The 72,089-nt window shown below is 43.8% G+C and overlaps 2 protein-coding genes across 3 annotated transcripts; one reads left to right on the top strand and one right to left on the bottom strand.

Annotated features, from left to right (window-relative positions):
* The first annotated feature begins 31,092 nt into the window (after positions 1-31,092).
* LOC128841840 (phospholipase A and acyltransferase 3-like) lies at positions 31,093-52,296 on the top strand. 2 transcript variants are annotated; one of them, XM_054037322.1, is made up of 5 exons: positions 31,093-31,191; positions 33,535-33,670; positions 35,134-35,396; positions 36,030-36,112; positions 50,950-52,296. In XM_054037322.1, the coding sequence occupies exons 1-4, from the start codon at positions 31,183-31,185 to the stop codon at positions 36,099-36,101; spliced, it is 480 nt and encodes a 159-aa protein (XP_053893297.1). In that variant the 5' UTR covers positions 31,093-31,182; the 3' UTR covers positions 36,102-36,112; positions 50,950-52,296. The 2 variants fall into 2 exon arrangements, with proteins under 2 accessions (XP_053893297.1, XP_053893288.1); XM_054037313.1 differs by lacking the exon at positions 50,950-52,296 and adding an exon at positions 38,917-39,001.
* A 10,001-nt stretch (positions 52,297-62,297) lies between these two features.
* Positions 62,298-71,740, bottom strand: MED21 (mediator complex subunit 21). Its single transcript, XM_054037300.1, has 4 exons — positions 71,632-71,740; positions 70,470-70,584; positions 67,746-67,846; positions 62,298-65,013 (listed from the first exon to the last, which is right to left on the bottom strand). Exons 1-4 carry the CDS (start codon positions 71,671-71,673, stop codon positions 64,837-64,839), a joined length of 435 nt encoding a protein of 144 aa, XP_053893275.1. The 5' UTR covers positions 71,674-71,740; the 3' UTR covers positions 62,298-64,836.
* Between the last annotated feature and the right edge of the window lie 349 nt (positions 71,741-72,089).

The raw sequence follows: 72,089 nt of genomic DNA, 5'->3' as shown, positions 1-72,089 counted from the left end.
TGAGATTATTAACATGGAGAGAGTGTTTCAGATTCAACAGTGATGGAAAAAATATAAAAAGACAGATAATTATATTTGAATACTGTTTTTTTCCCTTTGTATTAAGAGATCACAATATGTGTTGCTAGTTACATAGCCACTCTGATAGGTGGCTAATTTGCTTGTGTTCTTAGTTAGTACATACCAGGAGACAGATTGCAATGTGGGAGAGGGGTTGTAATAGATTGAAGGAGGCACATTTTAGGACAGATTAGTAATTGTCTATTGCAATAGCTCCTGGAAGCCTCAGTCATGGGCCAGGAACCCGCTGCACTAGGTACTGTACAAACAGACTAAAAAAGACAAGCGTGAGCCAGATTTTGTGCTCAAAAACTTACGAACAACTCCCACTGATTTTAATGGAAACTGTAGGCGCCTATCTGGGGGAAGATCTTGTCCCTGTTAACGTTGTGCAAGCCGCTTGTGGTTTTACACTGTGCCTGACCAGGAAGAAAGACTTTCTGTACCTTAGTAGAATGGCAGCAATTCAGACAGGATCACTCAGTTGAGCGGCATAGTGTATTAATTAATCAATGTTGGTATAGTAACTTGATATTCTCAGATGAAAGCCACTGCAGACATTCAAAGTGCTAGGGTACCTGGCAGGAAGAGGTGTAATTTTTAGAGGAACATTTTCTTCTTTTCTTTTTAACCATTATACTGCTGGCTCTCTGCAGTTCTGTGGAGTACAGGGCTGCTCTTTGATGTGCTGACGTACCACTGAAATGCCAGCTTTTCAAAAGGATGACCCCATGGGTCAGTGCTGAAGGGCCAATCTACCCAGCTTACCAGGAACCTTAGTCAGCAGAAAAACAATTGAAGGACTTGTATAAGTGACATCTTTAGTAGGGTCAGATCAGACCATCAATCAGAAGCATTTTCTCTCTTTTCTTAACCCACAAGAGTCTTCTAGAGGAGTTACCGCAGTACCAGAGACTTATGCACCTTAACATTTTACAAAAGCTCTTCTTTGGTCATCAGACTCAAGCAGGCACTGCTAATTCTTCAGGGAACGCTCAACCGAGCAAAACAATGATGTCAGACTTCTTCTATGCCACATTTTCCCTTCTTGAGGACTGACTGCAGTCTTCCATTGCATTGAAAGCAAGGCAGAAGAGAATAGCTTACAATAATAGTCTTTTATAGCACTTTTATAGTGCTTTCTATCTAGGTCATCTTTCCTTCTCCAAGAGTTTTACAGCTATAGTTGAATTCAGCCTCACAGCCACCTCGAAAAGGTGGGTAAATAACATGTTCTATTTTAGAGATGAGAAAACTGATACAGAGCAATTGATTTGTCCAAGATCACACAGAAAGTCCATAGCAGAAATAGGACCAAGACCCAGTTTTTAATTACTCTTAGGCCATATCTACACTGCTCCACAGTTTGGACTACGGGGGTGTGAATAGCAGTGTGCACACCTGACCAAAGTACTGCTCTGTAACTCCCCCGTGTGGATGCTGCTGGTGCAAACTAAAAGGTTCCTATTGCATTAATGTAGTCCGCTTCAGCCAGGATTGTATTCATACAAAGTAGCAACATATTAGTTTGCACCTGCAGCACCCAGGGGAGTTACAGTGCAGCACTTTGGTACACCAGGCTATTCACACCCCCACAGTCTGAACTGCAGGGCAGTGTGGACACGCCCTGAGTCATGTAATGTAGCCCCAAGTCTATTCCCCCTGACTCCCAATGCCTGTGTCAGACCAGTAGAGTGCTAGTGGGCAACAGAGGGAGTCACAAAGGACACACCTCTAGATGGGATTGTCAAAATAATTGGAGTTCCCTTGCCTGAGTTGGGGTCCATTCCAGAGGGAAAACAATCTAGTCCAAATCAAGCCCTGCCCTTTCATCAGGGAGACAAGGAAAGTTTCTTTAACTAACTGGGAAAAAACCCAACAGTTTTCCATTTCCCCAAGGGTACACTTACCTCCCTAGCCTCAGGACCCCCACTACTCTTTAGAAGTATGTAGTCCACTGATCAGACTAGCTATTGCTGAGGTCTACTGCCTCCCATTTATATCCTGTACTCTCTGGATTATTAACTGCAGCTGCCTCCCTCCAGGTCTGACACTTCTAGACAGTGTTGCAAGTTGAAGCCTGTTTTCTAGCTATTTTGTGTACTTATATGGCATCACCATAGTATCCCTCACAATCTTTAATGTATTTATTCTCACAATACCTCTGTGAGGTGGGGCAGGGCTATTATTCCTATTTTACAGATGGGAAGACGCAAGGCTTGCAGCTGTGAGAATTAGAGAATTGAACCCAGCCTCCCAAGTCCTAAACTAGTGACCTAATCATTGGAACATGTTTCCTCTCCTGCTCTGTCTCCAGGATAGACTATTAGCCCCTTCCTGTCCTGGCCCAATATGGAATTTGTACAACCCATCCGATTCCTGTTCAGATGTTCTCTGCCAAATTTTATAACTTGATTTTGCCAGATGAAAGAGATCACTGCACCAGTATTGCACAGCGTTCTGGACCTCAGGAAGTTTCTGGCAAACCACATGAATAAACTGACCATAGTCTAAAAAGGCTCACTTCTCCCACTTCCATTTCAGGAGAGTCAATGAGAGACCTCGGATCCCCACCATGCACAATGATTCTACCTGAACTGTCATGTGTTAATTTTCAAACCTGCAGCAAGCATGACTGACAAAAAACAGTATTCTGTTCAGAACTGGTTTTACTGGTTTTCCTATTTTAAATACAACTGTGACCTTTGACTGAGAGACTCTTGCAACATACAATTATATGGAAGTGAAAACAGTCTTGCAGCCATTCAGATTGTTTCCCGTTGTTTTTGTGTTCACCAGACTTGTACAGTTGGTAAAGTATCTCTGTGACATGTTCTGATGCCTAACAGCCATCTTCTACTCCTCCCTTGAGTTTCTCATCTGTTAGGCCTGGTCCCCACTAACCCCCCACTTCGGACTAAGGTACGCAAATTCAGCTACGTTAATAACGTAGCTGAATTCGAAGTACCTTAGTCCGAACTTACCGCGGGTCCAGACGCAGCAGGGAGGCTCCCCCGTCGATGCCGCGTACTCCTCTCGCCGAGCTGGAGTACCGGCGTCGATGGCGAGCACTTCCGGGATCGATCCCAGAACATCGATTGCCTGCCGCCGGACCCTCCGGTAAGTGAAGATGTACCCTTAGAGGCAGCATTCTAGCGGGGAGGGATAGCTCAGTGGTTTGAGCATTGGCCTGCTAAACCCTGGGTTGTGAATTCAGTCCTCAAGGGGGCCATTTAGGGATATGGGGCAAAAATCTGTTGGATGATTTAATTGGGGATTGGTCCTGCTTTGAGCAGGGGATTGGACTAAATGATCTCCTGAGGTCCCTTCCAACCCTAATATTCTATGAAATTTTCTGGTGGCCTTAGAGTGCAGCCACCAACTCTTGCTGGTGGCCGCTCTGACAATTTTCCCTAAAATACTTAATTAACTTTAAGAAAATACATATGCACATACACATGTCCAAATCATTGTAATGTATTTATGGTGGATTTTTTTTTTTTTTTTTTTTGTAGATTCAATAATAAAAATAATGTACAGTTGTCTCTATTCTTTACTGGACCTAAACAGAATAGAAACACAAATAAGGTGCTGTGCACATTCTTGGCTTTTTGCTTTTGCTTTTTTTACAATTTGCTAGATACTAAGTCTGCTGTGAAAAGTGATATTAACAAACATACAGATATCACTTTTCACAGCAGATTTACTCAGTCCCGGCAAGCCTGGGGGCAAATTAAGCCCTGGATGGGGAGGTGGGTACGGAGGCAATGGGGACCAGTGGCGATGGTGGACTGGGGGAGGCAGCAGAGGCCAGGGTGATGAGGACGGTGAGCTCAGGTCCAGAGCCTGCCATCTTGTAGCCAGGGAACAGAGCCTGAAGCCCCATGGCTGGAGCCTGCTACCCACCACCCAAGGGCTGAAGCCCGACCCCACAGCTCCCAGAAAGGTGAGGAACTCACTGGCTGCCTGCTCCTCCAGTTTGTGTGTCTCAAGAGGGGGGAGGGCCTGACCACTGCTGATAGCCCTGGAAGAGGATCTGTTGATTTGCACCCCTCACTCTCCCATCACTGCCCAGGAGGCTGTTACCACAAGAAAAGCCCCTTGAGGACGCAGCAGCCACGGTGGACGCATCTGAGAAACACTTAATCATCTGCTTTGACAATGACAGTGTATGCAAACATGTGATGGGAATAGGAGTGTAGCCAGAACTTATTTCAGATGTGCACAAAATTATTTTGGCTTATTCTCTTTTATAATGACTGTAAGTCATTACCATCACCTGCCTCTTCAGTGGCCTATGGGAAAAATGAACTGCTGGTTCAATGCATCTTCTAGTGGACACCATGAAAATCCCCACCATAAATGGCATCTATGATGACAGTCTCATAGAGGCCAACGTCTGAAGGTGCATAAAGACTGAGCCAACACTAGAGATGGTCCCACCAAGTCATGACTGAGGTGCAGTAGGAGCTCAGTGTGGGAAAGCTATACCTTTTCTGTGCATAAAGGACTCCAGTCACCTGGTTTGCCAATCAGGTACCTTTCACCAGTACTAGAAATCTTCTTTCGATCTCCAAAGTATAGAATTGCAGTACTGGGGGGGGGGGGGGGAGGGGGAGTCACTTTCCTCTGAAGCATCAAGTCTTAGCCATTTTCCAAGGCAGGATGCTAGAGAGTTCCAGGAGCCCATTCCTGACTAGTTCCTCAGGGAAACCTCCCATTTCATGCTGTGTAGCTCTGCCTGAGGGAGGAATGGAGGATTCAGTCCTCTGTGCTCTCTGGGCACAAATCTCAGTCACTGCTCAGCCACCGCAGTGAGCAGCACACTATAAGAGCCAGAACAAAATAGAATTCTCCCTCAGCCCATGAGTCACCAGAACTCTGATTTTCCTCTTTTTTATTGAAAATGTGGAAATTTGTTCACTTTAAAACAGTTTTATCAAGAATTTTTATACTTTAAATATCAGTACTTTAGCTTCCAGGAGTTGGGAGCACATCCTTTGTGCACATGCTGGGCCAAAGAATCATAGAAGTGTAGGACTGGAAGGGACCTCGAGAGGCATCTAATCCAATCCCTTGCACTTGTGGCAGGACTAAGTATTATCAAGACCATCCCTGACAGGTTTTTGTCTAACTTTCTCTTAAAAATCTCCAGTGATGGAGATTTCACAACCTCCCTAGGCAATTTATTTCAGTGCTTAACAACCCTGACAGTTAGGAAGATTTTCATAATGTCCAACCTGAACCGCCCTTGCTGCAATTCAAGCCCGTTGCTTCTTGTCCTAGCCTCACAGGTTAAGAAGAACAATTTTTCTCCCTCCTCCTTGTAACAGTCTTTTATCTGCTTGAAAACTGTTATCATGTCCCCTCTCAGTCTTCTCTTCTCCAGACTAAACAAACCCAATTTTTTCAATCTTCCCTCATAGGTCATGTTTTCTAGAGCTTTAATCATTTTTGTTGCTCTTTTCTGGACTTTCTCCAGTTTGTCCACACCTTTCCTGAAATGTGGCATCCAGAACTGGACACAATACTCCAGTTGAGGCCTAATCAGCGCGGAGTAGAGCGGAAGAATTACTTCTCATGTCTTGCTTATAGCACTCCTGCTAATACATCACAGAATGATGTTTGCTTTTTTTTGCAGCAGTGTTACTTTGTTCACTCATATTTAGCTTGTGATCCACTATGACCCCCAGATCCCTTTCCGCAGTACTCCTTCCTAGGCAGTCATTTCCCATTTGTATGTGTGCAACTGATTGTTCCTTCCTAAGTAGAATACTTTGCATTTGTCCTTATTGACTTTCATCCTATTTACTTCAGACCATTTCTCCAGTTTGTCCAGATCCTTTTGAATTTTAATCCTATCCTCCAAAGCACTTGCAACCCCTCCCCGTCCACAAACTTTATAAGTGTTGTCAAAGTTAGACTCAGGACTCCTAGTTTGTCAGACCACTCTGTTTTATTAGCACAGCGCTCTGCTAATACATTCAGATAATGTGAGCCCCCATGCAAGATTCAAACAATCTTATTTATACAGATAAAAGGGTGCGAACTAAACAAAGGGACAGAGAGAGCAAAATTGTAAAATTTGCATGGGGCACAATATGCATATCCTGCTTCCTTATTAACTTTTATCGATCTAAGGTTAATGCTTCACCAATTGCCCTTAAGTGGGGCAATTCATTAAGCAGTTAATGTCTGCTTTCCTGCCACATGGATTGCAGCATTTCTCATTTCGACTTAAAGGTACATACAGCATTCTTTAATTCATTCTATTTCTTTAATATAATTCATTTCACTTTCACAGTGTACTCTCTACGCCATTATCTAAATCACTGATGAAGATATTGAACAGAACCAGATCCAGAACTGATCCTGGTGGAATCCCACTCAATATGCCCTTCCAGCATGACTGTGAACCACTGATAACTACTCTCCGGGAATGGTTTTCCAATCAGTTATGCACCCACCTTATAGTAGCTCCATCTAGGTTGTATTTCCCTAAGAAGGCTCGGGTACTCATTATTCACAACATATACCCTGTAGATACTGTTGGAAAAGGCATGTATGGTAAATCAACAGATCAGATGGGGTAGAGGAGGCATGGGAGACTCAGATTGGTTGGACAAGGACACTGGAGCTGGTGGGAGATGTGGAGGCAATTTGGGTGGGGAGGCTGGGACAGAAGGCTGGGCCTGGCTGAATGGGGAAGCTGGGAAGAAGAGGAGCCTGAGGGGAGTAGGAATGTTAAGGGAAACTGGGCAGCGGGGGGCGGGGACTGGAATCCAGTTGTCTGGAAGAAGGAGAAGACAGGGACTAAATGCACAAGAAGAGGACCAGAAACTAGTGGGGGACACTGGGAAACAAGGATCTGGAATGCACTAACAGAACTGGGATGGGCTGGACAAATGGATATAAATTGGCCATGAACAAATTCAGGCTGGAAATTCAAAGTTTTCTAAACATCAATCATCTGCAGACTTCTTAAAACAAGTGACGTAATTGCACTACTTGAAAAGTCTTTTGCAGTTTTATGTATGGCACAGAATTCATTGTGCCTGGCTGCTTTAAGGTATTTTCAGGAAACCTAACATAGCTTTGTAAAATGTGCAGTATTTTCTAAATGTAGGACTTAAGGGTAGACACTGAGCACTTGGTGTTTGCATATTTCCTCCAAATGTTGGTAGAAAAAAATTTATCCCTCAGAAAAGGAACTAGACAATCTAATTTTATACCTTAGTGAGGAAGTGAAAAATGAAAAGCTTATGGATAAAAGTTTGACACAAGCACAGATACATCAATAATATCATAGAAAGAGCCTTTCCAGATTCATAAGCAGGACTTTGGAACAACTAAGTAGATATTTAACATGCTGGGGCAAGAAACTCTGGTAGTATCAGTAAGTGTGATAGATTTCAGAGTAGCAACCGTGTTAGTCTGTATCCGCAAAAGGAACAGGAGTACTTGTGGAACCTTAGAGACTAACAAATTTATTAGAGCATAAGCTTTCGTGGACAACAGCCCACTTCCCACCTGTTTATGCTCTCTGTATGTGTGTATATATATATATCTCCTCAATATTTATTCCACTCTGTATGCATCCGAAGAAGTGGGCTGTAGTCCACGAAAGCTTATGCTCTAATAAATTTGTTAGTCTCTAAGGTGCCACAAGTACTCCTGTTCTTTTTTAGTAAGTGTGATGTCTCTCAAAATCTGGGAAGCCTGGATGGACCTGATATTTCACCAAATGTAAGTAGCAGACACATGGCAAAATCTTTGCACACCTTACTGACAACATATCCTGGACTAAAATAGCTTTCCCACAACCCCCCAAAAGTGTGCATAACATTGTATAACCAATATCAACATGTGCCTGTATCCAATTTGTGAGCAACTCCTTGCACAATCTATTACTATTAAGAGAAATCTATATATATATATGCAGATTATTCTATCAACCATTTCTGGATCAGGGAGCTTACATGCATTACATGAGGACCATGACTTCTGAGCCTTCTCCATGGCCTCTTAGGATCCTCTTCTTGCAGAGGTCCTATAAAAATTGCACATTCATATTATTTAAGGGGGGGCCAGAATCAAGTGTGGCTGATTCGTGCCCTGTGCTTCCGGTACTGGCAGTGGGTTTGTTGGCATGTACTTTTGTACAACAGAAGCCAGAACTGATACTAGTGATAAGTTTATAGAGTGTAACAAAAACAACGAGGAGTCTGGTGGCACCTTAAAGACAAACAGATTTATTTGGGCATAAGCTTTTGTGGGTAAAAACCTCACTCCCACGAAAGCTTATGCCCAAATAAATCTGTTAGTCTTTAAGGTGCCACCAGACTCCTTGTTGTTTTTGTAGATACAGACTAACACGGCTACCCCCTGATACTTGATAGAGTGTAACATTGTTTGATGCTTCCCCTACATTATCACAGTGCTCAGCAAGTCTGTTTAAAACAAATAAAGTGTTATCTTTTGTAAACAGTGCAGTTGTAGTTCTGATTGGGTTTTGGCCTGAGCTTTGAAATGGGCAAGTCACTTTACTGAAGATAACACTGCACTAATGTAATCAAAGAACAGTTCTCAGAACAATAAAGAGTATAGACTACATCCTCAAAACTTCTCACAGCACATGTGTTATGTGACTTACTGGGAATACACAGGTCACCGGACATGTTACCATCACTGAGCACAGGGTGACAACTTGTAATGTCTTTTGTGGACAAAACTTTACATGCATACAAATTGCCCCGAATGAGCTGTCAGTGAACTGAATGTGCACATCAGAACTTCCAACAGAAAACAGAGTATTCAGTTAGCAATTTTTGTATTATTCATCTCGGAGGGAAATTTAGGTTAAAGGGTGAAGGCAATGGAACTTTTATTTTAATGCAGAGAAACAACTAGATTGCATTCAGAAAAATGCTATTGATCGAGTGTCTCAGAAGGTTACAGGTAAGGTGATACAGGTGTCATTTTACCTGCATACATCAAGTCGTAGGTGCCTGCCAACATTTGGGAGACAAGTAGGGCCACATCTTTTAACAATACTGAAATACATTAGACTGGGAAAATTTCTTTGAGAGAGAGAGAGAGAGAGTGGGTAAGTGGTCAAAATTTTGCTGAAAAATAGGGACTGACCCTTCTAAAATGTATAACTAAAACTCACCCAGGAAAAAGAGTAATCAATATATTAATTAGACATTAGTTTTGGAATCTCAGCAGTGAGCTAAATCAGAATGAAATTATTATGAAACAAAAGTGTACAGGGCAGATTATGGAACAATGGAAAAGATGGGTCTCTGCTATGAAGGGCTATTGTGCTCATCATTATGGTATCTGGGTTTGTTACAAATATGTGGAACCAACAACTGGCACAAACCAACCCACTTCTTCTTCTACTGTGTTCATCCAATGATTGATACAAGCACACATACACATGCCCATCTGCAGGCCCATGTTAAGAAAACAGAAAGCCAGAGTGTACAAATCTCACCCTTTCCCCCTAAAAATTCAGGCACTGATGAACTGTAAGAAGGAACAAATTCCATAGCTAAGGACCCTCCTTTGCAGGGGCACCATTTCAGATTTTGGTAGGAGAGGCAACTTTAACCATGATTCCAGGGGCTACTTAGGTACCTGAAAACTCTAGTTTTTTTGCAGACAGTAACTTAGAAACTAGCTCGCAGGAGCCCTGTATCGAATTCCTATATAAAGAAAGAAAATGAAATAAAGATTAGACCCCTTCAGCTCTAATACTAACATATTCTGACATCTTGTGTCATGTCACTTATGGGATACTGGTTAGGTAAACTCTAGTCTTACTCCTGAATACAACAATTCAAACAATTGTAGAAAAATCTAGATTACTTTCTATCATGGAGGCTACTTACTTTTTGCAGTTCATCAAGCTTAGAATAGATCATTTAACTTTTGGAAACATCCTATTAGGGCATGTCCCCATGAGTTTACACTGCACCCACCTAAGGCTCTAGGGGTGTTACTATACTACAGATAATAGACTAGAAACTGACTTTAAACAGGAGTGAAACTGATACTTTGAAGTTACTTTCACAGTATTGTCAACCCCAAATGTTCAAAAATCATGAGTCAGGCTCACCAAAAATCATGAGATTATGTAAAAACAATAGATTTGGTGTTCTTTTTATTTGCCTTCTGATTTTTGAGCCTTTTGTAGTGGGGTCACATTGCAAAGCTTTCACCAGAGCCACAAGGGCTAGAAACACACTTTCTCTTTAAGAAAGAAGGCTGAAATCATCACATATCCACTTGACTCCAGGAGCTGGGGCTTTAAGGAAAACAATAATTATCATGAGACTAATGACAAAATCATGAAAGTTGGCAACAAGTTTCACTTCTGTTTAAAGGCTTGTTACTTTCTGGAAGACTCGTAAGAACAATAATACAGTGACTGAATGGCATTTCTCACAGGAGAATATTTAAAACCAAACACTAAGAAAAGTCCACATTTAAAAGTTGAGAAAAAATTGAGTCTTCTGAGGTATATCAGGGCCACTGCAAGCAGGAAAGGAAAATAAACAGGCACAGGAGCTCTGGGCAGCTCTTCCACTTGAAAAAAAAGTTGGAGGGTCAAATCTTCCAGTCCTTAATCAGGTAAAACTTCTATTGCTATTAGTGCCTTGTTTTGGGGCTGGTACACCCCATCCTCTTTGGTGGACGGGTGTTTTGGCCCCACAGCTGAGTTTGGATGTCCACCCCTGGCCTCGGGACAGTGTGGCCTAATGGTCAGAGTCAATAGGGTTGTCCTTTCATTTAGGACTGGGTGGCCTAATGGTAAGGGTCAATAGGATAGAGAAAATAGAATACCCTTCAGTCAGAGCTGTGCCGCCTAGCAGCCAGAGTCCATAAAACTGGCCTTTCAGTCAGGGCTGTGTGGCCTACAGGCCAGTCAATAGGGTTGGTGATCTGGAATGCCACCCCAGGGTAGGTGGCAGCCAGGGTAGGGGGACCTGAGCCCTCCCTCCCAACCGGGTCCCAACCCAGGCCCCTGTCAATGGCAGGGTTGCCCTCCACCAGCTCGGCGGGGATCCTGACGAAACATGCCGAGCTAGTCTCCGGTTCTACAACCGACTCCCTGCAAAGTTTCCCTGGGTCACTTCCTACCTAATTCTCTGCGGCTTGCTGTCTCGGGGTCCCCACAGTCTCTCCTCCCTCTGTGGTGTCACAAGCTTGGGGGTCGTGGGCCATCCCCGTCTGGTTGGCCTCTGCGTCCTGGAGTGAGAGCAATCCTTCCGCAGGAGCCAGCAGCACACCTCCTTCCTTTCCAGCGGTCAGCCCAGACTGAGCTGCTCTGCTTCCTCTTATAGCCTGGTTCCAGCTGGAACATGCCCAGCAGAGCCAAGGGGGCATGGCCTCCTTGGCCCAAAGAAAAGGATTAACCCCTGTTGTACCAGTGCGGGGCTGGTACACCCCATCATATGCCCCATTCATATTAACTCATGATATTAACATGTGCTCAATAATTATACATTTCATACTTAAATATCTGAGCCATCTTATCCTGGGCTACACATTTTATACACATTGGCTCAGGGCAGGGCCGGCTCCAGGCATCAGACGAGAAAGCACATGCCTGGGGCGGCACATTGTAAGGGGCGGCATTCCGGCCAATCTTGGGGTGGCCAGCCCAGCCCTGCAGGGGCACGAACTAGCGATCCCCGCTGCTCACCGTGCCGCCGGACTCCCCGGGATGCGCCACTCCCCGCCGCCTGCACCGGCCTCCGCCTCCCGCCCCACTCTAAGCCCAGCCCGGCTGAGCCGCCTTTAAAGGAGTGGCTGAGCCAGCACCTCCTGCAGCCCCCAGGGGCTCCGCCTGCCCAGCCAGGAGAGGCATCCCAAGGCCGGAGGGGGAACCCCTCTCACCCGGCTGCGAGCGGGCTGCAGTGCCTGGCTGCCCTCAGGCAGAGGGAGCGGGCGGGTGCCGCCCTTCACCCCCCTGCGAGCCACCTTGACCGCCCTCCACGCACTCCCTGCGGCTGCCATTTTTGTTTTTAATTATTTTTTTTTTTGCTTCGGCAGTCTAGCCGCCTTTTTGTTGTTGTTGTTGTTTTTGCCTGGGGCGGCAAAAAAGCTAGAGCCAGCCCTGGCTCAGGGACTACATTTTCTGGCATATTCAGAACAGTGCTGAGCACAGAGATGGTGCCAGTGAATAAGAACATAAGAACGGACATACTGGGTCAGACCAAAGGTCCATCTAACCCAATATCCTGTCCTCCAAAGGTAGCCAATGCCAGGTGCTTCAGAGGGAATGAACAGCACAAGTAATCATCAAGTGATCCATCCCCGTCATTCATTCCCAGCTTCTGGCAAACAGAGGCTTGGGACAATAATACAATATCATGAATAATAAAAATCATGACAATAATCATCAACTTTATGGACTCTATGGATGCAATTTCTGTTTTTTGTTCTGGGTATTGGACTGGATACAGCTGAAACCCTAAGCTTCTTATGGATTTTGGCAATGTAAGCATTACTTATAAAAAATCTATTTTTTCTAATAGGTAATAACTTTGGGCAATTTCTAAGGTGCTTTAATAATTATTATTGTTATTATTATTAATAATAATAATTCTTCCTAGTCCCAGAATATCCAAACCACTAGTAGAACAAACTCTGTTAGTACTTGAAGCTGGGGGATGATTAATTTAGAAATTCTCCTTTAACAAATGCCAAGAACTCTTGGGATTTTATTTTCTGACTTTAAAAGAGAAAATAGAAATGAACTGTAAAGCTTCTAAGGCCTGGTCTACACTAGGAGGTTATGTCGAATTTAGCAGCGTTAATTCGAATTAACCCTGCACCCGTCCACACAACGAAGCTATTTATTTCGACATAGAGGTCTCTTTAAATCGATTTCTGTACTTCTCCCCGATGAGGGGAGTAGCGCTAAATTCGACATGGCCATGTCGAATTAGGGTTAGTGTGGACGGAATTCGAAGCTAATAGCTCCGGGAGCTATCCCACAGTGCATCACTCTGTTGACGCTCTGGACATCAGTCCAAGCTTGGATGCTCTGACCAGCCACACAGGAAAATCCCCGGGAAAATTTGAATTTGAATTCCTTTTCCTGTCTGGCCAGTTTGAATCTCATTTCCTGTTTGGACATCGTGGCGAGTTCAGCAGCACTGGCAACGATGCAGAGCTCTCCAGCAGAGGTGACCATGCAATTGCAGAATAGAAAGAGGGCTGATCGGGAAGTCTTGGATCTGATCGCTGTGTGGGGCGATGAGTCTGTGCTTTCGGAGCTGCGATCGAAAAGACGGAATGCGAAGATCTACGAGAAGATCTCAAAAGCCATGACGGAGAGAGGATACAGCCGGGATGCAACGCAATGCTACGTGAAAATCAAGGAGCCGAGACAAGCGTACCAGAAGACCAAAGAGTCAAACGGACGCTCCGGATCCCAGCCCCAGACATGCTGTTTCTACAAGGCACTGCATTCCATTCTAGGTGCGACCGCCACCACTACCCCAACACTGTCCGTGGACTCTGACGATGGGGTATTGTCGACGGCCACTTCCTTGGAGCTGTTCGCGGATGGGGAAGATGAGGAAGGAGATGAGGAGGACGAGGCAGTCTACAGTGCTTTCAACGCTGATTTCCCCGACATCCAGGATCTCTTCATCACCCTCACGGAGATCCCCTACCAACCCTCCCAAGGCGGTAACCCGGACCGTGAATCAGGGGAAGGATCAGTAGGTAAGTATTTTAAACATTTATTTTGAATAGAATAGGCATGGTATGTTAGTGATGGATTTTTAATGATTAGTTTGCCCTAGGCTCTTAACTTTTTAGTCCTTGCCAGTGCAGCTACTGGAAAAGTCTGTTAACATGTCTGGGGATAGAGTAGAAATCCTCCTGGGACATCTCCACGAAGCTGTCCAGGAGGTAATGTGAAAGCCTTTGCATCAGGTTCCTGGGGAGAGCGGCCTTATTGCCTCCTCCATGGTAGGAAACTTTTCCGCACCAGGCTAGCAGCAGGTACTCTGGTATCATTGCCTGGCAAAGCATGGCGGCATACGGCCCTCGTGTTTGCTGGCATTCACGCAGCATGAGGTCTTTCTCTGTCTCCGTAATCCTCATCAGAGTGATATCACTCATGGTGACCTGCTTTGAATTAGGGGAATTTTAGTATGGGGACTGATTGCCTGTTCCTTTAAATAACTGTAACCGGCGGTTTACAGCCACGCGGTGGGGGCGGGGAGGCGAACCGTTCCTGCTGAGCGGTTCGCCAGCAGCATGCAGGGATCTTTCCTGGGGACAGCCGCGACGGGGGTGGGACAGGGGCAGAGTTTGTGCCGGCCGGATCGCCGGCAGCGTGCAGGGATCTTTCCCGAGCCCAGCCACGTGGTGGGGACGGGGAGGCGAACCGTTCATGCTGAGCGGTTCGCCGGCAGCATGCAGGAATCTTTCCCAGGGACAGCCGCGACGGGGTTGGGACAGGGGCAGAGTTCATGCTGGCCGGATCGCCGGCAGCAGGAACTGACCAACGCTAGAAGCATTGCTTGGAACGTGAAAGGAGGGCACTGCTGTAAATTAAGCTTTAAGCAGCCAAAAGTCTATGGCTTACCATGGCTGCCTGCAAGCAGAATTCCGTTGTCCGGCCCCGCTTGTGTGATCTGTACAGCAAGACCTCAGGCACTCAATGTGAAGACAGAAAATTCGACCTTGTACTGAGTGCACATGTGATAGGTACTGTGCATGGTCTTGTTCACAGAGAAAGACTATATTCATTGTTTGCAAAAATGTATCTTTTTGAGGAATTCACTCCCTTTTTCCCATCCCACAGCTGCGAGTGTCTCCCGAGCTACCCTGGTAACCCCTTCCCAGAGGCTGGTGCAAATCAGGCGGCGAAAAAAAAGGACACGGGACGAGATGTTCTCAGAACTTATGGTCTGTTCCCGAGCCGAGGTGGCACAGCAGACCCAGTGGAGGGAGAACATATCGCAATACCAGCGATCACACAGCGAACGGGAGGACAGGTGGTGGCAGGAAGACCAGCAGGCGACTCAAACGCTGCTTGGACTAATGAGGGAGCAAACGGACACGTTCCGGTGCCTTGTAGATATTCTGCAGGACTGGAGGCAGAAGGACAGAGCCCCGCTGCATTCTATCGCTAACCGCCCTCCCCCACCACAAAGTACCATCCCCCCCTCACCCAAAGTCCCAAGAAGGAGGGGCAGCAGGGGCTGTGAAAACAGTCACTCCACCCCTGCAGACTGCTCAAGTAACAGAAGGCTCTCATTCCCAAAGATTTGATATGTCCTTTCCTTCCCTCCAAATGCACCTCACCCAAGCCCCCGTCCCAGTTTCATCCCCTAACTGTGTACTACTTAATAAAAAATACATTTCTGTTAATTACTGTTTCCGTCATGTTCTTTTAGAGGACAGTGTGTTTGAAGGGGGGAAAGGGGGTTGGTAATTGGAGAGGACAGTCACCTTTACCAGGGTACAGACATGGGGGCAGGTTCAGCAGAAGGTCACACACACATTGCAGTCACTATGCACACTGGTCAGTCTGGGAGGTGGTTTTCATGTTCTGTAGGGGAGGGCTATGTGAGTTTGTGGTGGGGGAGGGCGGTTACAGATCTTATGCAGCGGTCCTTAGCCTGGATGACAGAGCCACGCAGCAGGGGATCTGTAACCGCCCTCCCCCGCCAGTTTCAACCCTTTACTGCGAAATCCGTAATAAAGAAAACGGTGTTAATGAACAAAGTTTCATTTATTTTATTTTTAAAGGTGTGTTGGAAGGGGGGGAAGGGGGTTGGTAACTGGAGAGGATAGTCAACATTAACTGGGTAAAGAAATGGGGGCAGGTTCAGCTTCTGTTTAAAAAAACGTAATAGTCACAGGTTACCCTGGTCACTCTGGAACCTAGCTTTCAAAGCTTCCCGGATGCACAGCGCGTCCTGCTGGGCTCTTCTAATCGCCCGGGTGTCTGGTTGGGCGTAATCAGCAGCTAGGCGATTTGCCTCAACCTCCCACCCCGCCATAAAGGTCTCCCCCTTGCTCTCACAGAGATTGTGGAGCACACAGCAAGCTGCAATAACAATGGGGATATTGGTTTCGCTGAGATCAGAGCGAGTCAGTAGCTTCTCCATCTCCCCTTCAGATGTCCAAAAGCACACTCCACCACCATTCTGCACTTGCTCAGCCGGTAGTTGAAGAGTTCTTTTTCAGTGTCCAGGGCGCCTGTATAGGGCTTCATGAGCCAGGGCATTAGTGGGTAGGCTGGGTCCCCGGGGATCACTATAGGCATCTCCACATCCCCAACAGTTATTTTGTGGTCCGGGAAGTAAATACCTTCCTGCAGCCATCTAAACAGACCAGAGTTTCTGAAAACGCGAGCGTCATGAACCTTGCCCGGCCATCCGACATTGATGTTGGTAAAATGTCCCCTATGGTCCACCAGTGCTTGCAGCACCATTGAAAAGTAGCTCTTTCAGTTAATGTACTGGCTGGCCTGGTGGTCCGGTCCCAGGATAGGGATGTGAGTTCCATCTATAGCCCCGCTGCAGTTTGGGAATCCCATCACAGCGAAGCCATCTATGATCACCTGAACGTTTCCCAGGGTCACTACCTTTGAGAGCAGTAGCTCAACGATTGCGTTGGCTACTTGCATCACAGCAACCCCCACGGTAGATTTGCCCCTCCAAATTGATTCGCAACTGATCGGTAGCTGTCTGGCGTTGCAAGCTTCCAGAGGGCTATGGCCACTCGCTTCTGGACAGTCAGGGCTGCTCGCATCCGGGTGTCCTTGCGCTTCAGGGCAGGGGACAGCAACTCACAAAGTTCCAGGAAAGTTCCCTTATGCATCCGAAAGTTTCGCAGCCACTGTGATTCATCCCAGACCTGCAGTACTATGCGGTCCCACCAGTCTGTGCTTGTTTCCCGGGCCCAGAATCGCTGTTCCACAGCATCAACATGACCCATTGCCACCATGATGTCCACGGCGCGGGGTCCCGTGCTTTGTGAAAGGTCTGTGCCCCTCTCAGACTTAATGTCCTCACCGCGCTGCCGTAGCCTCCTCGCCCGATTTCTCAGCATCTGCCTCTGAAAAAGGTGGATGATAAGGTGCGAGGTGTTGACAACGGCCATAACTGCAGCGATGATCGCAGTGGGCTCCATGCTCGCGGTGCTGTGGCATCCGCGCTGTCAATCACCAGAAAAGTGCGCGAACTGATTGCCCGCCGGCACTTTCACGGAGGGAGGGCGGGAGTGAGGGTTGAATGATGACAGTTACCCAAAACCACCCTCGACACATTTTTTGCCCCAGCAGGCATTGGGGACTCGACCCAGAATTCCAATGGGCAGCGGGGACTGCGGGAACTGTGGGATAGCTGCCCACAGAGCACCGCTTCCAATGTCGACGCTTGCCCCGTTAGTGTGGACTCACAAAGGCGAATTACTGTTCTTAGTGTGGATATAGATGTTCGACTTTGTAATATCGGTTCCACAAATTCGCTTTAAGTAAAATCGAACTACTCTCGTAGTGTAGACATACCCTAAGAAGAAGAGAAAGTGTTTAAAGACATGAAGAGGGTTTTATCCCCATCGCTGAGCTTAGACAAGATTCCTAAACAGGAGAAGCATGAGGTCAAATAATAGCTCAACCCCACTTTATCTCATAGACGAGGGGTGGGCAAACTCTTTGGCCTGAGGGCCACATCTGGGAATAGAAATTGTATGGCGGGCCATCAATGCTCACACAATTGGGGTTGGGGTGAGGGAGGGGGTGAGGGCTCTGGCTAGAGGTGTGGATTCTGGGGTGGGGCCAGAAATTAGGAGTTCAGGGTACAGGAGGGGGCTCCGGGCTGGGGCAGGGGAGTGGGGTGTGGGGAGGGGAATGAGGGCTCCAGCTGGGGGTGCGAGCTCTGGGATGGGGCTGGAGATGAGAGGTTTGGGATGTAGGAGGGTGCTCCGGGCTGGGACCGAGGTTCGGCAGGCGGGAGGGGGATCAGGGTTGGGGCAGGGGGTTGGGATGCAGGAACGGGTGCAGGCTCCGGCTGGGCATGTGGGCTCTGGGGTGGGGCTGGGGATGAGGAGTTTGAGGTGCAGGAGGGTGCTCTGGGCTGGGATTGAGGGGTTCAGAGGGCAGGAGGGGGATCAGGGCTGGGGGAGGGGTTTGGGGCATGCGGAGAGGCTCAGGGGTGCAGGCTCTAGGTAGCATTTACCTCAAGCAGCTCCCAGAAGCAGTGGCATGTCCCTTCTCCAGTTCCTATGAGAAGGCACAGCCAGGCAGCTCTGCACGCTGCCCCAGCCGCATGCACTGACCCTGCAGCTCCCATTGGTTGTGGTTCCTGGCCAGTGGAAGCTGCGGGGGCGGCACTTGGGGCGGAAGCAGCATGCAGAGTGGAGCCCCCTGGCTGCCCTTACGTGTAGGAGCCAGAGGGGAGCTTCTGGGAGCCGTGTGGAGAGGCCCCGAACCCTGCTCCCCAGCTGGAGCGCCGGAGCAGGGCAAGCCCCAGACCCCGCTCCCCAGTGGGAGCTCGTGGGCCAGATTAAAACAGCTGGCGGGCCGTAGTTTGCTCACCGCTGTCATAGACAGTGACAAAGTATGGACTAGGAACAAAGTCATTACAGACTCATGCAGACATTTTCACAATTACTTTCAATTGGTTAAGAAGCATGTGAGATGAAGACTATGCACAGAATAATATTGTACGCTCTAGTGATTTTCCCACACCCCAGGAATAACAAATCTGCAATAAAAGTGTCACAGGTGTTGACAAAATACAGGCTATCCTGTTCTTTTGTTGTTGTTTTTGTCCTTAAATATAACACAATACCATGACCACATCTTGTACTTAAAGGTGACCTGCAAAAGAAAAAAACAGATTGGATTCGTGCACAATATTTTTTAACATCTTTCTGATGTTTATAGAAGGCAGGCCTGGTGGGGTAAATATTAAACTCTATTATTTTCTGTCTGCTTTTACTTCAAAAATAACAGGAATGTTAAATCTGACTTTTTGGTTGCTGGTGCAGATGTGGGCATGGCTTTTCCTAGTTCCTAAATGATGAAGTCAGGGAACTGAATCTTTAACACAGACATATTTTCTCCCACATGTTTATCAAAAGTTTAAGTTAAAGTTAAAGATAACGATAAAGCAAAGAGTATTAAACAGCCTGAATAAAACTTTACTTCACCTCTTAAGTAACCAGGTTAATTAATCTGTGGCAGACCCAGAATTAGAACTCAGGAATACTTGAATCCTGATACTGTTTAATGTCTCCTCCTAGGCCCTGTTGATTATCTTACCTGGTATTTGCTCTGGGTTTTTATTTATTTTCATTTCAAGCCTTTTCAAACTAAATAGCATCGAAAAAGGGGGGCGGATGGGTCTGGACACCATCATCAACAATAAGGATAATCATATTTATTTCTTAAAGGAACACAACCTTAATTATGATTTTGTCAGAGTTATATGTTTCTCTAACTGTTGTAACTTTCATGCGGTTTCACTCTCTCTGTGCCAATGGAGACCTTGATCAGTTTACTCATGGCCCTATTTGGGGCAAGAGTTTATATCCTTCTTTGTAACTAAGATCTGTTACCAAAGGTATTATGTAATCCTGGCACTGCCTGTACTGAGGTCAGAGTTCAAGTTCTCTCTTGGGGGCCCAAGTTCTGAGAATTCAAATTCTCCTGTATAATGATTGAATATTTCCTGAGCAATTGCACAAACATGGAAAAAGAAAGAAAAAAGAGGCATGTATAAAAATAAACATACTGAGACGAATACTGCAGAAAGCATCTCCGGACTGGCAATAAACTAGTTACACTCTAGATTACATGCAGTGTGGCTGAAAAATCCTTGTTGTCCTACACAGCTGACAGCTGTCCATTTCTGCCTTTCTGCTCAGTGTATGATCAACCGATACCAAGGGTGTATGTTTTTGTAATCAGTGAGACTTCTCTTTATAGTCTGTCTTAGCTTTGGGAAATTTAAGTCTCAAGTCTCAATTAGCATTTGCTATTACATCACCTACTGAACCAGACCAAGATGAGAATTCTGGTTGTGAGGAGTCCACTTATTAATAAGAGAAAAGATGTGTCTCTTTGAACACTAGTCTTGTTTGCTTCAGTTGAATTCCTATCACAAGCATGCACTGATATTAGACAAGATTCTCTTGAACCGCCTCCCCTTACCATTAAATTATTATCGATTAACCAGTCTTATAGATTTCCAGTTCACATGTTTGAGATCAGCTTTTGTTAACATGTAATTTAGTGGGATACACACCCGGCAGAAGTTCCAAGACTAGCAGTAAGCAGCAATTATTACTGCCCTTCACACTAACAGTGTAATTTATTCAGATACAAGTATTATAGAAAAAGCATCAGAACAGCTCATAAGTTAATACAGAAGTGTGAATAATACATAAAATACAATTAACTTCCCCTTAAGTCCTAGGCTCTTCAGAGCTAGAGTTTTGGTTCCTCTCAATACAGACACCGGGATCAGACACAAAATGTAGATCTGTCTATATTTATGTTTGGAGAGGTTCAAATCTGGCTCCAAACATCACCAAACTTTGGGATTATTTGGTTATGGAGTTTTGGTTTGGGCCCATCTCTAAATCCGATAACCAACATGTTATAAACAGATTTTCATTTGACGTAGCTTAAAGATTCACCAAATTATCTTGAAGTTTAATCAGGCACAAAATGTTTAACGTTAGGGATGGACAAATTAACTCAAGTAAAATCAGAACTGACAAAACCCTTCTCTTGAACCAAACTCAAACTACTTATTGACAATGTCTCTCGCTCTTTTTTAACTTTTGCACAACTCTGCTCTTCCTACAGTCATTTTGGCTAGGTCCAGAATCAGAAACACAAAAATACTGCAAGTCAGGACAATTTTTGGTGTTTCCAATTTGACTGAAACCAAGAGATACTAGAAATCTTACAAGCAAGATCGTTCTTCCACGATTTCCATCCTGATCTCACACATGCATCCAAAAATTTGTGAACATTTGGAGCATTTGTATTTTTCCTCAAAGTTTATACTTCAGAGATCTGATTCTCCCCATACAGGATATGAGTAACTCTCCTGGACTTCAGGGGGATTTACTCATATCCTGTGAGGGAACAAATGGGAGGTAAAAAGTAAAAGGATTCAAGAAGGGGAGATGAGAGAGAGAGAGTGAATGAATTAATACACCATGGATCAGAATCCATAGTTAATGAAACACTAGTAGTAAGTGGGATTCAATTATTCCATCAACTGTTTTGCATAACTCACTTTGAAGTTAGTGACAATTGTGTGCACGTGATTGATGCAATGATCAGACCCCTCGTCATTTTAATTTATTTGTATGTTATCTTTCAATGTGATACTTTCTATATATATAAGCAGCTGTATATTTATTTATATACATATAAAAGACCATTCGGATATTTAGGGGTAAAACAGAAAAGCAGTGATTGACACGACCCTATACAACACTTCACAAAAAGAGCGTGAGACTCGTTTCTCAAAGTTTAAATCATGGATTGCCCATTGCTTGCTGGATTACATCTACTAGGACATTTCCCACATCGTTCAGCAAAAAGAACCTTTAACGTATGCGGCTGTATAGCACCCTGTACTGTAAGAGGGGTTTCACCAGCCTTGCTTGCACATTCCAGAGATGGGTACAGGAATTCCTTATTTTTTGACCATGTAAATGAGCAAACCACATGGAGTAAAACATAAATAAACACATTGACACTGACAACAAAGTGGCAGCTTCTGTCAACCTGGTCAGGAACTGGAGTAACCTGTTTCACCAGAGCAGGTAAGAGAAGCTGCCAAAACAAACACCTGCTAAAGCTCCTGACGTTGCTGCCACTTCCAGTGCTCTCAAATGTTGCTGTTTCTGCCCTCTTCTGTGGTGGCCGTCACCACATTCTCTCCAATAGTGTGGCAAAAGGCACATGCCCAAGATGAGGAAAAGCAGTTTCAGTTAGAGGCAAGTCTGGATTCAAAGTTCAGGAATGTTTGCATCTGGCCTTTTGCTTCAGCCACAGATCTTTGTCCCCAGCAAAGCAGGTCCCTACATAACACACAGCAGCTGATGCAGAGCTGGAAATAAAGCCTCAGATTCAAAAAAGCTCCTAAGAATGTGCATAAATGTAAGCAAATGAAACTACTCAGATGCTCAAAATAATGCCCGTGCTTTAGTGCTTTGCCGAAGCAGGGCCTTGAAAAGGAATAGGTACCATGTTCTGCGCATAGGACACAATCAGAAAGGTACAGGGTAACCTCAGCATTGATTGAGAATGTGTTTCAAGATGTGTGCTCAATAGAGGACAAGGAAAAATTGTGTTTTATGTTGAGGAAAAGCTGGGGATACTAGACGAAGTATTCAGCAAGCTGCTTGTCTACTGCTGATTCCATCCAATGCTTGGCACAGCGCTTTTGCAGCTGCTTTGAGAAGGCCCTGGAGGGATAGGGCCTTCACTGTCCCAAAGGCTGAGGGATGGGTCAAAGCCTTGCAGCTCTGTTTGGTGAGGTCAATTTGTTGAGTCACTGTCATTTCATAGCACATTTCACTTGGCACCCGTCGTCGTTGGGATTAAGCGAAAAAATCCCAGACTGGTATAGCCCAGGCCCCTATCAGCAAAAGGAACACATTGAAAAGCAGGGGGCGGGAAAGTGAGAAATTTGAACAATTTTGCTCTTTGCTCTCTTTCCCCTTTTTCTCAGCCTCCTGACAAAAAAGTCCCCTGACCAAAGCCAGGGGCGGCTCTATGTATTTTGCTGCCCCAAGCACGGCAGTCAGGCGGCTTTCGGCGGCATGCCTGCGGGAGGTCTGCTGGCCCTGCGGATTTGGCGGCATGCCTGCGGGAGGTCCGCCGGTCCCGTGCCTACGGCGTATCCGCCGCCGAATTGCCACCGAAACCGTGGGACCGGCAGACCTCCTGCAGGCACGCCGCCGAAGGCAGCCTGACTGCCGCCCTCACGGCGACGGGCAGGCCACCCCCCCCACCGTTTGCCGCCCCAAGCATGCGCTTGCTGCACTGGTGCCTGGAGCCACCCCTGACCAAAGCATGTCCTAACCTAAGGCATGATTACAAACTCCTGACTAACATGTTTCTGGTTTCCCCAGACGACTCCTGCTTTTGGGTACCCTCTATTCAGCCCCCAAACATCTGCATGAATCTCCTGAATTTATGGAGAGAGAGCTGCTTAGCCAACATCAAGGAAACTTTGTGCAATGGAAAATGGCCTTAGGGTATGTCTACACTGCAATCAGAGGTTTGACAGCCTGCATGGGTGACGAAAAGGTTACACATACCCAGAGTCCCAGGTTGGCTTGTACAGCCTGCATTGCTGTAGCTAATTTGCTGTTTTTATTCAAGCTGGCTAGATCAAAGGTAATTTAGGTATGTCTACACATGCTGCAGTCACATCTCTGATTGCTGTGTAGACATTCCCTTGGGAAACTATGGAGCAAAAAGATGTGGAGAGAACAGCCATAGGCAAACACAGCTAGGGTGCAGTCACTTGTGTTGAACACAGGGATTTTTCAGATGGAGTCGGTGCAAAACAGAATGAAGCTGGATGAAAATTGTACATGTGTTTAAAATAAATAAAAATACCTCTGTGTTATCCAGTAAGATGTAAAACCAAGGTGTTATGCTGTGTGTGTCTATGTTAAAGATCACACAAGGCTTTTGAACCCCCTGCCCAAGGATCAGGGTGTGAATCCAGGTGTCATGGCCAAATGGCAGCCTGAGTACACCCTTTCCCGCCCTGCACTTAAAATTTCAGCTCTGGTTTCAATGATATTTACCTTCCCCACCCCATCTTCTTATGATCCTGTTGTGTTATTCCATGTCCTCCTACTCTGGACAACACCGATTTCTATTTTAGATATTTATTTTTAACACATGTACAATTTTCCTCCAATTTTATTGTGTTTTGGACAGGCTACAATTACTGAATGAGCAACAGGAGACATGGGGCTGGGCCTGAGAAACATGGGTTCAGTTTCCTGCTCTGCCACAGACTTCCTGTATGACCTTGGGCAATTCACTTAGCATTGCTGTCTTAGTCCCCTGTCTGTAGAATGGGGATAATAGCAGGGGTGTTCTGAGGATAAATACATTAAAGCTTCAGTGATTATGGTCACGGGGACTGGATAGATGCTGTTTATGGAGATATACCTATCTCATAGAACTGGAAGGGATCCCAGAAGGTCATGGAGTCCAGCCCCCTGCCTTCACTAGCAGGACCAAGTACTGGTTTTTGCCCCAGATCCCTAAGTGGCCGCCTCAAGGATTGAACTCACAATCCTGGCTTTAGCAGGCCAATGCTCAAACCACTGAGCTATCCCTCCCCCCTTTATGAATCACATGCCCAGTTCTAACCTTTAATGCAAAACTTTGGTGCTTATAATCTATGATGGTGGTTTATCTGCATCATTTATACACCACCCAGAACACTGGAATAACAGGGGGTCTTGTGGATGAGGATTGAAGGAGTTTGAACAATATCTGACTGTCTGTCTGTGGCAGTAGCAGCAGTATTATTCATTTCTCATTATCAGGACGGAGCACAAAACAGAGTTTAAAGGTAGATGCAATTATAGGTAGCTGGTGTGATTGCAAAATGTGTTAGTCACAGTAGTAGTGTGTTGTCTGGAACGTTGTTATTCTGCATTTTCATTTTGAAAGCCATCCATCCATTCAGTTCCTGTTCTCTCTGTTTTCCCTTCAGATTCCCCTACACACCCATTTTACCCTCACCTACTAGAATGTAATTCTTTTTCTAGAATGAGACTAGTAGGGAGCCATTTAAAAAGACTGGAGTCTGTATTTCTAGGGAGGCTATCAATATTATAAACCTGGGAAGGTCTGATTCTCAGAAGTGCATGACACCTATAACATCCATTGACTTAAATGGAGGTGTGAGCGCTCAGCACTTCTCAGGATTAGCATTGTGGTGCTTCATTTTCTGACTCAGATGATTCATGGTCTGTTTTGCTTTAATTGTCCGTATCTTATTTATAGGAATATGCGCTCAGCATTGGACATGCACAGCGAATAAGAACCTTGGCTCAAAACCTCAGAGGAATTTAGACACCTAACTTCCATTAACATCAATGAGAATTCGGCACCTAAATACCGTTTGAGGAGCTAGGCCTTTATGGTAAAAAGGGGGATGATACAGACACTTTGCTGTTTAATAACAAAGCAATGTAAACAAATGCTTTGCTTTGTTTTTTATTAGCTTTCTTTGAAATGGTTTCTATTATCTACCTTATCTAGGTAGGTGTTTCTGATGGCTTTACACACTGGTTAAACTCTGTTAAACAGGCGTTCATGTCAAGCCAGCATACCTTCCAGAAATGGCAAGTGGTGGGAAGAACTGTACAGATCCAGATACCAGTGCATCATGGAATGAATCTTGCATCTTCCTTTACAGGTAGGTAAGTCCCACCCTCACCCCCAGTAGCAGAACTAGCACAGTTCTGCTGTGCAAGAGCAGACTTAGGGCCAGGATTTGGGAGTCCACACACGGTTCGTGGACCTTATGTAGCATGGAGCTCAGTTCTTCAGTGCCTCACTGATACCAGCTACTACCAAGATCCTCCTGTTCTTTCCCCCATATACATGGCATGCTAGGATCATGCTGCCTATTGCAGCCTTAGGGCGGAGATGATGGCAGTGGATTGGCTCAAAAGCACTTTTGTGGTCTAATAAGGTGAATTCCTTCCTGCCAGTGTCCCTTAAGAGCTATCAAGGACTCAATAATCAATCTGTGCACTCGAAGGATGGATTTGGGCCTAATGGTATAAATACACAAATAGCTAAAGCACACTACAGTATACAAAATGACACAACTAAACAATGAGTCAAGTTACTCTTGAGAATACCCCTATCTGTTTAACCTCAGAGCTGGATAAATGTGTTGCTTTTTCAGGGACAGAGACCAGGGGTGACATTCAGAGGGGGTGGGCATAGGGCAGTATGATGGCGTGTCCATCTCACACAAGCCCTGAATGGGCCAGAAGGAGTCAATTAACCTTAGAGATGCTGTACCTTCAGGGGAACCAGGTACTGATAGGGCCTAATGGCAGATGAGCTGGAAGAGCATTATAAAGCCAGGACATGAGCAGCAGCAGAGGCTGCAGGGAGGAGATCTGTGGTTACTCCCTAAAGGAAAAAAGGAGTTGGCTATGGACAAGGAGGAGATCCAGGGGGAGAATAAGCCCTGGGGTCCTGCCCTGGGCTAGGAAGTCTTACAAGAGGCCTACAGGGGAGAAGTAGCAATGGAGAGTGGAGGAAGCTCTGGGGGTAAACCCAGAGATAGGCAAGGTGATAGAGTGGTGGGGTAGGAAAGAGCCCAATAACACAGCAACAGGGTCTGAGACTGAACAGACCTAGTTTGCTAGTCATAGGGTCCCTGGGCTGGAACCCAGAGTAGCAGGCAGGCCCCAGGACTGGAGTTGGAACAGAAGACTGTCTCAGCTTGTCCAATGGGACTTTGTTACCCACTGGGGGAAAGGAGGGGGTGTGAGGAGACTATATGCTGACTGGCTGGAGGGCTGAGTCATGAAGGGGGTGGGTTACAGCATGAGTAATGTATGGAAAGGGGTGCTAGATGGAGTGAAAACTAATTCACAGACCCAGCCACAAGGAGGCTAACCTACGGTGAGTGGACCCTTCCCCCACTTCACTGGCAGAAGTAAGTTTACACTTTGGAAAGTGGGTGTGACTTTAAGGAAGTCTAAGTTGCTGTCTCGTGTACATTGAGGGAAACAAGGAGAAGATGTAGGGGGCAGGGGACCAACTTACACAGCCCTTAGCAAACTTAGACTTCCTTAAAGCTCACGGGGCTTGATTCTTTTACTTATGCTGGTGTAAATCAAGTGTACACTGAAATCAGTGTGAAATCAAGTGTATACTGAAGTTAAATGTGTGAGGAAAATCAAGACCATAGACTTGATTACCCACTTTGAAATTTAGCTCTTGAAGTTATATTTAACACTGAAATAATAACTGTAGATAATATGCAAAAACAACAGTGAGGAAATAAAATGGGATGAGAATAAACCTCAGACAAAATAAAAGAAGGATGTTAACAGATTGAGGTTATGTTGTGTAACTCTCTTCGTGACATAAATGTCTGGTCAGCTCAAACATTAACACAAACTGACCTTTTCAACCCACTAAGCAGAGGCAGGCATGACAGCAATTCCGGTGGCATGACATTTTCACTGAATGACATAATTCTCTAATAATTTCTTTAAAAACCTATGATGAAATATACACTAAGACAACTGTTCTGGCCCTTCCAGACACCTGTGAGTCAGAGACTAATTTTTCCCATTAGATACAAATGAAACATCACAGCCAATTTTCTGAAAGCTGTGACAATTAGTGAGGGATTGTTTTTTATATATATATATATATATGGACTTAGATTGTACTATTTCCATACTTGGGTCTACTTAAATCACTTGGGGTTCTTTTTTCCTCCCTTTACTTTCACCAGGTCTGTAGTTAGTCAGAGACCTGGGATATTTGTAGTGTTAATGTGTTTTGGAAGGCTAATTTTCCCCTATCTTAGGAATGTTACAATTGCTATACAAGGGGACCAGATGACTCTTGGGTTTGGTAACAGAATAGGGAGTCTCCCTTCTAGGTAACCAGTTGACCCACATTAGTACTAATCAAAGGTCATTCTCATCTAATGGATACTTGGTGGTCTCTGTCAAATGAATTGGTAATCTCAGAACAGTGGTCATGTGCCCATATCACAAGCCCCACAATAAATGGCACTGATTGGTACCCTGTCAGCATTCTCAGCAGCAAAGCCAATGGATGAATAGACACATAAAGCTATGAACTGTCATTGCACCACCTAAAGATGACCACCTCGAGCTGGAGGGGCTAAGACAGTAGCAGCAAAGGAGGGAAGCTTGCATGGTCAGTGCTTAAGCTGTATCTATTTTGTGGATAAAGAAAGGACTTGAGTTTTCAGAGCTGTCTATCTAGGCAATGCAGAGTAAAGCTCCCTAACTATACACATCACCTTCTCACACACACATATACCCACACCCACTCAAGAAACCGACATCTTTCCTACCACCAGGTAATCAACAGGAATCAACGACAGTCACCCAGATGATGTGTAGCTAAACGTGTTGTAACTTTGACTTTTAAGACAACCCTTTATTGTGTGAATCTACCTAGTTGGAGGCAGGGTGGAAAAGAATTAGGTACCGTATACAATTTTGAATGGATCTGAGAGCCATCAGAAGGACTGTCAGGTATGATCAACCAGAACAATTGGGCAAATCCTTTTGTGAGGGGTATCTATGCTGATAAATCAAACATATAAGAGGACTCCACTAGATATACCTGGCAGAGGACTTGGAAGAAAAGTTAGAGCTCTGAGACCCAGACAGGAGAATGTGTCTGACCAAGAGGATCAAAGGAAAAACTGGATTGTTAGAAATGTAAGGTGTTTTCTTTCCTTTTCATTGAACTAAGATGAGGGATTCTTATTCAGATTACTTTATGCAAAGCTTAACCCCAGATACACAGTATTATGCAAATCATTTCTTTTGTTTTAAAATGCTTTCCTCTATTTTAATAAATCTTTCTTTAATACAACTAAACAGGTCTTAGACAATTGCCTGGGTAATTTTTTGCAGACAACTCTGAAAAAAGCCAAACCTCTGAAGAGAGGCCAAGAAAGGAAAAGGGTTCTGAAACCATACACACTTGTATGTCTCAATCAACAGGCTATGGGCCAAAGCGATCCTATCCCAGGAGATGTGTCATGTGCAGAGTTGTGGTCAGACTGACACACAGGAAAACACTTAAGGACCAAAGTGGAGACATGAGTTGAAGCGGGACAGGTGACACTGTATGAAAAAATTAAAGTCAATATGATATTGTAACAGGACTTGCTGTCCCTTTAAGGGAGGCTGTTAGCCTAGCAAGGCCCGGTTCCCAGTTCAGCCCAGAATGAAGACATTCCAGGAATTCTAGCTTCCAAGCTGATGGGAGCTGTAGATCTGAAAGTCAGTCATTGTGGGGAAAGGAGCTGGACTGTAAGTATGTTCCCTTTCCATAGTGTGACAGGAAACAGTGAGGGAGTGTGTTGTGTGGTGGTTCTCCCTGCTGAGAAACTAGGGGGGGGAGGGGAAGAAAGGGGCTCGGGGAGGGGATGGGGGAAGGGGAATAATGAACTTGAGCTCTGCATCTCCCCAAAGGGAAAAGGATTTTCTAGAAGAAGCCTATACCTTAGGAGGCTAGTAATGATAGCTTCTGGGTACTTTGGGTGTACTGTGAGGAAGGGCACATGAAGGGAGATAGAGTGAGGTTGGAGGAGACACCTGCTTTTATCATATAGGCCTATTGTATGTATTTGAAGGAGGGAGTGAGCTCCCCTATGACTGTGTAGCAACACCTGGAGATGGCATACTTATATCCTTGCACCAAGAGATGTGAACCCCTGACAGAAGGGGAGAAATTCATATGGATCCTGGAGAGAGGGTTGTACCCTAGGGAATGAGTAACTGAATGAAAGGTTGCTTTGGTTGGAGTGTTTCTGCGTTCTTTTGTTTTTGTTTTGTTTCCTTTTGACTTTTGTTTGCTCTGGAAGGGTTGGGGCTTTTGGATTAGCCTGAAAATAAAACTATCGATGCAGAAGGGAAACCGAGGCAGCAGATGCATCCCAGCATGGGAGAGGTAAGGTTCCCCATTACAGATGCATTGAACCATTAAGACAACAAAAACAATAGAAGTATAGAAGAATACAAACATTACAAAATGCTGCGCAATTTATATCAAAGGTTGTAGGACAAAAATTATTATAGTACTGAGTAATTTGAGGAAAAATATATTCCAATGTAATTAAAGATTGTCATAATATTACAAGTAGACAATTGGGAAATATTAAAACTGAATTCTTATTTTATCTCACCCACTTTTCCCAATCTGGGCAACATTGTGCTCGTCTTTATGGATTTTTCTAGATTAGGAAAAGAGGATGAAGTTAAATTGGGGGTTTTAATTTACTCCATTTTTTTCTCCTAATCTAGACAAATTATGTGGCACTCTCTATAGGGCAAAAAAGGTACTTATTTCAGTTGTTAGCCCAATCCGATCTGCTTAACTTGATTGAAAACCTTGATTAGCACATGTGGACGCAACTTCAGACAGTTTTAGCTGATTGTGCTGTAGCCAAGGTGGGAACACGACTGAGTTACGTTAACTCTGTTGAGGTAACTCAGTAGAAAAAGCACCTTTCTGACTATGAAGACAGGCCCTCTGTTGGTACACGTTGGTCTTGTGTTGATAAGAATTTAAAGATGTGATGTTAAATTATGCTAGCCAGGTTGAGATAATACATTCTAAAATACTAGTCAAGACTAAGCACGTTTTTACTCTGGTATATGCTAAACTGGTTGAATTAAAGCCCAGGGGTAGAAGGAGAGAGATCAAACCAACTAACATTTAACATCCATACCTAGTTAAATACTAATTAAGACGAAGTGAAGGGAGAATGAGTAAGGTGCCAGGAGCCTTCTCACTCCCTTGTGTGGCCCATGTATGGATCAGGCGCGCTTGCAATCCCTGAGTGCAGGTGAGTTTAAGAACTGCCTCCCATGGGGATGCCTGTGGAGTGAAGCTGGAATATCAGTGCATGGGAAGAATACTGCACACTCCAAAAGGTGTAGCAGCAGGTACATTGATTCTGAAATTCTGGGAGGCATTCTGACTGACACACAGCAGTGCCTTAAAGTAAAATGCCTTAAAGTTCATTTCAGGATGACAATGAACTTGGACTCTGCTCAGGTTTTAGAAGAAAACACTTGAAAGTCTTTGAAATCACAAAGATCTGAAAGAAACAATACTCATTCCTGGAATTCAGCCTTTTAGCGATAAACAAAACTGGCTGTAACACCCCACCTCAGCCCTCACTTCAGCTGCAACCAGCTGAGAGGAGAGGAGTAACTGTTTTCTGTGCAATCACATTGTATTCTTGCTGTCAGAAAAGAAAGGAGTATAAAGCCTGTCACACAGAAGAGCTCAGAATAATCCAGAAAGAGAGTGAGAACATGGACTGGGTAAGTAACTTTCTTCCCATGTACAGCAGTTGACTCAACTCTCTTACGTTATGTCAGCACATCACGGACATGACATTAAAGCTGAGCTTCAACAGTAAGTGGAGACCATCTTCACCCACTCCCCTCTGTCCATGACTGTACCCTCTGTGTGCGCCTCCCAAGGCTAGTTTAAACAAACCTGGGCCCCCTTCCCCTACTTCCACCTACCCAAATCTGTCCCACCCAGGGCCGGCTCCAGGCACCAGCCTGGCAAGCAGGTGCTTGGGGCGGCCGCTCCAGAGGGGGGCGGCAGGTCCAGCTATTTGGCGGCAATTCGGCAGACGGTCCCTAACTCCCGTTTGGAGCGAAGGACCTCCTGCTGAATTGCCGCCGCAGATTGTGATCGCGGCTTTTTTTTTTTTTTTGGCTGCTTGGGGCGGCCAAAACCCTGGAGCCGGTCCTGGTCCCACCTCCTCTGACAACTCAGCTGGAGGTTTCAGTCCCATGAAAGTCTGTGTATATGGGGGTGGGGGGAGGTAGGAGAATATTGGATAGAGGCCTTCTGTTAAACAGGACAAGGGGGCATCCATGTGATGTGCTCCTGCCAGGGATGTGATAACAAGGGACATATCCTGATTCTCCAGCAGCTTTTGTTCCATGCCTTTGACACTTTGAGCACGAGCAGCAAACATGACACTAGCATTACAGCTGGTCCCAGATCAGCTGCTGTTTTGGCAGCATTGAGTGACTCAGTTCTTAACATGATTTTTTGGTTCTGAATGTCAGGGGCATTATTTCTGGGGAGGGACAAAGTTGTGTCAGCATATAGAACATGCTATGTGATTATATGATATCTTGCAATGTTGTGGCGGGGTGGGGGAGAAAGTGGAAAACAGACCTATGAAAAGTTGGGCGGGGGAGCAGGCAACTGTCACTGCTGCTCCATAATAACAAATGACCCCCCTGCTGTATGGTAACTGCACTGTAACTGAAAAGGAGATGTTCCCTGCCTGTGTCTATAGGAGATAGCTAAATCTACCCCACAGTGCCAAGCCTGAGTAGCTGAGCTCTGGAGAGATCTCCAGAGGGAGAAGGAACCCACCCCACAAGGCAGTAATAGGCAGTGGTTCTGATCTGAGGAGGCTGCTCCTGCCTATTGGTGTGTTAAACCTGTAGGCTGCCATTGCAAATTTCAGGTTTTTTTTCTGGTCTTGCTTGTAGGTTTAGGGCGCTCTGTGGGGAAGCATGCAAGCTGGGCCTAGCAGCAATCAGTCTGCAGCCAACCAGCCTACAGTGGGGGGGGTAGGAGGAGTTATACCTCTCTGTCTTAAGGAGTAGCTTTCCTTGTCTCTCTCTGTTTGGGGTTCTTATGTGTTATCATTCTGAATTCTAAGAATGAAAGTAGTGTTTTATTGCAATCTTCCAGCAAGAATATTTGTTTTTAATCTAAGTTCTATGTGTATACATGGAACATAGACTAACCTCCAAGGTGCCTTGGGCAACCCCTCCACATGGGGTGGGTAGAACACAGAGGAGCTTTGCAGTTGTGAAAGCTCAGAACCGCCTCTTCCTTCCACCCAGGGGCAGCTCTATGTATTTTGCCGCCTCAAGCACAGCAGTCAGGCAGCCTTCGGTGGTGCGCCTGCAGGAGGTCTGCTGGTATTGCGGATTCGGTGGCATGCCTGCGGGTGGTCCGTCGGTCCCATGCCTTCAGCGTACCCACTGCCGAATTGCCGCCAAAGCTGCAGGACTGGCGGACCTCCCGCAGGCATGCAGCCAAAGGTGGCCTGACTGCCGCCCTCAGGTCGACCGGCAGGCTGCCTCCCCGCAGCTTGCCGCCCCAGGCACGAGCTTGGAGCGCTGGTGCCTGGAGCCGCCCCTGCTTCCACCCTCACCAGCTCTGCTCTGTGCCATGCAGGGGGTGAAAACATCTTGTGTAGTCCCCAAATCCAGCTACTTCAGACAGTGGAACTGCATTATTTCCAATACCAAAAGGACTTCCACAGCCATAGTGGCTGACTCTGATTGTCCCGTAGTGAACATACTTCAGATGACAGCCTCCTCCCCCAGGAGCCAAGTCAGTAGAGGCTGTATGTTGTAAGAAGATATAAGTTATTTTCCCCTGGGCAGAGCCAGAGCCAGTAGAAGTTGTGCTGAGTGGTCTCTGCTCTCTGGATAAGATGGTTGGAACTTGGAACTGAGTTCAGCTTGTCTTGGATGGGAGATGAGTCTCTCTGGATCAAGCCAGGAGAAGTCACATGCACATCTTAAAAATATGGTCTTTGCTGTTTATTAGTCTTAAGGTTTAAGGAAAAATATTCTGTTTAGCAAAGATTTAACAACCAATCTTTCTTTCACTTTCAGATACTGGATCTATGGGATCTCCTTACTTCAGCAATAATGCTAGAGCCTGGAGATCTGATTGAATTTCAGAGAATGGGATACCAACACTGGGGCATCTATGTGGGAAAGGGACATGTGGTCCACTTCACATTTCCAGGTAAATAAGAATAAAAAGTTGAATCCTTCCATAGATTCATCACATAATCCAAAATTCTCATCTGATGTTTTGACTCTTGTATAAAAATGATCTCACCGCAGTTCCCAGCAGGACAGGTGTGCACAGCACATGACCCATCATTACAATTTACACGAATTGGTTCCTTGGCATTCTCATCAGATAGATGAAGGCCTGGGTGGCTCCTGGAGATTGAACTCTTGTTTCACCCAAGTGATGTCCGCTCTAGGTATGCGGCTATAGCACACTGAGGTTGTTGGGTGGCAAGATGGGGAAAGCACACTTGTGAAAAGGCAATAACCAAAACTGTTCCCTCTACTCTTCCTCCTGCCTCTGATCCTCTGATATTCAAAGCTGTACGTAGTCTGAGCCTTTCTTGATGCATCTCAGATGCAATTTCTCACACTTAAATCACAAACCAAAAGTCACTGATCACTCAGACCTCTACTAGCCTTTCCTTGGTTCAGCCACAGCTAGAGCAGATTCAGTCTCCATAATAAGCTCCAAGCAATTTGAGCTCAGAATTTGCTCAGTTCAGATTTGGGCCCCAAATCTGACCCTCCCACCTCTCCCTCAAAATTGTAGTTCATCAGTATTGCTTAATGTCTCAAATCTGTCTAGCTAACGTACTCATGTGGCCTCCATTACCACAGTATCTGAGAACCTCACAATCTCTACTTCTATTTACCCTTTCTTTAAAGTAGGAAAGTACTATTATCCCCATTTTACAGATGGGGAACTAAGGCAGAGAGAGAGACTGTGTCCCAAGAAAGCCAAATGTGTCACAGGAAGTCTGTGGAACAGCAGAGTCTCGAATTCAGGTCTCCCAAATCCCAGCTTTCCACCTAACCACTCAACAACCTTTCCTCTCACTTCCAACAGGAGATACTGTATGCTTCGCATATCTCAGTCAGGCGTTGCTCTTCTTGGGCCAACCAAGAGAAACAGCGCTAAATATGCCTTTTCTAGATATCACTCTTAGAGCTGGCTGAAATTTTTTGGACAAATAGCTTATTCACTGAAAAACACAGTTTGGGGTCAACCAAAACTATTTACAAATTTGGGTCAAATTGGAGAATAGTTTCAGCTTAAAAAATAATTTTTAAAAAGTTGAAACATTTTGTTTTGACATTTTCTAAACAAAACATTTTGTCTTGGTTTTGAAATCTAACTCATGCTTTTAAAATAATGAATCTAGGGTGAAAAAATCTACCCAGACTAAACAAAATGTAATGAAGGAATCTCATTCTGAGTCTAACAAAACATCTCATTCAACCCAAAACAAACTTTTGGGGGGGATTTTTTTCCTCCAGTTCAGCCACTGAACCAAAAAAAAAAAAAAAAATCACTTATTTGTGAGGCTCTAGTCAATCCTGTCAGATCTGGGCAAACTGCCAACCCTCGTTCACCTCTTATTGGCTGTCTTTTTTTTTTTTTTTCCTAAGAGTTGGAAGAGGGATTGAATAATATGCTTAATGGAGAATTCTTCAAAGCCAAAGTGCAAAAGGAGCGTCTGAGGAACGTGGCTCGTGTTTCAAGCTATGCTGTAAACAACCAATTAGATAAAAAGCACCCTCCATTACCTCTTCTTCATGTGGTAAAGAGAGCTGAGCACCTGGTGGGGAAGAATATAGACTACAATCTACTTATGTCTAACTGCGAACATTTTGCCACTATGATGAGATATGGCATTGCTGAATCACAGCAGGTAAGTCTGGTTCCTTCATCTGATCTCCATTTAGAAATGACTCCCTAGGGGCATGATTCTGTTTTGATTTGCATTTGTATTACATCAGTGGAGTGATTTCAAGATTGCCATCAGGATAACAGAACAGAAGCAGGCCTTAGATATGTATAGAATATAAAGCAATAATGGTCAAACAAGAAACAAATTAACGTATATGACTATTACCTAATAGAGACAAGATGGATGAGGTGATATCTTTTATTGGATCAGCTTGTATTAGTGAAAGAGACAAGTGTTCCAGCTCCACGGAACTTTTCAGGTGCGACACACAAACAGAGAAATGCTCTCAAATTGGGTGCAGAGCCTCACTTTGTTTGACCAGATATGGGATAAACCAGGGAGACAAAAGATGACTTTGAAACAGTTCAGTGCCAGTCATTTCTGAACACTTTCTCTGATTTCATGGGAAATCCCTCTCATGCTGAGCCTGGAATCAGAAAAAAATGAAACCGGATATGTTTCACCTTGCCCCTCCCAGCCCCAATGGGAAAAAGTGTAATTGACAGGTCTGTATTAGACTCAAAAGTGATTAGTTCTTAGATTCTGGCTCACAGGAATCTTCACTCTCATCATGAACTTGGCTTCTTGTTTTAGGCAGTTTACTTTGAAGTGGATGAAGGTTTTGTGAAGCAGATAAAGAAATGGCTAGCCGAGATCAATGAGTAGCTTGTGGATCGGTGAGTATGCATTTAAATGGGCACTGACGTCTTAGATAGAGATCAATTGCACCTACATTGATGCAATATACCGCCCATCATACACAAGTACCAAAGGTAAATTATTCACCTATACGTCCCTGAACAACTTTCACATTAGTGACAGGAAGGTCATCTTCCCTACTCACAAAAGGAGAAAACACACATGTGAGCCCCTTCCCCATTAATGGTGGGTTTGTGGAGGAAGGGGATGATCCTTTCTCTCAACACAGACCCCACATAACTAAGTCCACTTACATTAACAAAGGAATAGTCTCTCTTCTCCCATAAAATCTCTGTCCCTTTCACACTAATGACGATCAACCTCCCCCAATGTAGCCCACATGTTCAAGAGTGGTGTCTAAGACCCCCGCATACATTACTAAAAAAGGGGAAATTCTCCCCCACTACCTCCCTGAGCATGAATATTGAGTGTAATAATCATCAAATTTGGGGGACTGGAAAAAGCTCTTGGAAGTATGTTAAACGGTCTAGGTTATTTACTCTAGACGCAATGGAAAACTGGATTGCTAGAGAAAGAACCTCCTCTACATGAAGCAGCATTCAGAGGCTAGGAATAACTGACTTGAAAAAGCAAATAAAATGCTTACTAATAACCCTTAAAAAGAACAGGAGTACTTGTGGCACCTTAGAGACTAACAAATTTATTAGAACATAAGCTTTCGTGGACTACAGCCCACTTCTGTAGTCCACGAAAGCTTATGCTCTAATAAATTTGTTAGTCTCTAAGGTGCCACAAGTACTCCTGTTCTTTTTGCGGGTACAGACTAACACGGCTGCTACTCTGAAACCTAATAACCCTTGTGCACTCTCCTCCTTCTACTTTGTGGTGCTATGGCTATGAAACTGCGATGCTTTGGTATTCTGTATATTGAACATTTCTAAGAGCTCTGCCTATGTGTCCAGACTAGTGCTGGTCAAAAAAGGTAAGTATCATTCACAAGGCTCAAAAGAAATCAAAATTTAGTTTTGTTTAAAACTTTCCATTTTTTCAATGTATTGATTTTAATTTTAATTTCATTTCAGTAGCGAGAGGGAACATTCTCTTGCTCTTTTAAATTTTTCCACTGGACAAAGGCAGGGGTAGCAGAGGGACAGAGTAATTATATTCCTAACAAAATAACATTCAATTGTTTTGGAATATTTTAAAACTTTTAGTTTTGAAATTTTTCATTGAAAAACAAAGTTTCATGGCAATTTCACTTTGGTTGAAAAGGCATTTTCTATTTAAATAAAAAGTTTAAATGGAACGTTTTTGACCAAGTCTAATAGAGACAGCAGCCATTTTGTTCTCCGGTTGTTGCAGCCTGTTAATGAAGCAACATGACTATTGTGTTGTCCCTCTCTCATGGAGACTTTCCTTTCCTTGTTTCTTGTTTTCCTTGAGCTGAAATAAGTCATGTTGGACTGAAACTATATGGTTGCTCTTTGTATTTCAAAAATGATAATGTGCCTGATTCTGCTCTCAACTGGTTTTACACCAATGGAATACTGTTGACTTTAACTGAGATTATTCTTAAATTTACCATTTGTATTGAGGTAGCACCTAGGAGGCTCCGTCACAGACCAGGACCTTGTGGTGCTAGGTCCTGTACAAACACAGAACAAAAACTCAGTCCATTTCCTAAAGAACCTACAATATAAGAGCCAGTGAGTAGATATGGACACGGGACTACAAAGAAACAATGAGATAATACTGCTCAGCATGACATACAGTGGTCACAGCTAGAGATGGTAGAAAATGTTTTGATTGAACAGTTTTCCATTGGAAAATGCTGTCTCATTGTAAGCGAAATGTTTTGTGGGAATGTGTAGATTTTGATGGAAAATTTTCAAAATGTTTCATTCTGATGAGGCCATTTTGACTTTTTTTATATTACATTGCAATAATCAATGTTATAATGCAATGTAAATAATAGTGTCAATGTTTCTGAAACAAAATATTTCAGAATACTTCATTCCAACAATCCTTCCCCCTCCTCCCCCAAAGAACCCTGGAGATTAACTTTTCACCCTTAATTGTGACAAAAACAAATTTTGAAATCTTGAATTTTGCAGATTTGTATGGGGGCCTCCTCCCAAAGCATGAGGGACAGCATGGGGAGAAAGAACAAAGGTGGCTGTTTGAAAATTTAACAAGTGGGTGATGAAGGTTGGCCCCATAGAGTTGCTCTTGATTTAGACTGGTGTACAAGGGGATAAAACCAGTATTCTTAACAGGAGTTTATGCTTATGAATACTGATAGTCCTGGATACTGATGTCCTTTATATATCCTAAGAACAGGTTCAATACAGACTACAGCCCTGATAGCTGTCCCACCCTAGTAATGTATATCATGCTTGCCTGTGGTGACATTACCCCTCAAAGTGAGGGGAGTTTATCCTCTTTGGCCTTTCTATTGAGATCAGAGAAGGGTACCACATATTGCATAGTGGTATTATTAAATACATGGTCTCTTGGAAATGGCCTGAACCCTACTCATGTCTCACAGCTCACAAAACAAATCTCAGATACTAGAAAATTTACATCACTACGCACATGGGCTGGATGGGAAACCAGCAATCTATACTGGAAGTGAAAGCCATGATTTTCCACTGCCAGTCTCCTGAGCTTGTCCTTGGACTGTAATGGCTGTTCGGCTGAGTTATATGATATGCTCTGTCAGTAAGGTCACTCTGTAACAACAATCCCATAGTTCTAACTAGCTGCATTTTGGCATAGATACTTTCACCTACTCTTTTAATTTGTTCTTCCCTTCAAACAGCACAACACTCAATCTTGTGTCTACGGAAAGAAATGCATACACAATGCCTTCTCTGCAGGAGCTTCTGAGAGTAAAAAGGAAAGCTAGATACTTTGAAAACCTAAACCTCTTTTCTATTCAATGCTGTAGAATAGAAGAAATTTTACTACTAGCGGGCGGCTTCGTCAAAATAAAAACCTAAATAGTCAAACTCCAGTCACGAAAACCCATAACTTCCTGGATAAATCATCAATTCCAATATGCCTAGACCTAAATGTATAGTTCTGATGTGTCTGAGAGAATCTGCCAGTCATCTGGAGGAGAACTGGCGGCAAACTAAGGGGCTGACCAACCAGCACAAGAGACATCAAAGACTGTATCCTATAGCAAAATACATTAAGAATCACTTAACAGAATTAAACTGCTTAGTTCAGACCTTCCAGGGAGTGGGCTAATTGTTTTGATTGTGGACATATATTAAAGAGATTGACCAAAACTAATTACAGGAATCTTATTTCATATGAGTGTCATGGTTTCACAGGAGTATGTGGAATGGAAATCCTGTTTTCCTGCCCATTCTAGTCACAGCACACACCTGCCTCAACATCATCAGGTATTTTTATAGGTATCAGAGTAAAGAAGAGTTTTAAGGAGGGTTCTGAACAAGGACAATGAGGTGGCTTTGGTCTCCACTTAGTTAGTTCTTCCTATTCCATCTGTTTGTACAATGTCTAGCACAAAGGGGCTTCAGTGTCATTGGGACCTTTGGACACTACAATCAGCATATGCACTCTCCTGCAAGCACCTAAAAATATATGCAAATACACTAGAGCCGGTCAGAAAATCAAAAGCTTTCCTGCAGTAAACTCAGTGGGAAAAATTACCATTCCCATTTTTGGAGTGGCTGTTTTCCCTTAGAATTTTCATTATTAATTTAAACAACGTTTCTTTTCAAAATATTGATTCAAATATTTTTTTTCCCTTTGGCTTAAAATGTCTTTTTGGAAACTGAAAAATTTCAGTTTTCCATTTTCAGTTTTTAGATATACAGGTTTTTCCCCTCATTTTTTCTTTATCTTCACATACTTTCTTACTTTTGTCTTTCTGGAGAAAGGGAGGGAAGAGTAAAACCAAAAAAAAATTAAGAGGTGGAGGAACTTGAAAATACAAAGCTAGGAATGGAAAATTTTAAATTTTTCAGTTTCCAAAAACTGAACTAAAACAACCTTTTACGTCGAAAAGAAATGAACAATGTCACTGCAAAGGGTTGGTCTGAAATGAAACATAAGTGATGCTGAGGCTGCAGAATTTGGCAATTTTATAAGGTGTAATGTTCACCATTTTGCTGCATGAAGGTGTCCAGCATTTTCCCCCATTTTGATCTGCCTGCAGCTGCCTCTGGCTCCCCATTGATTCCCCATTTAATTGAAGGAAATTGGATTATGGTGCATATTTTGTGCACTGTCCCATGGAGCCAGGTAGCAGGGAGTTAGGGAGCCAGACTGTACTGAGGGAGTGTGGCAGTCTGAAGTGGAGGTTGAAAAGCTGCCTGGAGAACAGTATGGTAGCCAAGACCTAGGAGCCAACTTGGAGAAGCAGGAGTTGACCGGTGGAAGCAGGCTCCGCACTCTGCTTCCCTGGCACACATGGGGAGGAGTTTCTGTACAGGGCAGCTTGAACAACATGGTAGCATCCAAGGACCAGGAAGTGGAGCTGGACCACCTGAAGAGCATAGTGAACAAAACCATCCTCAAAAATAAAACACTCTCAAAAATAATTGATGAATATTATGGCAATGAGTGTTTTCAGCTATGAGCCATGGCTGTACACATTTATGTGAGGTTGGGAGGATGGGAACAAGGGACATTTCATGGTAATGGAATAAATTAAGTTGTCATGGAATTTCATGTTTGGTGCAGTGAAATTTAGGGGTTGTTGCCACAGAACTTGCTCTAGTTGTGCCACTGAGTTCACAGTGCCTAGGTTTGGGGAATATGTTAGCTCCTTTCTTGATGGGTTTAAGGCAGGAAGTGGGTTGGGTACGACAGAGAGGTGCTCTCAGATCTTCTTCCCCTGCAGGAGGATGTGTACACATGGTCTCAGTTTTCTTCCTCTGGGTGGGGTGTGCTTTGACCTCTAGCTCCATTGTTTCTTTTCAATCTCTTTTATTACAAAATGGGAAAACAAATGGACTCTGGATTAAAATAGGGAGAATGTGGATACAAAGGCGAGAAGATAGATTTGGGGATAGTGCTCAGGCTCAGAACAGCCAGTCCACATCTATGCTCCATACCAGTACCTCTCTGAAGTTACTTTGTTCTCCAGAATCTCAACTTTCATTTTTTAAAAAAGTAAATATCTAGCTATTATGTTTGTGAAGAAAATGTCAAAAATACAAACTGAGGCCAGGTCTACACTACACACTTACTTTGGTATAACTACGTCACTCAGGGGCATGAAAAATCCACACCCCTGACTGACATAATTATACTGACCTTAACCCCCACCATGTAGACAGCACTCCACACAGATGGAGTAACTAAGCCAACAGGAGAGCTCTCAGGAGTGTAGCCATCTGAGTGAGTCTGCAAATAGACTGGTTAGTTCTGAAAGGTGTGAACTGCCTCATTCATTACATTATGGTGTAAACTCAGGTGCCCAAGGATGATCATTTAAATGTCCACATTGTTAACTATTCCATTCCTCATGCAAAAACAGAGGGAAAATCACAAATCTGCACCACTTACTATGAATGACATCTCATTTTGGTGCCCCAACTGGGTTACATTTGGGAGATAGCATAACTTTTTTTTCTCCAGTCACGAAGGAGCCAAGCACAAAGATTTAGCAGAGCCCATAGGCATATTCAAGCCCTACAAAGGGGAGCCAATCTCAAGGAGCTCAGTGGAGCTCAGAGAACACACACAATCATATTTTCAACATCTGCACAATCTACAGTTAGCAGCATCCCATTTTGGTTACTCACATTGAGCTTATATTGTGGGAGTTTAGAATATCACAATTTCCCCCTTGTCTTACCCTGAGAGTGGTGATTAGATTTTACATGGGAGAAATCAAGGGGTTGTAGGAAGAATGGAGAGATTTCCTCACTCTGTTTTTCCTCCCTTCCAAACTTTTCCCTCTTTACCTCACTCTCTCATCCTTTCAGACTTAAAACAATTTGGTTGTGATGGGGTGGATTTGGCCCAGAGACCCCTTACTGGAGGCCTTAGTGTCCTGCCATGCCCATCCCAGGAAAGGAGCAGTAGAGGAGTCCTCCAAGCGGCCTAAAATAGCTACAAGGGAAGCAGCTAATCAGAAAGGCTGCTCCCTGCAGCCTATCAGGACCCAGGAGGGCCATATAAAAGGACAGTTCGTTCCTTACTGGCGCTTGAGTAGTGCAGGTTGTACTCTTGGCTGGCTAAAGGGAACTGCAGTACCATGGACAGCTCAGTGCTGTCAGGGACTGGGGCAACAAGGAAGAGCTCATGGCTGGCTACTGGGCCTGAACTTAGATGAGCCCTGAGGTAAGGGTGAAGCTTTGGTGAAGACTGGGCTGTGGGGAAGTGGCCCAGGGAACTGAAAGCAGTGTAGTTAAAGGGACATTGTGACACATGGCTGCTATTCTTAGGGCCCCTGGGCTGGGACCCAGAGTAGTGGGTGGGCCTGGGTCCCTCCCATAGGCCATTGGGGAACTGGCCTATAATTGGACAGTGAGAAATGCCCAGAAAGGGAACTGAACTACTTAGTGTCTGAGCTGGAGATCTGGGGCCAGAGTAGACCAAGACAGGGCCACCAGGGAGGAAGCCCTGGGGTACAGCCTGATACTAGGGCTGGGACTACTTAAAGACTGTAGACACACTTGACCAGAAGGGGCACTCATGAGATGGGTGCCATGCTGTTACAGGCCTCCCTGCTTCCAACAGCACAAATCATTTAACTCTGTTCCATCCCAAAACAAGCACACATTTATTTGACCCTACTCATCAAAAAGATCAATCAATTCTGGCATCTCACACTCGAGAAGGAGGATTTTCATTCCTCCAGCTCTGGAGGAAGCAGGGAGGCCAATAACAGCAGATAATCTTCAGTCTCCCAGTGAGGCAGCAGCAGCAGTTCTTTATCCTCCCCACAGTCTGCAGGGAGGGGGAAAAGAAGGAGCCAGTGAATGGGCATGAGTAACTGCAGAGTGGGGAACACAGGACCATATCTAGAGCAGGGAAAGAAAGGAGCTCTTCCCACTACATGTGCTGAGGCACCCGTCTTGCTTGGTTGCTCCTCCCCAGGAGGCAGGGAGAATGGGGAAAGACAGCCTGTCACTTGGAAACTTCTCCTCAGACCCAGAGACGAATTTGATTCTGCAATCTACAGGCAAACCCAAAGAGTTAACAGTTCTGAGCACAGCAGATTGGCACCCTCACAGGGTAGAGAGATAGAAACTGTTTGGTCCAAGGGCCATTAAGCAGAGATGAGGAACAGCAGCAGAGTGTGTTTTAAGGAAGGGGGGAAAGCCCTTTAATTTCTGCTCCCCAGCCAGGCAGAGTCCAGACCATACAAAATGCAGTCAGTAAAATAATCTCTCTTGCAGGTCAATTTGATCATATCACTCCCCTCTTTCAATCCCTTCACTGTCTGCCTATCAGCTATCACTTAAAAAGTACTGGACACCTGTTGCAGGGCTCTGTATAAATCTACCTCCCTTATGTAGAATCCCTCGTTGAGCTCCACATGGCTTCCTGCCCCTTCAGCTCCACCACTGTTCACACTTGCCTGTTTGTCAGCTGCTCAGACAATCACCTCTGTGCTTCCTTCATTTGACTCTCTATTCATGGTTTTACCTTCCTGAAGTCTTCCTCATGGCCTCTCCATTTTTAAGTCCTACATAAGATCCCATGGCTGTTGTGCTGCCTATAATGAGTCTTGTTGATTTGTTTGGAAAAATCCCTCTTGATGTTCTCCCACCTGGACCTCTGTGTACTTCTGCCCAACCTTAAATTGAAACCTCCTCAGTGTAAGGACTGGCCCCTCTTGTCCATCTGGAAAGTACCTAGCACATCATTGGCATTACGACAAACCAGTAACAGGACAGTGTGTTGGACAGAGAGGAAAAACTAATATTTGTTATTATTACTATGGAAGAAGACAAGATGACTCTGTGGTTTTGTCATACTAGTCTCATGCTCTGTCCTCATTAGCAAGATCAATTGATTAATTTGTCCTTTAGTCAATGGGAAATGCCCTTCCATCTCCACATACATTTGTAAAATTCAAGGTATCCAGATCACAACTAATCAAAGGTCATTATCATTTAATGAATGTGTGATGGCCTATCTGACATGAGTTGATGGCCTCAGTCCAGGGGATATATGAGCACAAAGCAAAACCACCACAGTAAATGGCACTAATTGTTTTTTTCTGCTGAGAATGCTAACCCGGGTGCCAAAGGTTGAATGGACATGGAGAATGGCAGAGTACCACAGTCCCCTTAGAGAAGGTCACTCCAGGTTAGGGTTAATAAACACTGTCAGAGAAGGAAGCTTGCATTGCCACTGCTCGCACTGTAGCCATTTTGTGGCTAAAAAGAGAACTTGAGTTTTTGGAGTTGTCAATCTGGAAGCTATTTCAAGCTTTAAATTCACTTGCACATTAATGAGAAAAATATGGCTTGCTACAGAGAACAATGTATTATACTTAAGAGGATAAATAGCAAGATTCTGTGAAATAGGAAATAAACATAAACAAAAAGATCTTACCCAAGGAAAATTACTCTGCATAGGTCCAAGGATATTTTCTCCACTTTGTATAATCAGTTAAACAATTTTCTACTACACTTGTTCAGATTTATCCAATCAATTTTAGGTTTCTTTGGGAATCATTTGCCTTCAAGCCACATGTGAGAGAAACCAAAGGAATGTTTGCCACAGCCATACTTGGTGTATGTAATTTGTCTGAGCAGCAGAGAATAGTTCATTGTCCTCGCCATCTAACTCAGAAGGTGAATGTCTCTTGTTGTAAAAGCTATACAGAAGGATCTACGCTCCTACTTCCAGTTTCAAAAAGCTAGACAAAACTTGAACTTACTGGAGTCTCCTACTAAATTTGCAATGGACATGTAATACCAGAGAGAAAATGTCAGGTTTTAAACATAGTGACTGTGCCCAGCTTGTTCTACTGAATGTCTAAGTGCTCATGATTACAGCTACGATTTGGTCATGGATTCCGTGATTATTTTAAGAGATGTTGGTGATTTCTTCGGCTTCAGCCCTGCTTGGGCTTCGGCTTCAGCCCTGTGCAGCAGGATTTGGGCTTCATTACTGTGTGTACATTTCCATGATTTATTGTTTATTGCCCATGACCTGTCCGTAATTTTTAATAAAAATACCCCAGCCAAAATCATAGCCTTACTCATGATTAACTCAAGGAACCTGCCATTTAGAAATTCAAACCAGTAAACATCTTGCTTAATAAAGAGAAGCAATTGTGAACTGGCAAGTTCATAGTTAACTGCTAAGATGCAATTGCCACACCTCAGCGTCAGATGTTATCTACAGAAACTAACCACAAGTTCCCCTTTTTTTTTTTTTTTTTTTTTTAAGAAAAAGGATTGGAAGGGACCTCTGGAAGGTCATCTAGTCCAACCCCCTGCTCAAAGCAGGACCAATTCCCAGACAGATTTTTGCCCCAGATCCCTAAACGGCCCCCTCAAGGATTGAACTCACAACCCTGGGTTTAGCAGGCCAATGCTCAAACCACTGAGTTATCCCAGAATGGCTGCAAACTGTTTAACTTCAAATTTTTTCTTTAGAAAAAGACAAGTTATGTTACTGCCAATTTTTATTCTGGCTGGGATCAAGTGTAAAAGTTATACACACTACAAAATAATCTTTCTTCCTGTGACTGAAGTGCTAATCCTTTCCATGTATTAAATCCAATGGGCCAGATTAATCAAATAGGTAATTCTACTGGTATCATTTTATAGGGATGAATTTGATACTTTAATGGATAGGGCCTAATCCAAAGCGTATAGACGCCAATGGCCTTTGGATGAAGCCTAGAATAACATTACACCTCAGAAGATTAAAAATGACCTATTAAGGAAAATGCAGTAACATGATTAGAAAGAAGAGAGGTAACATAGAGAATATTTAAGATTACTTGGATTCCATAGTGACTTTTGATACATTAGTAACCTTTAAAAATAAGGTTGAGTCCACTTTTGTATAAATAAACTTAGTCCCTTACTACCAGCCCAGATGTCAGCTTGATGTCAGGAGAGGAGTAACATCCCTAGACAAGCCAATGGCCAGCCTCCTTTGTTAGGGAGGCTGTCACTGGTTAATTCCCAGTGCTTCTTTCATGTGCACTGGCCAATTAGGGACTTCCTATAAAGGAACAGGTGAAGGTGGTTCTCACCATCTCACCATCTCTTCTCATCTCACCATCAACTGTTACAAAATGACTTCAATGGGAGCAAGACTGGCCCCTAGTTACATTAATTTCTGCCCAGAACAATTCAAATGCTATAAGTAGAATTATAGTTTGCACTTGTTACCCCAAAATCTCTGTGTAGAATAATAAGGAGGCGACCTTTATTGGCCACCACAGCAGGACTTCTCAGAGATTTAGCTCTCTGATTGGGGTCCTTAGGTTGAATAGATTCCGGCTAACAGTCCATAGACTCGGGGAGGGAAGGGTCTGGAACAGTGTCGGTGAGGGCGTCGACCAGTGGGTCGGATGAGTTCCCCAGGTCACTGCCTGTTCAGACATATGTTGTATCCCCACTTGGTTGTAGTATATGTAGAGTGAGCCAGAGGCCCACAGGCCCAGGCTCACTGTAGTGTAGGCTTCTGCTTACGCCAGTAGCTTGGAGAGCAGATCCAAGCAGCCTGCAGCAAGACAGACTGTCAAGTCCTGGGTTAAGTGGACCTGGCCAGTCACTTAATCTAAGGCAGAGGTGGAGGGTAAGGCCCTAACTGTCCGCCTCTAGGACAATTGTCCATCGTCATGACTGAGCACTGTTGGGTTCCGAAAGGTGGCAGCTGTGGATTCTTGTGAGTTACTGACCATAGGCGAATAGCCACCACAAGTCTAGGATGGTGGGCTATTCGGTTTTGACATAATTACTGTTTATTTTATCCGTGGTAAGTGAGTAAAGTAAGGAGAAGGTCTTCAGCCTAGAAGGATGGTCCCGGCAGTCTAATAAAAGTAGTTTGGCGTGTGCAGTGTCTGTTTTTGGGAAATCTCAAAACCCTTGGAAAGAAGGAGCTTTCCAGGGAGATGAAGCACTAGAGAAATTCCAAATATTGTGGGATGGTATTTGGTAAGCAAGCCAGTTCCCAAGAATAAATTGCAGAAGCGAGCATTGATTTATGGGCTTGCCATGGTGTGTAGGGAACTGGATGGTAGGGTAAGTCACCTTAAAGCCCTAGCCAACCAGGCAAAAGATCAGGAGAAAACAAATGGGTTAGAATTGGAGAAGGCGGTGGCACAACATCAGATGGATACTGCCCAAATGACAAAACAAGCTAGCAAATCATGCAGCTAGAAGAACAGCTGCAAGAGGCCAACTCATGCAGGACAGGGGCCAAAAGGGAAAATCAAATCCTGGTCACAAAATTAGAAGAGGCCCTAGCTACTATTAGGCAGCTCCTGAGAGAGGCCAAGCAGGCTCAAGGGTCAGAAACAATAAATCATCCAGCCTGCTTGAACAGGATTCTGCTAAAGATCTCTAGGGGTATGATTAGAGCGGTGGAAACTAACACAATAGCCGAGTTCATTTCTGGGGAAGGTTCAGACATAGAGCCTGAGGAAGACAGGGGTGATCTACCATGTTATTCTACCGCAGAAAAAGGCCTTATTCCATCAGCACCATTTAATTTAAATGAAAGTCCAAGGGTGACGGGACAAAGTAACCCACCAATTGCCCCGATCACTACTATAGTTATGCAGTATGGGGCTCAATGGCCTACTGAGATGCGCTATGAAACAAAGGTGTTATCGGCAGAACAGGCAAAAGCTTTAAGAAAGCAGCTGGGCCAGCTTGATAAAAACAATGCTTTGAACTGGCTAGCACACTTCAGTTGCTTACCTAACCTTAGCAAGGAGGATTCCCTTATGATAGTTAGGGAATGTCTGAGTGCAGAGGATTTCAATGCCTTACCAGATGGACTGTCTATGGGTCATGTCATGTAACTGAACTTATAGATATATATATGGGCATGTATAAAATGTTTTTGGAAAAATGTTTATTGGAAAAGTGTATTCGGAAAAACAGGAAGCCACAGAGCGTCCAGAGACCTTTATAGCAAGAAAAAGGTTGTTATATCGGTTAGCTGGTCTGGCACCAGTATCCAGAATGATACTGTACAGTATAATGTGCCAGCATTTTTTGAATTGGTGGTACGAGGGTTTACACCTGCCCTGAGGTTAGCTATAGGGCCAGTAAACCCAGCAACCATAGGACTTCAGCAACTGGAATCAAGAGTAAGAGAGGCCTACGGTCTAACCAAGGATGCAACCAAATTAACTGGTATGATCCCTAAAAAGAAGGTATCAGCAGTAAAAGGGTCTCTGAGTTCACAAACTGGGAAATTTGATAATGAGCCTGGCAGCAATAGTAATAAGCAGAGCAATGGGTTTAAGGAAGAAACAGCATCTTGGTTGCAAGGTACCGCTGAAGAGCTAAAGGCTTTTAGAAATGTATTTTGGAAAAGACTTTTAAAATATGAAACTAGGGAGCAATTAGATCGAATTCCTACCACTGAACTCTTTAAGAGACTGCTTAAATATGAGGGTGAGAAGCAGCAGGTAGAGGGAAATACTCAGTGTTCTCCCCACATGGAGCCTCAGTGAAGGGGCCCAGCTTTCACTCCCCCGATTTTGTGGCTCCCATCATAAATGATGAATGGGGGAGACGAACAGTTAACATCATGTTGGAGGAAAAGTTTGGGTCATTCTGTCATATGGGGGTGTCAACCAGCATCTTGTGCACTGATGGTTCACCACAAGCTAAATTGCTGCCTATTAAGTGTATAAAGACTCTTGAAAGTTATAATTGTAAGACCAGTACTGTACCCTTGTCTAAGGCATAAAAAGTACATTGAGACATTTATCAGTATTAGCTTCTTGGGGATTACAATCCTTAGGGGGCTGTGGAATATTAGGAATTGATTTATGAAACAGCTAAGAATTATTGTGGATATTCCTAATCAATCCCTTAGTGCAGTGTTTCCCAAACTTGGGACGCCACTTGTGTAGGGAAAGCCCCTGGCGGGCCAGGCCAAGGGACGTACTGGCCGCCGCTTCCAGCTGCTCCCATTGGCCTGGAGCAGTGAACCACAGCCAGTGGGAGCCATGATCGGCCAGACCTGCGGACGCGGTAGGTACACAAACCGGCCCAGCCCGCCCGGGGCTTTCCCTACACAAATGGCGTCCCAAGTTTGGGAAACACTGCCTTAGCTGAGGCTAAGGAGGGTATAAAGGAAACTGTAGTCGCATTACAAAATCAGGCTGTGCTAGTTGAATGAGAAATCCCATGCAACACACCAGTGTGTCTGGTTTTAAAAGCTGATGGCAAAATGTGGTGTCTCACAATAGATTATCGAGTATTGAATAAGGTAACACTGAGAATGACACCAGTGGTGGCGAGATATCCAAAAATTATGTCTTTGATTACTGCAGGAGCTACTTGGTTTTCAGTCCTTAATATTTCAAACGCCTTTTTCTCAATTCCTCTCCATCTGGACTACTACAAATTTGCATTCACTTATCAGGATAAGCAATTGATGTTTACTTGAGTAGATCATAATGCACCAACGATATGCCTCAAAATAGTAGCAGCTATGTGGCACGGGCTATGCTATAAAAACAACATCATGAGCTACGTAGATGATGTGCTGATTGCAACCACTACTAGAGAGGAAAACATAGAAGCCCTCCAAGCAGTTCTGAACAAAATTCTAACTACTGGATTTTTGGTGAATCCATCAAAGGCCCAGTTGGTGTCCAAAAGAGTTACATACATAGGTGTAGAACTAGGGGATGCAGGAAGATGCCCAGATACAGAAAGGGTGAAACTGATCTGCAAACTGCCCGCACCTGTGGACGTTAGTACGCTCTGATCATTCCTGGGTCTTGTAGGATTTTCCAGAGATTTTATACAGGACTATGCCAGCATTGCAAAGCCACTGTATTCTTTGTTAAGAAAGGATCAGCAATGGGGAAGTGGGGTGACAAGGAGGCAGAAGCAGTATACCAATTGAAGCAGGCATTAACTGAAGCACCTGCCCTGGCATATCCACAACCTGATAAACCTTATTACTTACAGTTGGCCGCCCCAGGCGCCTGCTTCCTTCTCTGGTGCCTGGAGCCAGCCCTGTGTGTGGCACTTGGCATCAAGCAAAAATTTCATGTTGCAGGACACCCCCAAGCATCTGGTCAAGTTGAAAGAAGCAACCGCACATTAAAGAATGCTCTCAGGAAGGTAGTAGAAATTTCAGGAAAAAATTGGGACGTCAAGCTACCTTTAATTCTTATGGCCATTCGTTTGACCTGCAGTGTTACTGGGGGTTACTGTTTTCTCCTCATGAAGCCCTTACTGGACGAATGATGAGAACTCCAGAATACTGGTGGTTAGAAAGAGGGGTGCGCCACAGGTCAGATTGGACTCCTATATCAAAGAACTGCTGAAAACCATCAGCTTAGTGCGGAAGCAGGTTGCTGTCAATTTAAAGGGTTTTACCAAGAAAAAGGACCAACAGTTAAAGGACAATTTATCTTTTGTGGAATGGGACATAAGGTATGAAGTCCTCTTCCGATATTTTTCGGAAAAACACCATCTGCTGTCCCCTAGATGGGCAGGTCCAGCTGTCATACTGGAAAAGGCTAGTCCCACTGTGTACTTATTAGAAATTTCCCCAGGGAAAAAGAGGGTTCTCAAATGGTTTCATTCTTCGCAATTGAAGTCATGGAAAGGGAGCAAGTAAAAGTAAAAAAGGGAGCAAGTAAAAGCTACCTTAAGGTTGTAATTGTGTCTCTTTCTCTGTTTGTTTATAGGAAAGAAACAAGACCCCTTTTGTGGTCACGATTTTGTACATAGGTTTATTGAATACCAATAGGATATCTTCTGTGTTATTGGTTAATGAAAATGAGCATTGGTATTATCTAGTGAACCGCGAGTTGGCACATAAATGGGCAGAGCCCATATTCCCAGAAGTTAATTTGGAGGAGCTAGAGGATAATATGGAAAAGGACAGGGAGCCTGAAGAAGGAATAACAACTCCACTAATACCCAGCCTACAAGCCTCAATGAGACAATGGTATTCTAATGAGACAACCGAAGTAAAGAGATCCCAAATGCCTAATGCGCAGACAACCACAACCAGACAAATTCCTCCCAAATGGATAAAAGGTCAAAGCAAGAGGCCTTGGAGACCAGGTTCATCTAGAGTAGGAGGATGACGTTTCGGTCGTAAAAAGTGGGAAGACGTCAGTGGTGTTCCATCTAAAATACCTTTAGAGCCTGATTATTGGGTTACGCCGGAAGATGTATTGTCAGGACTAGTGAATGTTTATGCATATACTTTGAATGGATATTGTTATCTATCTTTTGAGGAAATTTAAGGGAACAAGTCTATCATAGCTTTCACTATCCATGATGGCCAGAGGAAGCACGACCCTATGATCAATACTCAGATGCAAATAAGATTTATTAAAAAGGCATGGGGCAATGTAAGTGGATGCTGGATGATCAAAGTTTTGGGGGCTGTTCTAACAGTATACAAGATTGGCATGGTTCAAAATGTATTTATGCCACGATTAAATATAATGGAAATAGCGTGGCTCCAGGTCCTTTCAAGGTATCCATCATAATGGGTATTGTCCCCACTAATGTATCCTCAATAAATGTAAAAGTCCTCCTCCCTAGTCGTCAAATGTATCATATTGAACTAAAATGTCAGAGATGTATTGCTCATTGTAATAAGGCTCCCGAGGACGTTGTAAAATCAAAATTTTGCGAAATGGAAGAAGACCCTAAAAATTTTGGAGCAATATGCCACGTTTTGTTAAAAACTGAATGTTTCTGTAAATGATACCTGAAACTAGGAATTGAAACCTTTTGGGTTAAAAAGGACATTTAAAGTTTTTGTAGCCCCTGTGCCATACATTAGTTTCATGGGACCATTTGTAGTAAAAATGGGATGTATCTCGCAGTTTGATGATAAACCCTCACTTTGTATTAAAAAAACTGGTTTTAAAAGTTCAAGTTTCTGTAATTCTTACGCATACAAAATATGCCCGGTATGTGACCCCTTTGTTAATGGGATGGATGCAATGGGTACAAGGTAATGTCTTGCAACAACCATCTCCCCACAGAGTTAAGAGAGATCTAGCTGCTAAGATCCTAGGTGGGTGGAAACTGGACTAGGAGTACTAAATACAGTAGATCAGCAGTTCCTGGCGTCATGTATAGGTGAAGTGGAACACAATATCTCCTCAGTAGCCAACCTCTTCTCAGCAGCATTGAATGATTTGGGTGAATTAGGTTTTAATATTGCTAATACTTTACCAACATGGTTAAAAGTGCAAGAAATGGATCACCTTCAGATTATAGGAGCACTGGAGATACTGCAGTCTAATCTAACAGAGGCACTTGCATGTATGCAAGCACAGCAGCTGCTGCTCAATATTGCAAAGGCTATAATCAGGGAGGGTTATAATGGTATAGTGCCACAGGAAATTAAACACATTATCTGGTCTAATGCCACCACATTCGAAAAAGAAAAGCAGCAATGGTGGAAAATGGTGAATTTCACCTATGACCATGCTAATGAGACTATTTGTGGTGTACATACTTACTTTAAGGGATGCCATAGAGGAAATAATTCACCCCCTGATTCCTTTGGGAATGTTTGTGAACAATTCCCTAATGATGCCGATGGAAAATACCAAATGGTGCATGTAAGAGGAGAGCAATATTATTCTTTAAATTTGCAAGCTTACATGGAGCAAGTCAAATTGGGTTTTACCTGTACAACTGGAGTATGGGAGGAGACTCATATTTATTTAGATCCTCATGAAGAGAAATGTAACTACCAGCTTCACCACCCTATGTATTTTCAAAATTCAGCTATAGTGGTTATTGATAGTCATTGTCTGTGTATAAGAACTTTATGTAAAAATTTGTTAATTCATGGTTTTTATCACATTGAACACGATGCAGGAGATAATATATGTTTATGTGCAGTCTTTTCTGTTAGGGGCTGCGATATAAATATTACCCTGTCAGATGTGGAAGTGCAGAGCATAATAGCATCTTAATCTAACTATGACAATCTTCCACCTATTCATATAGGAGCAGACTTCCAAGGATTGAAACGTTTAATGCACCATAAGGATATGGTCTATCACCTAAAACAGCTTCAGGCTCTTGGAGCTCACACCTTACTTACCGTACATCATTCTGTAGGTCAAATCAGAAAGGTGTTAAAAAGAATTGGTGATGAAACCAAATTGTCCTATTGGTGGGAAGATCTTTTTACAACTGGATCAGGTGAATCTAAAAAGGCTTGGGAAATCATGCTCCACCCAATTGTAGTAATACTCCTCATACAGGTAGTTAAAGTCGTATATCTAGTAATTATAGCTGTGTATGTGTGTAGAAAGAAATCTAAAGCTAAAGATACTATAGTAATGCCTTTTGTAGTGTGTCAACCACATTATGGGTTCAATGTTCAGTGGTATTAATATAACAGTAATGCCAGATGTTTGTTAAAAATGTTCACATCTGTCAAGGAGGGGATATGTAAAGTGTTTTTGGTACATGGTTATATTCTGTTACGTATTGTAATGAATGTTGCTGCAATTCAAAATGGAGTCTAGAAATTCAAGAGGGCGCATATGATAGGAAGGGTTTGAACTCCATCTTGGCACCCTTTCTTCATGGCGTTTCCCGGCCAAAACTCTGTTTCCCGCCACAATTTGAGGGACTGAGAACTGGCTGGAACCGGTTGGGGGCAGTGCCTGCCAGAGTGTGCCTCAGGAATTCGCGCCACAGAGAGCATATAAGGGACTGTCAGCAGTGACACAGTCACTGTCCACCATTGAGGCAGCCATGTCCAGTTTCTTTGAGCGGCATCAGATCAAGACCATTGGATCGAGGCTTTGGCTACTAACACCTGCCACGGACTCTGATACTTACCTGACTCCTGTAGTCCACCAAAGGATCCAGTGAAAGCTTTGCTATCAGCCCAGATCTGTTAATCTCCTGCTTCGGCGGTAGAGAGCCAGATCCTCCGATGTTCCAGAGATCCTGAGACGGACCATCCGTTGCCGGTGTCCTCCATCTGCAGTTAGAAGAGAGACAGTAATTGTTTTCCGGGCATTTATTAGTTCAACCAAGGGACAGTTTAAGGGTCCAGGCTTTATGCCCCCTTGCTGGAATCTATTTGTGGGTATTTGTAGTGTTTCCCTTAGTGAATCTTACCCCAGTTGTTTCTATCCCTTAATAAATCTTCTTTCTGTTTAAGGTTATATTCTCTCTATCCTTTATTTCAATGCAACATGGGCAGGAGGCACACAGATTTCTAACTCTCCCAGTTGATAGACACTGGTAGGAGTCGAACCTGTGGTATATGTCACCTCCTTATTATTCTACACAGAGATTTTGGGGTAACACACTCTTCAGTGCATTGAAATAATTTAGGAATTTTCATTCTGCTTCCCTATAAACGGAGTTTCTTTCAGTCCAACTTCACTTATGGCCTGATCCAGGAGTCTTTCCAATTACTTCAATGTTAACTTCATTTGGCTTTAGATAAGGCTCAGAAACAGGTCCCACTATATGTTCTGTTGTAACACAAAGGGTATGTCTACACTTCACACTCAGTCTGGGTCTGTGGGATCTGAGCTTGTGGACTCAGTGTTTCCAGGCCCGTGCATGAGCATCCATGCTGCATTGTAAACCTGGGTTTACAATTGCTGAACCTGGATCTGATTGCACTGTGGACAGTCAGACCTAGTGGTCAGAGCAGGAGTCAGGCCAAGTCGGGTACCAGAGAGTAAGAGTCCAAGACAGGCTAGAGGACAAACTGAGAGTCAGGCATAGAGTTGCCAACTTTCTAATTGCACAAAACCCAACACCCTAGCCCCACCCCTTCCCTAAGTCCATGCCTTCTGCCCTGCTCCTTCTCCGAGGCCCTGCTCCCCCCCACTCAATACATTCCCCCTCCCTTGGTGGCTCTCTCTCCCCCACCCTCACTAAATTTCACTAGGCTGGGGTTGGGGTGCGAGAGGGGGTGAGGGCTCCAGCTGGGGGTGTGGGCTCTGGGGTGGGGCTGGGAATGAGGTGTTTGGGGTGCAGGAGGGGGCTTCAGGCTGGGGGGTGGAGCAGAGGGGTTCAGGGGGTGGGAAGGGGCTCTGGGCTGGGGCAGGGGGTTGGGGTGCAGGGGGGTGAGGGCTCCATCTGAGGGTGAAGGCTCTGGGGTGGGGCTAGGGATGAGGGATTTGGGGTGCAGGAGGGGGTTGCAGGTTTGGGGGAGCTCAGGGCTGGGGCAGAGGGTTGGGGCATGGGCTTACCCCAGGCTGCTCCCAATCAGCGGCGCAGTTGGGGGGGCCTAAGGCAGGCTTCCTGCCTATCCTGGCTCCATGCTGCACCCTGGAAGTGGCCAGCAGGTCTGGCTCCTAGGCAGAGGCGTGGCAGGTGGCTCTGTGCACTGCTCTCACCCACAGGCACCACCCCCGCAGCTCCCATTGGCCGCAGTTCCCGGCCCATAGGAGGGTGGAGCCGATGCTCGGGGTGTGGGCAGAGCACACGGAGTCCCATGGCCTCCCCACCTAGGAGCCAGACCTGCTGGCTACTTCTGGGGTGCAGCACAGTGCTAGGACAGGTAGGGACTAGCCTGCCTTAGCTCCGTAGCACTGCCGACCAGACTTTTAATGGCCTGCTCGGTGGTGCTGACTGGAGTCACCAGTGTCCCTTTTCCACCGGGTGCTCCAGTCGAAAACCAGACACCTGGTAACCCTATCAGGCATCAGGAGGCAGGCAGGCAGGGTCTGGTTAGCCAGAGGTCTGAGTCAGACAGGCCAGAGGGCAAACCAGGAGTGCGGGGTAGGTAGGCAGGCAGGGTCCAATTATCAGGAGGTCAGTGCCCTGGAAGGAAAGATGGAGGGGAGGCATGGGCGGCGGGTATAATAGGCCAGGGAAAGCTAAGCCTTCCCTGGCGCAGCTGCCTCCGACCCACCACCGGACACCGGGCTGTGGTGGTGCAGCCCCTTCCCCTTGGCCCCCACCGTCTGCTGCTGTCTGCCTGCTGCTGCTCACCGCATCCCTGCTCCTCAGGGGCAGGGGAGTGACGAGGGAACGCGGCGAGCCAGCAGTGGGGGAGTGAGGCAGCTTGCTCTTCCCCAAGCTGTTGTTGACGTGCTTCACCCTCCTGTAAACAAGTTTGAGATGCTTCATGTGCTCCTGGGATGAAGATGGAGTCTAGTGAATGCCCACCTCCTCCAGCCTCCATGAAATCTCCCAGTACAGGTGTATGTTCCTGCCACTCTAGGCAAAGTCACAGAGGATGATTTATCCTGACCACACACTCCTCTGCACCCATGTATGCTCCAGAGACCAAGCAGCTGCTCTTGGAATATGATCCATGATCACCAGTGCTGATCAAGTCTTCACAGGAGAACTTATCTTAAGAGCTCAGTGCAGGTTGCTACTACCGCTGGCACTGGGGGGGATCAGAGACCTTTAGATCTTTGGGTAAGGGTCAATGCATTGTGGGAATGGCCATGGAGGACTATTAGTACATGTGACCTGGTACACAGCTCTTGCCCCCATCCATACTGCACTGTAGAATGGGTACAGAGCCATGCCACAGTAGAGGCATGTATATACCTACATCCTTCATGTGTGCTAGTTTTCCTGCACTACGCTGTCCTCCAGGAACATGTTTCAGGGCTTCAGATGTGGACAATATGGGTATGTGGCACAACACACATGTAACCATGTACAGTCACAAGTGTAGCTGCAGCCCTAGAGGATCTTGGAGCTCTAATCACAGAGTCCGTACTGATGAAGCATGGAGGCTCGCCTGTACCCAAATCAGGATGTAAGGTCTCCAATAGTCTTATGCTGAAGAGACTGAGTCTTTATTGAAGTAAACTCATTAGAGGAGAATGAATCCTCTTTTCATGAGTCTTTCCTGGATCCTCCAAAGATCTCCTTGGTGTAGGTCAAGGCAAATATGCAGATGTGGAGGGGGCACTATGTTTACTGAAAGACTCATGGCCAGAAGGGGTCTCCTGGCCTGGATCCTAAGCTGGATGGACAGAATGCTCCATGATTAAAAGCTTAAGTTTTAGCTCCCATTTCTTCCTAGCTCTTCTTTTAACTGCTGAGCAGGTGCTACACTTTTCAGGGATATGCATTTTCCCTAAGCAGTGGGTACACCGGGAACGTCCGTCACTTGCTGTAATAGCTTCCCGACATGTGAGGTAATGTTTGAAGCCTGGAGATCCTGGCATGTCCTTGGATGACGGGGATATCTAAAATACATTAAAAAAATCTAAGGGGAAAGGGATTATAAAACAAACCCGTCTACAAAATGAATTAAGTATAAGAATAAATTAAAGAACTAGACTGAGGAACAAGCCTTGACTAGTATAAGCGGACACACTAAACGCTCCATCTCAGGATAAGGCAGTTGAGAAGGGTGGTTTGCTCACACAGCGCTGTAGATCCTTGGCATGGGGCACATGATAGTGTAGAGTCATGCATGAGCCAAAGGGGCATTACCACCACCAATCTCCAATCAAAGGTACATGGGGTACATGTGCACCTGAAGTGGAGCACCCATTGTGACACTACCTGAAGAACAGCAATTTACTGCGCAGCAAGCCAGGGCATGAATCTACAGGAAGCCAGCTTGCCCTGCAGTAACACTGTATGTGGATGCTACTACAGTCCACTGAAAGTCCTGGATTGGCACTTGGCATACTACATTTTCAAGTAGTAATATGCTAAACTGCATTGAGGGTCTTTCACTGCACTGTAGCAGTGTCCACACAAGGAATGCAGCAAAGGTGCACTGTAGAGTCATACCCTGGCTTGCCATGCCATATTTTGCTAGGTGGGTTTTCTTATCCATTGTGAGGTTTCCTTTCCTATCATTTCATACTATATCTCTTTAGGGTGAATCACACACCCAGAGCCATAGGAACCAATCCATAGTTACACACATGCTTAGCTTTATGCATGTGTGTGGTCTCAATTAATTCAAGTGTTTGCAGGATGGGGTCCTTAGTCCTATGCATCTTACATTTTCATATAGCTGTGTAGTCTACAGGGTGGTGGTTTTGTAACTGCAGAACTCATGTAGCTCCATAACCACCTCACTTGCACGATTTTAAATAGGAGCCTGACAGGAGTTTGTTACTATTTTTGAAACAATGCTGAGTGAAAACAGTGCATTGAAAACACTCATTGTCAAATACAGTCTGAGAACTCTCCTTCGAGTTCTATGTTCAGTACACACATACAATGCTTGCTGGGGCGTGAGAAGATGTTTATCTAACTGTAGGATCTTGAAAATGTCCAGATATCAAAATTAATGTGCTTACTTACTCTATCAATATAAATGTTTTAAATGAAGTTGGTGGCAGGCAAAAAAAAAAAAAAAGTAATCTACACTTTTCAGATAGCTGCAGAGAACAAGTGTGAGAGAACTTTGAAAGTCGTCTTATCCACTTCTCAGCTATAGCAAACAGCACAGTCATATCACCTCCCTCCTCAAACTCTTCCACTGGCTTCTCACCCTCTTCAGAATCCAAATCAAAATTACCCTAATTTTAAAACCTCACATGTTCTTGCTCCCATAGAGCAGAATTGTTCAATGGACTATCAGCATACTAAGGAGAACAGGATTTGTCCCTTTCTCTCTCCACTCCCTTCCCATTCCTATTGCTTCAGCAGCTGCCTCCTCTGCCTCATTCCACAATTTTACTACTATGTGGGTGCAAGAACCTCCTTCTCTGCAGCTCCCGGCATCTGCAATGAACTTCCTAGGCCGCCTCCTCATTATTTTTCAATCTTTTAAAATCTCAGCTGGAAACAGGTTTTTTCCCCCACCTCTTGTTTCTATCCTTTAGGCTGCAATTCAGAAAAACACTGAAGCACGTGCTAATTTTAAATGTGCTGAAAGTGACAGTATGTGCTTCAGTGCTTTCCTGAATGGGGGCCTCGATTTCCATTTTTATTCTGTAAGTGTACTGGGTGGGGAAGGATAGTCTTTTAGCTGCACGACAGGGCCTGGAGCCACAAAGCTAGGGTTCTATTCTCAGCTCTGCCACAGCTGACCATACTAAAGCTGGCCACATCACAATCTCAGTTTCCCCATCTATAAAATGGGATAAATATTTTTTTTTCTATTGTACCTATTATTAAATCTATGAAATACTTTCAGCTACAGCACCATTGTAAATCCAAAGTAACTCCAGTGTAACTGACAGTAGAAACTGGTACCCTCAGGTTTAAAGCACTATTACAAATACAAAATGTTATACAAAAACATGATAACTATACAGATTTACATATTAAAAGTATGAAGAGAATAGTCAATTTCAGTAGAATATATGCTATATAGTTACTATTAGACTTGATTACCATATCCTTTTCCAATCTTGGTAAGTAATATTTACTCCTTTAAATAAGTAAATATCGAGTCTGTCAACAGAGGAAAAGCTGATGCAGAGGAAGGTATGTTTACATAAACATTGTGCTATGCTGTGTGAATGCTAATTATAAAGAGAGATTCAGGAGAAGCCCAGTCCTGATACTGGTGGCAGTTTAACAGTTCACAGAATAGACAGCCCTTTTGTACTTAGAGTTGGAGCTAGACATGCATCTATATAATAAATCTGTACAGAATGCTGCATTTATATTTCACACTAGTGAAACTAAGAAATGAAAAATCCCATAATTTCCCACCAAACAGACAGACTATACAATTCTTCTTGTATCCACTGAATGCAGAATTGAATGCTATACGAGTTTTTGACGCTGGTTCCAAAAAATTGGAAGTTGTTATATGGCCTTCTGGGATTCAAATACTCACACAAAAGTGTACATGGCCCTCAAATTAAGGATTCATTATAAGGACAGACACACACACACACACACAAAAATCGTTAGCTACATTAAGACAGCCAAAAATTTCCCAAACACCAGTTCCATAAATATTCCCAATTTGAAACTGAGTGTAATACAAGCAAATGAAACAAACCCTAGATAACATAACTGGAGCACTAGGAATACTCATTTGTAATATAAACCTAATATTTTTATCTTCTTTGATGCTGGAGCAGATTCACAGAAGTTAGAGATGAAAAGATCCTATTAGATTATCAAGGACATGATCCATGGCCCATTGAAATCAATGGAAAAATGTCCATTAAAATTCAATACATTTATAGTCCCTTTTTCCAGTCTAAGTTTAGATATCTGGAGTGACAGGGCTTCCATTGTTTCATATGTAAATAGATTTAACAAACTACAGGAAAAAATAACCTTTGATTGAATAGTACAGTAGGGAAAACAACACTAACACCAACATAGCTCCTCTACAACTTCATTCCTCCTTTCCTCTTTCATACTCATTAAGAGCTATGAACCCCTTCTGATGCTAATATACTTCTAAGTATTTGTTCCCATTAGTGCTTGAGACACTTATTATTGCAAATAAGTCACCCACCTCAATGGCTAATACAAGACTAAAAATACAGAAGAGACGGGAATTCACACTATTTGAAAGTACTTTTCTTTCTGAATTCACCCCACTCTAGTCTGGTAGCTTATTTTGCTGAAACTGAATAGGCACTGTGAGGAGTTCCTGTCCTCCTAGCATAGATGCTTATAGTAAAGAATCTGAGATTTCAAGCAGCCATTTTTTATTCAACTGATTGCAATCTTTGCTAATGGGTGCTGTGGATTCTCAGCATAGAATGCTCTTGCTCAGTTGAAGTGATTTAAATTATTATTCACTGGAATCTTCCATTAAGTGCTGGGTCATCTTTCCTCAAAGCACAATTTGTTCCCTGGGAAGTATTACTTGTTGAGCCCAATATTCAAAGCTATTTCACCTCTTGCTCAACATTTTTTTTTTCCTTTCCATAACAGCATGTCTCCATTTATTCTGGCTTCTGTGGAAAAAAATGAGTTCTGTTTGCTAGGCACCAAAAGAGATTTCAGATTTTTCTAATATTTGCTGTGTCCTATTATGTTTTTGAGCAGATTCTGAGCCATTTGGTGGAGTTAATAAAGATCTCAGCTAGAATAAATTGCCTTCTCTCAAGACCTTGTGAGGAGCAGACACAGATAATGAAGCAGATCTAAACTGTAGTCTCAGAAACCATAAGCCAAATAAAGAGACCCGAACTTCTTAGTATTTTAAGATTTCATTTTTGGGATTTTTTTTTTTGGGGGGGGGGGCATCTTTGAAGTGTAGCTTAGTTTACCACTAAGCCTCAGCACAGCTAATATTGAGGTGGTCCAAACATGTGGTTGCAAGATGTCCTCATAAACATCAGAATAAGGCAGCTAAAGACAAAGGAAGACTCCTAATTTTCAAACGCACCTCATTATGGTAGCCTAAATATGAAGATATACAACCTCCATCCTTAAAGGCTCAGTAAGACTTAAAGTGCAATTCATAGACCCTTTTACTATTCCTAGATAGCATGGTGAGATACACATTACATATGTAGGCAGTCACCCTCAACTTCCAGATGGCTTCCACTGCTTCATTTCTTCCCCCCAAGGTGCTGCTGAGCTGCACCAACAGCTTTCCTTTATCTCTACTACCCAACTGAGGCCATGACAAATCTCAAGGATCATTAGTGCTGTCACTTCTCTCCCCCTCAACCCCCAGTTATGAGCTAAATTACTCCTTACACACTTATGTATTGGGTTTGGGGGGGGGGGGCGGGAATGCACTGCACAGCCTCAGGCCCTCCCCTTTTATGCAAGCAGTTCCATGCTTTCAAGCTCTACCTTGTCCTGAACATAACCAGTAAATTTGGGAATACTAGTTTTAATCCACTTTCCATTAGTACTGAAACAAATGCTGTCTATGAAAGCACTGCCATAACATATTACTACTTGTTATATAAATCATCCTTATTTCCCCCATTCTGTGCTGCAGACCTGCCTATGACTCAGACCGGACAACAAAAGCAAGGGGGTGTAGGTTGAGCTGTTAGGTTATAAAGTGCAGGTGAAAGTTTGCATTGTGGGACTCATGCACATCAGTATGTGACCCACCAATGCTGAGTAACAGATGGAAGTGTGTTTTAGAGGTTGTAACTGAAAAACAATCACCCTCTTTAAAAAGAAAAAAAAAGAAGCATTTAACCAATTTCCTTGCTTTGTTTTATTTTTATTATATTGTCAATAAGCAAATGTTGACATTTTAGTAGAAATGTTGAGCTAGACATCAAGGGGGACACACAAAATGTGTGCATGCCCTACGTTCCACCAGCATAAGAGTTAAAGTTCTTCACATGCAGAACAGAAATAGCTGTTGAAACTAGTACGCACTTTAATATAAAGGTGGCTGGCACATTAATATACTAGAGTAAGCAGCAAGCATGAAGAAAATACTACACTAAGGCAACGTTTTAAACAAGGAAATATTGAAACATAAAGAGCACAAAACTGAAGTATCCAAGGATGATGTAACCATGCAGAGAGAACTTCTGAATGGCTAAGAAATATTGAGCTTGGGTTTACTTCTGGCAAGTAAATAGCTGACAACACAGATCTTAGAGCCACTGTGCAACTACACAGATGTTAAAATGTAATTAGGGAATCCATTTGAGAGTGTGAATTCAAGATTTGGGCTACCATGCCATTTAATCCATCTCTATTGAACTCCTGTAGCAATATATTAAACCTCAAAACTCCTGTGAGATTGGGAAGTTTTCTCCATTTTACAGATGAGAAAATAGATGGCTAGCTCCAAGTTAAGTGTTCATTAATTTTGGTACCTCACTTTCAGGGCACAGAACTTGAGACATGAGCATGTTTTTTTAGATGTGCTGAGCACATCTCCCATGACTTCAATTGCAGTTGGTGTCTGACATCTATTTAAAAAAAGAAAAGAGTCAGGCCCTCAGAGTCAGCACCTAAAATTAGTACATATTTGTGAAAGACTGAGCTCTAGTGATTTACCAAGAGACAAAAGAAGCCCATGGCATAGCTGGGACCACAGCATGGGCCCCACTTCTATTTGAATTAATAGACCATGTTTCCTTTCTTCCTTGTATCTAGGTATTGCAGGAGTCTCACAATAGCAGGTGAAGTTCGCCATTTAAGTGTAATTAAATCCTACATTTCCATTTTAGCAACAACGAGCAGTACTTACCACTTCATATTTAATTATATTGTGAAAGTCCTCTTTAGAACAGCATACTGTTACAGTTGTAAGTGTACAAGGCGTGTCCCATGACCTGCTCCACTCTTCCTTTTACGGCACCATTTAATGGGTGTATGGCTCCTTGCATCCATTGCCATTGGTAGGTTGCCAAAAAACAAGTTCAAATTGTTTCAGACCAGCTGAACACAACAGAAGCATAACAGTTCCATGTACATTAGGGAAATTTTGACTGGTACACACAGATAAACAATTTGAATCAGGACAACGAGTAGACTATATACACACACACACACAGACTCCAAGAGAAGCCAGTCTATCTTCAACAACAAAGTAGCCAAAGTAAAATTTTTAGATTGCTAAGGGAGAAGGGTGTACACTCCCATACTTATGCCACAAAGTTCAAATATTGATCCAAACATCCCTAAAAGCTTATACTGTTTGAATCGAGCACAATTTTTCTGTTTTTAATTCACACCATTAGGGGCACAATTTTTTTCAGTATAGAAGAACTCTAATATCTCAGGGACTACTCCTTTCATATTTACACTCACACAATGTTCAAGGAGTGGCTACAGCAACTGCTTACACAAGAGAAATATTAGAAAGGAAGTTAGCTTCCATTGCTGGCTTCTATCCCTACTGGACACCTTTTGTTTCTCCTCCAACTCCTCTGATGCTCCTCTTCAGGAGCATCTGCTTTTACAGGAACACTCTTTGTCATGAGAAACCTAGCATGTGTAGAAGCAGCCGGAAGCAAAGGGGTACAGCCAATCCCATATGACCTGCTAGCAGTCTGCAAGGAACCAGGAAGTCCATCAGGAATCACTACTGCTCCAAAGTCCCATTTTACAGGATGCAGCTGGCAAGAAATCTGTATACTAGCTTGCAGCCAAAGAAGATAAAATACTGTCAAGTAATAAGTATGCCAAAGTGTCACAGTAGAAATGGTAATTAAACAGTATATACAGCAATGCAGGAGGTGAGCACTGGAACAACCTCAGAATGCACAGCACTTTGCTCATAGAACTCTGCACAGTGAAGCTCTATTTCCTGCAAAAGCCTCACAATAAAATAAGACCCCCTAAACTTGAAGATTTAGAGGAGAGGTTACCAAAAATATGCTGAGAAAAATTTTTCCCTTATTCCCCAGTAGGACTATACAAATTTACATTGTGAAGATGACAGCCCATTAGATACACATCTATGCATAAGAGAAGCTAAACTTAAAAAAAAATTAGTATTTTGAAATAAAGGAAATGCATTAAATGTGCAGTGCCAGCAACATGAACACCAATTCTTAGTTTATAAATGCTTTGCATACCAAACTTGAGGCTATATAAGAAGACTTTAAGGCTTTGACAAGTGACATGCTTTTACCATAATCAGTTCACTCAAAATATTTACACAACAGTATGGCTAACTTACTGTAAGTATTTGATACAGAACTTTTTTCAAAAATATGATTTTATTCACAATCTAAAAGTTCACTTTTGCAGCAAAATGCTGCCCCCTGCTGCTATGAATCTGGAACAGGTTGGCTATGAGTACCACTTCTGGTCTTCAGCTGTGATTGAGCAATATCTGCTAGGGCACTCTGTATCTTTTCTAGTAGCATATCCCCGCGATAAACAACCTCTTCCAGACGGGCAGCTGCTTCATGGTTTTCCTCCTCTAACCGATACAGACTAGCAGCCTTTAAATACAAAAGAAAAAAAAGTTAGGCGATCTTGAACATCACATAAGGCAGAGTTTTCTTCAAAGGGATGGATGGAGGAATTGTCCATGCCCGTGATGAAACACAGTAAGAGCCCCATCTTTAGCTCCTACATCAATCATTCTCTGCTGGAGTCCATGACTATAATTTACCTATTATAAGTTTGCCATCTAAAAATGCACTCCTTACGTGGAGATTAAATTCATCAACAAAAACAGATGTTTTTGTATCTCAGATTGCCAATTTTAGATTAACTCAATTTCAGCTTTCTTAACAAATAAAAATCAGAATCTTTGTCCCAACTCAAAAGAAATGAGTAAACTGTAAGACTTTCAGATCTCACAGTGTTAATTACTTTGTACTACAAAGTACTACATTCCCCAACAGACTCATCTTTGGAACTGCACAGCCAGTGCCCGCAGTGAGGGCCATTAGACATATACATGTGGAGGACAATGGGAATTAGAATCCAACTATTTGTTCAATAATTTAACTGTAAATCGTATGACATGTGACGGTAGCTAAAATATGGGCATTTATACTAAAGATGTGGTAATGGACTAGCTATCTGAACAGAAAAGTGAAAAGAAGTCATGTCTTGGGTGAACAAATGTGGCAGCCCTATCTATATGTTCAACATACTGTCTGTGGCACACTGAACAAGAAATGCAGCTAAGGGTTACTTGATTAACAGCAAACATGCTACTGTTGTGAGATTTGCGCTGCTGGCGTGCTACGGACAGTTCAAAGCTCAAACTGACCTATCAGCCACTTACATGTTCACATAAATATACCAATCAGTGATGTCATCTTCGAACTCGAAGGACGAACATCATCATTTAGGATAAATTCATGAAATTAGGTTTCAAGTCCAGCTACATTTTAAGTTACGCATTAGTGTCAAATATATATATTGCACCTTTAGAACCTCCACTGTTTTACTGAGATAAGCGTTCAGCCAATTTCATCCACCCCTATAACATAGTCCCGTAAGAGTGGATTGTGATATTTGTTTGCGACAACACACCAATTTAAGAATGGAAGTAAAGAATAAACAAAAAGCCATATCCAATTGGAAGTGTAACCAGAGGACAATTTGACCAGGACTAACATCTACCCTTGCACAAAGGGGCCATGGAATCTTTAATTATCACAAGTATTGGTCAAGGTCTTTTTTTGAAAATGGAAATGCAGTGGCCACTAAAAATCAGGCATAGGCACTGGTGCAATATCAGCTCAGAGGAAAGCATGCTGTCTACTGGGTCATCAAAACCAGTTTCTCTAGTTCAGTGGTCCCGTGAAGCGGTGGCATTTTGGCGGTAGCGCTTCTTGACGTTGCTGCTTCACGGCAGCATTTCGGCAGCTGCTTGTCCAGCAGCCAGTAGGCAGGCGCACATGGATGCCCGTGGGCACCACGTTGGGGACCCCTGCTCTAGTGCCTTGGTTTTCCCACACAAGTGTTATTAGGGTCAGATATGGCTCAGCTATGAAACATGACAACATCATAATCTGTGGTATGTCTGCAGATAACCTGAATAGATTTCAATCTTATTTATATGGACTGTAAAATTACACTGATGCTTACATGGTCTGAGTTTTTAATGTAACTAATATGTTTAGATACTACTATAACTAGAGATCTAGCAGAATATAGTACTTTTGTTCAATACTCTCAAACTATTTGAACAGTATTTATTAAGCCTTATTTATGCTTCTCCAGTTTAAGATATGTCTAATCTCTTTAGTAATCTGCAGCTATCAACTCATCTCCAATAACTGAAAATACAAAGTTTACTCATCGGTCTTAAAATTGCTTCAGTGTAGCATAGGGAATTGGGGCTTGTCTTTGTACACATATTTACACAAAGTAATTTAAAAACTAAAAACAAAAACACAGAAGCTAGGGCTAGGAAGGGCAAGAAAGGAGGGCCACCAAGCAAGACTTGTAGAAAGAGATGAGCATTGCAGTAAACTATTTTGAGAGGTAGGACTGATTGCTGGAGAGACCCTAGCAGGATGCACATGGGCCCTTCGGACGGAAAAAGGTTTGGGGAAGCAAGTTTGATCTGCTGACCTGCAGGAAGGTTTCCTTATGGAGCCAAGAAGTGGAAAGAACTGTAACATTTCAGAAATGCTAAAAGTCCTTTAGAAAATGAGTGGTGTAGACACAAAACGATAGGACCATGTCAGATACAGTGTTTAAGTGAAACTTGCTTGTGACATGCTCTAAGAGAGACTAGATGAAACCTGCTTTGAGAGCCAGAAAACATGCCAGTTTCTTTTAATAAGAGAAAAACAAAAGGTATATTAAAACAGTTGTGTGTTTAAATATTAACTGAAAAAAAAACAGATGGCTCTCAAAAGTAGTTTCACATGGTGATGGAGAGGGCAGTTTCTTTAGGAGCCCTGTGAAAAGAAAAATGAATTTAATATAGCTCAGAGTTCCAAGGTTTAAGCCTTCCCATCCTGCTTCAAGTTTTAAGTTAGGCTATGTAAGATTTCCAATAAATGAAGTGGTTCATTTCAGGTACTTTTTTCTTGGGGAGAGGGAGTGGTGGAAAAAATATTCCCTCAAACTTTTTTTTTTTTTTTTAACTGAGCTAAGATTATATCCTTTACGCCACCTGCTACTTTGGTCTGGGATATCCAGAAGGGACTAAGAGGGTGGAGATTTTTTTGGTGTGTTTCAAGTATTTGAGAGATATTCTTACCTGCAAAGCTGCTGTTGATTCTTCACTAGGTAATGAATCTATTAAAACATCAATATCCTTAGCAGTTCGTGCAATCAATGCTGCAAACAACTGAGCATATTCTATTAGGAAAAAAAAATCAGATCAGACTATTACAATATCTATTACAATTTAGTTTACCTTTTCAGAGGAGAACAGTGATAAACTTAGTGCTCATTGAAGGAACAAATGACCTAGAATTTTACTCCGAATTCCAGAAGACTTGCACTGATTTCTACCTCCAATGTATTCTAAAACTTAAAAAACTCTTTCCAGTATTAAAGACAGTGGCAATATCTTCCATCTCAAACAAATCTAGCACATGTTAATGTTCAAAGATTGATTCTAAATCCTACCTTAAACAATCTAACCAATGGCATTGGAATAGCAGTCTCCTTACAAAATAAGGCAGCTCTTAAACCAATTACTGCATTCTAGCAGCATATCAAACATTCCAGTTACAATATGTTACATATTCTGGAGCATCGAGATGCCCTAATCCAGGGGTCAGCAACATTTCAGAAGTGGTGTGCCGAGTCTTCACGTATTCACTCTGATTTAAGGTTTCGTGTGCCAGTAATACATTTTAACGTTTTTAGAAGGTCTCTTTCTATAAGTCTATAATATATAACTAAACTATAGTTGTATGTAAAGTAAATAAGGCTTTTAAAATGTTTAAGAAGCTTCATTTAAAAATAAATTAAAATGCTGAGCCCCCCCCAGACCAGTGGCCAGGACCTGGGCAGTGAGAGTGCCACTGAAAATCAGCTCGCGTGCCCCCTTTGGCACGCATGCCATGGGTTGCCTACCCCTGCTCTAATCTTTCAATCCTTTCCTTGAATTTGGCCATTGTGCTAGTTAAAAAAGAGTAAGGATTAGATTAGGATAATGCGATTAAAGTGTGAAATTTATGAAATGTTTACACCAACTTGGTAACAGATCAAAAGAAGAAGGATTCTTAATATGGTTGCTTAATATTTACAACTACGACAATTAATTTTACCACTTAAACTTAAAACGCTTTTACTTTATTAATGTACAATGCACCTGGAAAAGCTTAGTTATCACTGTTAGTGACAGGATTTTAATTTAACTTCTAAATAACATGAAAATGTGTGGTGTACTTTCAAAAGGATATTGCTAGTTTAAAGTCAACTCTGAATGAAAATGTTTTAAATCATGTTACATGTAAAACCCCAGGTTATTATAGCTAAAAAACTGAGAGAAAGCTGTATTTCCTCAGCTTACTTTGTACATTTGCCATACTTTTAGTCATATTCACTGTTTCCCCTGTTTGTATAGGTCTCTCACACAGCTGCAAGGGAGAGAAAATTTTAAGATAGGAAACAGACTATAAAACTCAGGGAGAGGTGTAGTAAACTATATTTTCAAACTTGACTGTATTTCAAAATGACAATGTTCACTTAAATGTGTACTGTGCCATCACCATATATCACCTTGATATAGAAATATTAAAGTTCTACCTATTGTACTTAAGCTTTCAAAGATATCACTACCTGAAGATAAACTTACAGGGAGACTGATCTGCCAAGAAAACTGTGGCTTGTCTAGAACCTGGACTTTAACTTGAACAGTTACAATATGCTGAAATACAACTTGCCTCGTCTAGTTTAAGACTGTTAGATCAAGTCATCTTACATGATCTAATGCCTTTAAACCTTAAACAAAAACTTGGGCTCCTGAATCATCACTTAGCAGATACCAGTACCTGGGACTGGACCAGCTGCCACTAGAAAGGGAGCAAGCGAAAGCTCTGCTTTTTACACCTTTAACTAGCTCCTCACAGCTGTCTCCAATATCAGATGGCAAGCCCTTATAGGCCACTGTAGAACTGGTTGACAGTTTTCCAGAACTGCAACAGAGCATCATTTGTGCACTGTGCTAGCCTCAGTTGAGATTCCTGAGGTCAGACCTAATCTGATCTAAGACATGTGTAAAATATAGGGGACTAAAGAGTCATTTAGGCATATAATGTGTCTTAACTAGAAAGCCACGTTTAAAAATATTCAAAAAATTAGGGCCATCCCGAGCATATAAATAAATATTTTTAAATATCACATATCCATATGACTGAGCTTTCTTCCCAGCTTGCTTTGTTTTTTCATATGAAGTGTGATAATATTAGATCATATACTTTATCTTTAGAAAAATGGCCAGAATTAATCTATAAACAAGTACCAAAAACTCTTTTCCATCTGTAAACTAATATGGATGTTAACTTTTATAATTGCAGACATTAGAGAGAAGGTATTATTCCAAAAACATTAAAAGCAAAAACATAGACAGATAGATAGATTAGCTTTATACTCAAAAAAATGTAAAATTTCACAAGACTAGTATATACTTGGTTTGGCTTTTAGAAACAGAAGTTTCCTGAACACTCAGAATCTCCTCATAACAGTGTTCCTTACAAACATCAGTCATTTTATATTATTAGATCTATATAAAAAAAGGACCATGAGACACACACATTTCTGTGCTTAGCTTTGTCAAAAAATATTTCCCGTCTCAATCAATTCACTTCCCTACAGAATGTGCAATTATCCATAACTTGGCCTGAATCACAACAACTGTTACAACTTCCGAAGAAAGTTTCTTAAGCCTGAAGTTACTTAATTCTAAACTGACACTACTATTTTACTAGAGAGTAATCATGTTTAGTTAATGGACACACATAAAACTGACCTTCTGTAGGATTAGCTGGCTGGTCTTTGTTTATCGCTGTCTGAATGTTACTGAAGGAGGCAGGTGGGCCACATTGCTGCAATACCCCAATGGCATTACAAAACTGATCTGCAAGCTACAGGCAAGATGAAATATCATTTTAGTCTGTATTTACACTAAAGATAGTCACTTTAAACTTTTTGCCCCAACCACTATTACATAGAATTGCACTTCAATAAATGAAAATAGTTAATCCAAGTCTGTAGTGAAAATCCCAATCCTGCCTTCTGTGCAAGTGGACAACTCTGATTGCACTGGGACCCCATGACAATGCAACTGTCCACTTCCACAGATCAACTAGCAGGATCAGGGATTAATTAAGATGCTATCATTAGCATACTCAAGTCCAGGACAAAATTTTGGTTCCTAAATCCTGGCCTTTAGCAGCTCAGCCCGCTGCAGAGATAAAATGTTTTCTCCCATTCCCCTGGCCGCATGGATAAGTGCTACCCAGCCAGTTACATTAAGTGGGAAGATTATTGCGATCAGAGATAGAGAGGGAGCAGTGTCCTCTCACCAGCACCTAGCAGAGAGGCTCGCTGGAGTAGAGTAGACACATGGCTTCATTCTCACACGGGCAAGTCCTTTTTAACAAAGCGTTCAGCCTCAAACAAGCCATTTCAAGAGGGAGCCGAAAGAGTGACTTAAGGAGCTTGCAGGGCTGCTCCTCTAGGGGCGACTCCCTGGAAAAGCAGCGTCCCCCCCCCAGCAGCCCGGGACGGGGAACCCCCCCCCCCGCCACAGCCCCAGGAACGGGCTGCTCTGGCACACTGGCAGCAGCGAGCTCAGTGCTGGCGCGCGGGCGGGGAGAGGCCAGTCCCGGGGCGGCGCGAGCTCAGCGTGGGGCGCCCCCGCGGAGCTTCACACGGGGAGGGAGGCGCGAGACCAGCCGAGAACGCTTAAAAGCCCAACGGCCTCCGCGTTTTGTTTTCAAACCGTCATCCCCGCTCCGGGAGGGAACAGACGCCTCAGGTTTGTTACCCCGCCCCCGCGGGGCCCAGAATCCCTCCCCCCAGGGCACGGGAACGACTCGGAGATGCAGGGACCGACGCGCGCTCAGCGCAGCACGGCGGGAGCCGACTCGGCTTAACCCCGATCTGAGTCGCCCCGGCTCCAACCTCACCGAGTTCACCGCGTCCTGCAACTGCGTTAGCCGATCCGCCATGATCCTCCCCCGCTCCCATCCCGATTCCCTCCTGCCTATTGGGCAGAGCCTAAGCGAGGCCGGGCTGAGCAGCCAATGGGCGCGCTTGGTGTTGGACGGTTGGGCTTGAGGGGGGAGGGGAGAGTGGGCGGGGCTTTGCGTTCTCTTTCGGGTCCGACTCTCGGCTGCGGCCAAGGTGATGCCTTGGCTGCTGCGGGGCACGCGCCCCCTGCTGGTTGAGAGGCGAGTCGGCAGCGGCCGGGGCCGCCCTCCGGAGTGAAAGGCCAAGAGTCCCGTTGACGTCAATGGGTGTTGGATGGAGGGGCGGGGCACCCCCGGGGGGGGGGTGTCTGAGTGGGCCTAGCAATGAACACAGTCATGTGATATAAATAGGGCCGGAAAGAAGCTGGCCCAGGATTGTTTTAAATTCCGCTGCC

Source organism: Malaclemys terrapin, chromosome 1 (genome assembly GCF_027887155.1).
Source record: "Malaclemys terrapin pileata isolate rMalTer1 chromosome 1, rMalTer1.hap1, whole genome shotgun sequence".
In the NCBI taxonomy this organism is placed as follows: domain Eukaryota; kingdom Metazoa; phylum Chordata; order Testudines; family Emydidae; genus Malaclemys; species Malaclemys terrapin.
This window is presented reverse-complemented; position numbering and strand designations above follow the sequence as displayed.

What these genes read in the sequence shown, in the direction of transcription:
- LOC128841840 (XM_054037322.1), top strand. An exon ending in GGTCCACTTCACATTTCCAG is followed by an intron (nt 33,671 to 35,133) that starts GTAAATAAGAAT and finishes TTTTTTCCTAAG; the next exon opens with AGTTGGAAGAGGGATTGAAT. An exon ending in GCATTGCTGAATCACAGCAG is followed by an intron (nt 35,397 to 36,029) that starts GTAAGTCTGGTT and finishes TTCTTGTTTTAG; the next exon opens with GCAGTTTACTTTGAAGTGGA.
- MED21 (XM_054037300.1), bottom strand. Translation starts at nt 71,673, where the DNA reads ATGGCGGATCGGCTAACGCAGTTGCAGGACGCGGTGAACTCG. An exon ending in GCCAGCTAATCCTACAGAAG is followed by an intron (nt 67,847 to 70,469) that starts GTCAGTTTTATG and finishes TTTTCCTAATAG; the next exon opens with AATATGCTCAGTTGTTTGCA. An exon ending in AATCAACAGCAGCTTTGCAG is followed by an intron (nt 65,014 to 67,745) that starts GTAAGAATATCT and finishes TTGTATTTAAAG; the next exon opens with GCTGCTAGTCTGTATCGGTT.